Raw genomic sequence first — 60948 nt, forward strand, 5'->3', positions numbered from 1 at the left:
ATATGGCGGGATATATGGCCGCTCGTGGAGACTTCAGTATTGAACACGATAACTTTGTTGAACTGGAACTTCAACACATTGAGTTTGAGAATGACGGAGAAAACCAGCTGGAGGAAGGTGAAATATACACAGAAAAACTTTGTTTGTGCTGCTAGTCTTCAGGGACCTGTTCCACAATGCGATCTTAGCGCTATGACTGTCGTTAGTCAGTGATGAAGAATGGGAGTTATGATCGACTTAGCGCTAAGATCGCTCCGTGGAACGGGGGCCTGGTTGATAACAACTGAGAGCATTATATGTACTTCAATGCATTTTCATTTAGGATATGTACTTACCTTTAAACTTACCCTATCTCACACTATGCACTTCTTCTTATTCTTCGGTCTTGGTGTGGAAACATCCAAGAACAAAGTTTCCAGCTTAAAAAAACACCCAAACACATCCCATGCATCACCCAATCACCACTGTGATCATGGGTCAAGCGCAACTAAAATCCTGTGCGACACAACCCCAACAACCTGATCACCTGACATATCTAGCATCTAGCTGAACTCATGACGCATGATGAGTTCTATATTACATGAATGGTTTTATTGCAGATTTGAAGACCGCCGTAATTGAAATATACAACACCTGTCTAAAAGAAAGGCAAAGGAGAAAGAAGTAAGAAATTGGCTATTTTCACATAAAAAGTTGGATTAATTTTCATAAATTGTTTCATCAGTTACTTAGGGGGCACGGGTGGCCCAGTCGTCTAAGGCGCCGCGATTTGCTGTGCAGAGTTGCATCCCTTGGGCACGACAGAAACCTATGATTGTGGGTTGGAATCCCGGGTTGGCCCCGATTATGTGTCTAGGTTTGTCAGCACCATACCCATGCTCGTGGGTTTCACCAAAGTGGTAAACGTCTGAGACCTACATCACTTCGGGCTTTCCTCCCACATTAAGCTGACACGCCGCGATTTAACTGGAATAATGTTAAAAGCGGCGTTAAATCCAACTCACTCACTCACTCATCAGTTACTTGCACTTTTCTAAACTGAACAGATTGTATTGGCATTGATCATTTTACACTGGGGTCTTTTTACAGGGGATTTGAGGATGCGGAGTGTATAAGAAAAGAGTAAAACATGTCCAAAGGTTTTGGTTGAAAATGTCATCACTCGAGCCGGGAATAGCCACGGACCGAGGACCCAAGGGACGTTCCCACAACCCAGAGTTGACATTTTCAACCAAAATCACGGAGAAGTGTTTTATGCAACTTGTAAAGAAATCTCATGAAAAAATACCAGAAAATAATGGAATTTTCATGTGAATAAAGCATGACTTTTAACCAGTTAAAATCAGATGCATGGTAAAACCCTGTTTATGCAATTCAGCTGTAAAACCTAGGTGTTACAGTTTCAATGTCTCACTCAGAAGTAGTACCACAAGTTACTCTGAGGCAGCAAGATACCAACAATATGATAGGCAAAAGTGGCAGTAGCTGGAGACTTGGATTTGTTGGTAAAAGTGTTCTTGTCAAAAACATATTTGGGTGCCTGGGTTTTCTTTGTTAAAATCTAAATTTCTCAATCAAGGTAGTAAAGAAATGAAGCCAAATCGTTTTAGGAAGCTGGCACATATGATTGGCAGAAGAACTCTTATGTCCTTCATTTCGATTGGACAGTCCATGTTCGCTCAGGGTTCACCCGGTGCCCAATGTTCTATGGAATGTCTACTCAGAGAGGTATGCATCTTCCTGAGGCAAGGGAGTTAACTGACTGTAAAAGTCCAGTTTCCACCCTTGCCGAACTAGGCTGGAATTCCTAGGCTCGATCGTAGCGCCACCAGTGGCTATTACGAGTTTATGCCCCTTCTATGCCTCAGCTATGGACCAATCAGATTCCACCTCTGATAATCAAGATCTATATTGTGATAAAACGGGTATTACACCCCAAAGTGCATTAAATCACGCGAGCACCTTGATAAATGCTTTCTAAATCCTTCAATTGACCGAAATCTGCATGACAGTTTATGAACCGGATTTCGATGTCATTGCGCGATTTTGATTGGAATTTGCATAGACCTTTTAGTCCAGCCAAAATGTAACTGCTTTAATGCCAGCCTAGTTCGGCAAGGGTGGAAACTGGACTTTTATAGTCAGTTAACTCTCTTGCCTCGGGAAGATAAGAGGTATGGTATCAGAGTAAAAGACCTGGGCCAACTTGCACAAAGCGATCTTAGCCCTAAGACTATTGTAAGCCTATGTTAAAGTATGGGAGTTACGATCATCTTAGCGCTAAGATTGCTTTGTGCAAGTGGGCCCTGATGTGTTTGATGAATTACACACGTGTATTGTTGTTTGAATCTTATGCTGGTATTCTTGTCTTGTTGCAGAATAATACGTGACTATGGGTTGATAAACTACAGAAAGCTAATGGGTCAGTATCATCATAGTGTCTGTCATGAGCTTATGTAAACAGAATGGGTCGTGCGAACCTCATTTTCTTGGTTGGTTGGTTCGTTGTTATACGCCACACTCGGCAATATTCCAGCTATATGATGGCGACCTGTACATATTCGATTCTGGACCAGACAATCCAGTGACTGACATCATGAGGATCGATCCACCCAATTGGGATTGATGACATGCTTCAACCCAGTCAGCGAACCTGACACCCCCCCCCCCCCCCCCCCCCCCCCCCCCCGATCCCATTAGTCGCCTCTGACAACAAGCATAGTCACCTTTTATGGCAAGCATGGGTTGCTGAAGACCTGTTCTATTCCCAGATCTTCACGGGTCCCTCATTTCCTGATACCAGGCCAGTCATTTTCATAGGAGAGTGTTCATATTCATGGGACGCTCTGGGTTATCTTTGGAAGAGTATCTAGCCTGGTGTTTGTCATAAGGTTATTAACTAATTGTTGAATACTAGAATGGGAATTGTGTCATTACTCCCTGATGCCCTGAATTTGATAAAACAGGGAGGATTGAGATTTGAGATTGCAGATGTGCCAGGTAATTGTGTCTGCTATCCTATTTGTGTAAGAAAGTGTATCAAGATCTTCTCATTTTCTCCCTTACTCAATGCCCCGTGGGGATTCCGGGTTACAACTGGTCCCCAGCAAACCTATGCTGGTCATAAGAAGAGACTCAGACTGAAAACAACCCTTAGATAAAAAACTTAGTGTCACAAGCACTTGGATCTCGGGTGTGAGGGGACGGGAATGCTCATTGTGTCGCTGGATAAAAGGATTGCACAGTTGAATTAAGTTAAATATCGCCTGGCGATGCATTCTGTAGCAGGAGAATAGCTCGGAGTCGTCAAGTGTTCGATGAGTTCTGTCTCGAATATCCTCGGCCTTGTCATCAAATCATTGTCATCTTCATCATGAAAAATGTCCAGAGCAAAGTATGCCGCCACCTTGGATGAAGATAAAATAAACTTACGACAGGTATAGGGCTATCTTAGATTTACGACAAACTTAAGATATCTTACGGTTACGATAGTTTCAAAAATAGGCTACAATTTCCTTACAATAATTTTACAATAATTTTAGGGCTAAGATCATTTTGAAAATCTAGGCGCTGGCCTTGTGTGATTGTTTGTTTTCATACCCCAACAGTGTGAATCATTGCACACATCTGCCTGGTCCAGACTCAATATTTACAGGCAGCTTTCATAGCTGGAAATTTGTGAGTGTGGTGTTAAACTACAAACTCACTCAATGAATAATGATATTGTTATGTGTTCTTTTCCAGAGACAAGTCACAGCTATGAGCGCTCGATCAGACATATTGTGGATAGTTTGCGAGTGTTCATGCGTCTACAGTCACCAATGCAGTCAGATATGTACTTGGAATCACTGAATCGTATGTAGAAATCTGTTTAATTATATTTATTTCCAGTTAAATTTGCCCAGAAACCAGATGACCTGTGTTGTATGACCTTGGTTTCCTTTTGTCACTCACTGATCAAGGGAAGTAACTCTAACATGACAACAAAGACCCTGTGCTCATGTTAGGGCTTGGCATACGCACCCAATAAGCCGGTACTTAGCTTACTCATTCAACAATTCAGGATTTAGTTTACACACCCGTTAAGCCAGGACTTTGTTTACACACCCGTTAAGCCAGGACTTTGTTTACACACCCGTTAAGCCAGGACTTCATTTACACCCCTGTTAAGCCAGGACTTCATTTACACACCCATTAAGCCAGGACTTCATTTACACCCCTGTTAAGCCAGGACTTCATTTACACACCCATTAAGCCAGGACTTCATTTACACCCCTGTTAAGCCAGGACTTGGTTTACACACCCGTTAAGCCAGGACTTCATTTACACCCCTGTTAAGCCAGGACTTCATTTACACACCCATTAAGCCAGGACTTCATTTACACCCCTGTTAAGCCAGGACTTCATTTACACACCCATTAAGCCAGGACTTCATTTACACACCCGTTAAGCCAGGACTTGGTTTACACACCCGTTAAGCCAGGACTTCATTTAGACACCCGTTAAGCCAGGACTTTGTTTACACATCCGTTAAGCCGGGACTTTGTTTACACACCTGTAAAGCCAGGACTTACTTTACTCACCTGTTAAACCAGGACTTCATTTACACACCCGTTAAGCCAGGACTTTGTTTACACACCCGTTATGTCAACCAAAAAAGTATTATTTTGAAGACTGGTTTGTTCGTCCAAGACTCATGCAGACTTGTGTCAAATGTCAATCAGGTTAGATTGATGCAGCCTCATTCATTCCAGATGAACAGGAACTGAAGAACGACATCCGCAAGCTCCAGGAGTACAGAGAGAATGGACTCACTCGATTCCGACACATGAAGATTTACAGTATGCTGAAGTCTAGGCGCACTGTCACACAAAACAAACGCCATCTGTTGAAAGACATCCTCTCCCATATTCAGGTTTGTCCTTTTCACCTTCCCTGCATACAGTGGGGTGAGGCAACATGGGGTTCATGATTATTGCACTTATATAGGTTGGTTGGTTTGTTGTTTAAACGCCGCACTTGGCAATATTCCAGCTATATGACGGCATTCTGTAAAAAATGGAGTCTGGACCAGACAATCCAGTGATTAATATCATGAGCATCGATCCACACAGTTGGGATCAATGACATGCATCAAGTCAGCGAACTTGACCACCCGATCCCGTTAGTCGCCTCTTACGACATCCATGGGTTGCTGAAGACCTATTCTACCCAGGATCTTCAGGGGTCGCACTTATATAGAGATGTGCATGCACTTGTGCTTGTCCAGATTTTATAGTGCCAGCCCACTGAGATACCATACCATGGATAGCCCACTCAGCAACAGTATACAGACTCCTAGCCGACCAGTCCTTGTTTTATGCTCCAGATGCCCAGCTCAAGGCAGGGTAACAACAAGAACCAGATTATATGCAGCCATTTTGCAGTTTTTCTGAAAGCCAGTTTAGGGTTATACCTAGAAGTTGTTTTTGTCTGTTGGCCCCACACAGGTGCACATGGGTTTCCCCTCCATGACACAGGTTCAACTGGGACACTGAACAGAACCATGCCCAGAGCTCCAGATAAGCTGCGTATCTGCGTAAAATACGCATCAGAAATGCAGAAATATGCGGTAAAAAAAAATCCAAGCGTTTCAAATATGCAACGAAGATTACAGATACGCTACAAAAATAAAACTTGTGCATATCATCAAAATATTGTGAAGTAACCCTGTGTATTCAATTAGCAAATCAGCAACTTATTTTGAAATTATAAACAGGCATTCCGTCAACCTTGCCAAACTCCACGATGACAGTTACATCATGATCATTTGCCATCACACTTTCTTGTGGAAGTATCGTGGTATTTTTGAGTCCTAAAAAGCTCTCGAACCTACACGACACCAGTTTGCAGGGACTAGATGAATAGTGTTTTTAAATATTTAACTTAAATACCCACATGTGTTAAAACTGGTGGGTAACAGAAATTTGAATACCCAGATAGAATTACTGATACCAAATGATTTTAAAATGCATGGGTAAAATACCCACAACACCAAAAGCTTATCTGGAGCTCTGTTGCCTGATGTACCTGACACTGCAGGAGTGTCTGAGGTCCATGTTAGTGGTGGGGATCCCTTGTTGTTTGAGGGTGGCCTGTTTGTGGGCTAATTCTTACTGATTAAATGTTTTTGTTTTTCCTAGGATGAGTCTGCTTGTCAGTCCTGGCTGAATCGTCAAGTTGCTCTGGATAATGTGTCTAAAGGCATACCCCTAGCTCTCCCTGCTGCCCGTAAGTTTCACCAGACCTCCAGTGGGGGAGGTCTGTGCTTTAGTCACAGTTTATTGCAGAAACTGATGTTATAGGTGGAACCACTACAATCAGATCTCTGACTCTGATTCAGCATCTTAGTAGGTACCGTATTCGACGTAATAAGCGCCCATGGTGATATTTGCTAATATATTGGCTAGTGAACAATCCCAATTAGCACCCCTGTCCGATTGATCAATGTACACAAAACTTATTTATTCTTGTATAATATGTGTGTTATATGCATCCTTAATTATGGGAAATTAAATCCTGGAAAAATATATCTGTCATATATAAACAGGCTGTCAGCATAAACCATGAAATTTACGATCTTTCAACTCTGTTGTTTTTCACCAAAATAATTTTTTAATAAGAGCTCCCTTTTTCTTATTTTGAGAGCACCCTGGGCGCTTATTATGTCAAATACGGTAATTGTCCCCCACATGTGAGATCACGGAAAGCTTTTCACCAATTTGCTATGTTCATATATATCCTGAACTTCTACCTTGATTTGATTGAAAGTCAGTGTCACGTGTATAGGATGCAGTAGTTTGCATTGAGGAAAAACCCAGCAATTGTAACTGGTTAGTCAGTGACGATGCAGGTTAGAACTGGTCTAAAGCAACCAGTGCCTGCCGTAAGAGGCGACTAACGTGACCAGGTGATCAGGCTTGCTGACTTGGTTGATGCATATCCTCATATCCCAGTTGCTAGATCCATGCTGATGATGTCAGTCACTGGATTGTCTGGTTCACACTCCATCATTTACAGCCTGCTGTCAGAAAGTTAGACTACTGCTGAGTGGGGCGCAAAATGTACTTATTTGCTACAAAAAATATCCCACTTAGGGAAAACCAGAATAGGTCTTATTATGGCTGAAAATTTATTTAGCAAGTCAGTAATTTGTATTAGTATACTCTATAGTCAGTTGTATGATTTTAAGCTTTGGAAATTCAAGTTTGCAGTTTTGTTTTTCACTCTAGCTCGAAAATCTGCCCCTCCTCTTGATATATCTGGACTACCCGGCCAGGAGAAGCTGTCTCAGAAGGAAAGAGAGGTAAAGTTGGGGATGTCTGTCGGTCTCCCTCCCTCCCTCCCTCACTCACTCAACCACTCACTCACTCACTCACTCAACCACCAAACCCATCCACTCACTCACTCACTCACTCACTCACTCACTCACTCACTCACTAATATACCTGCTAAATGACACCAGCCTCTTAATAATCTAAGGGCCTTCCCCTGGGTATTTATGGAACTAGAATGGAGATATGATACCTTGGGGAATGCCTGTCCAGATAACGCTGCAGGTTCACTGGAGCAGATTAAAACCCCACCATCTCTTGTGTTTCAGTTGTGTGCATCCGTCAGACTCGTACCGGAAGCCTTTTCTGGGTTCAAGAGGGTCCTGATGTCCGAGTGTCAGAGAGCTGGGTGTCTTAAGTTAGCCCAGGCCCGAACACTCATCAAGATTGACGTCAACAAAACCAGAAAGCTCTATGACTACCTCATCCAGGAAGGATTCATCAATAAAGATCCTATATAAGCCTTGTGTTGTGTCTCTTGACCAGACAGACCGCCTCCGTGGTCTAGTGGTAGAGCGTCCGCCCGGAGACCGCCTCCGTGGTCTAGTGGTCGAGCGTCCTCCCGGAGACCGCCTCCGTGGTCTAGTGGTAGAGCGTCTGCCCGGAGAGCGGAAGGTCTGGGGTTCGATCCCCAACTGCGTCATACCAAAAGACGTTAAAAGATGGTACTTGTTGTTACCCTGTCTGGCGCTCGGCATTAAAGGGCTAAAACAAGGACTTGTCGGCTCGGAGTCAGTATACTGTGTCTGAGTGGGGTATTCATGTTAAACTGCGGCATGGTATCTCCCTGAGCTAGCACTATAAATCGGCATCAGTCCGGTCTAGTACAAGCAGCCACACAAACACACACACGTACATGCACGTCGCTATATAAGTGCAATAATCTTGGACACGACGTTAAACCCCATTTCACCTCACCTCACCTCACCTCTTTACCAGACCATGTCATGCTGATTGTTGTGCTTAGTTGCTTCCCTTGATGCAGTGTGGGATGCAAAGCTTCTTCCCAGCAGATGACACCTCCTTAACTCTCCCAGGATCTAGTGTGAAAGCGGACATATTAATTTATTTTGTAAAATTTTAAAACTCTGAATTCTCCAAATGTGACGTAAATATATTTGTGTATGTCTTGGGAATGCCATTCCAGCTAATTGAGTAAATGTTTACAACTTACTTACCATTTTCCAGATGAACACGATGAATTGTTTGTTTGTTTAATCAAAATGGTTAGGGATTTCAGACTATGGGAAAAGCACTCAACTTTCCCCATGCATTCTCTCTAAACTAATTAAATGATAATGGAAATGAATTAGAAATTTAAATACCCGTAGACAAACAAGGAAAGGAATTTAGCCAGGGGAAGAGTGTGCTCTGACAGTCATGATTTTGTTTATAAACATAACAGTCAGTCGGTTGCAGTTAAACTCCAAGCATGGTTGTGGGGCTCGATTGCATGCATAGTGGGGTGCTGTGACTGGAGACAGCGATAGTGTAAAGAGTTCCATGAACATGCTATTGCTGCGAGGAGCTTTATGGCAAGGTAGGGGAGGTAGGAAGACTGCTAGTTAAAATATGGGACTCGCGTCTGTAGACCTAGCCCCATTCCATGAAACAAGTTTAGTACTAAAACGATCATAACTCCTATACTTTAGCAGTGACAGTCGAGTCTTAGCACTAAGATCCTTTATGGAACTGGGTCCTCATTCATTCCTCCATGGGCTCAATGTGTGGGGCCTACTCTTGATATCTGGTCATGATACTGGTTATCTTGATGTAATGGTTGTCATGCAGTACTGGTTGTCATGCAGTACTGGTTGCCATGCTACACAGGTTATGCAGTACTGGTTGTCATGCAGTACTGGTTGTCATGCTGTACTGGTTGTCATGCAGTACTGGTTGCCATGCTACACAGGTTATGCAGTACTGGTTGTCATGCAGAAAGGGGAGCCATGCTACACAGGTTATGCAGTACTGGTTGTCATGCAGTACTGGTTGTCATACTGTACTGGTTGTCATGCTGTACTGGTTGTCATGCTACACTGGTTATGCAGTACTGGTTGTCATGCAGTACTGGTTGTCATGCTGTACTGGTTGTCATGCAGTACTGGTTGCCATGCTACACAGGTTATGCAGTACTGGTTGTCATGCAGAAAGGGGAGCCATGCTACACAGGTTATGCAGTACTGGTTGTCATGCAGTACTGGTTGCCATACTGTACTGGTTGTCATGCTGTGCTGGTTGTCATGCTACACTGGTTATGCAGTACTGGTTGTCATGCTACACTGGTAATGCAGTACTGGTTGTCATGCTACACAGTTTTGCAGTACTGGTCATGCTGTACTGGTTGTCATGCTACACTGGTTATGCAGTACTGGTTGTCATGCTGTACTGGTTGTCATGCTACACTGGTTATGCTGTACTGGTTGTCATGCTGTACTGGTTGTCATGCTACACTGGTTATGCAGTACTGGTTGTCATGCTACACTGGTTATGCAGTACTGGTTGTCATGCTACACTGGTTATGCAGTACTGGTTGTCATGCTACACTGGTTATGCAGTGCAAGTTGCCATGCTACACTGGTTGTCATGCTGTAGTGGTTGTCATGCTACACTGGTTATGCAGTACTGGTTGTCATGCTACACTGGTAATGCAGTACTGGTTGTCATGCTACACTGGTTATGCAGCACTGGTTGTCATGCTACACTGGTTATGCAGTACTGGTTGTCATGCTACACTGGTAATGCAGTACTGGTTGTCATGCTACACTGGTTATGCAGCACTGGTTGTCATGCTACACTGGTTATGCAGTACTGGTTGTCATGCTACACTGGTTGTCATGCTACACTGGTTGTCATGCTGTACTGGTTGTCATGCTACACTGGTTATGCAGCACTGGTTGTCATGCTACATTGGTTATGCAGTACTGGTTGTCATGCTACATTGGTTATGCAGCACTGGTTGTCATGCTACACTGGTTATGCAGTACTGGTTGTCATGCTACATTGGTTATGCAGTACTGGTTGTCATGCTACACTGGTTATGCAGTACTGGTTGTCATGCTACACTGGTAATGCAGTACTGGTTGTCATGCTACACTGGTTGTCATGCTACACTGGTTGTCATGCTACATTGGTTATCCAGTACTGGTTGTCATGCTACACTGGTTATGCAGTACTGGTTGTCATGCTACACTGGTAATGCAGTACTGGTTGTCATGCTACACTGGTTATGCAGCACTGGTTGTCATGCTACACTGGTTATGCAGTACTGGTTGTCGTGATGTACTGGTTGTCATGCAGTACTGGTTGTCATGCTACACTGGTTGTCATGCTATACTGGTTGTCATGCTACACTGATTATGCAGCACTGGTTGTTATGCAGCACTGGTTGTTATGCTACACTGGTTATGCAGTGCAAGTTGTCATGCTACACTGGTTATGCAGTGCAAGTTGTCATGCTACACTGGTTATGCAGTACTGGTTATGCAGCACTGGTTGTTATGCAGTACTGGTTGTCATGCTGTAGTGGTTGTCATGCTACACTGGTTATGCAGTACTGGTTATCCAGTACTGGTTGTCATGCAGTACTGGTTGTCATGCTGTACTGGTTGTCATGCTACACTGGTTATGCAGCACTGGTTGTTATGCTGTACTGGTTATGCAGTACTGGTTGTCATGCAGTACTGGTTGTCATGCTGTAGTGGTTGTCATGCTACACTGGTTATGCAGTACTGGTTGTCATGCTACACTCGTTATGCAGTACTGGTTGCCATGCTAGTTGTCTTGATAAACTGGTTGTCATGCAATACTGGTGCTCAGGCCTCGTACCCCGAAGCATGGATCGTTACTCACAATATCAGTCACTGGATTGTTTGGCCCAGACTCGATTACATACACGCCGCCGTCACATAGCTGGTATATTTCCCCTACACACACACACACCCCACACCCCGGTCAATGGAAGTCACGTGACATAGCACACGACGACCTTGTCTCATCGAACAGCTGTTTTCTATCAGATTTTGAATTTGTGTTAATTCTTTAACAATGGCGCATCAAAACATGTCGGTAAGATAATTCGTTGTAGCAGGATCACGAGGGGTACGTGGGGTTTTTTAGCGTCCTTCCGGCACGTGGCATTAAACCTAACGCGGGACGCGTAAAACCCCATGTACCCCTCATGGTCCTGCTACAACATCTAGTAATACTTGTAGCGCTGAGGTTGCTGTATGCAAGTTGACCCAGGCCTAGTACTCGAGTCCCCGACGTTGGACAGGAGGCCACCTAAACCAGGCCCGTGCTAGAGCCGCGAGCACCTGTCTGAGCCCCACCGGAATCCAACTTCACTTCGAAAACAACCGCAGGCGGTCGGGTAGCCTAGAGGTTAAAGCGTTCGCCCGTCACACCGAAGACCCGGGTTCGATTCCAAACACTGGTACAATGTGTGAAGCCCATTTCTGGTGTCCCCCGCCGTGATATTGCTAAACGCTGCGTAAAACCATACTCACTCACTCGAAAACAACCGGGTTTCTATTCATGAACAAAGGGAAAACGCAAAGAGGGGTTGTCGTCAGAAAACAGACAGCTATTTGGATCTTTTATTCCGGAGGCCGCTGATGTAAGGACAAAATATATTTTCCCGTTCATGGCAGTGCAGAATTAGTCATTGGTTGTGTGAGGTAATCGTCCTTCGCACGTCACAAGGAAATATATGCCGCGGATCTTATTCAGGCAATCCGACAAACAAATACTACATTTGCTGTGGCTCTAGCCGTGTTTGCTGGATCGGAGTTCGAGTAAATCTGCTTACGTATCAAGACCAATATCAAACGCCAGCGGGATTGATCCGGGCCCGCCGTTCAGCGCGGCATTCACATACTGGGGAGAAGAATTCAGTGTATCGATCTAAGAACTCTGGGGTCACGTCCGGAATTGGAGAGCGGAGAGCCCGGCGAGATTAACCCCTTCGTTCACTCCCCCCCCCCCCCCCCCCCCCCCCCCCCCCCCCCCCTCCCTTCCTTCTCCCCTTCTTGCCCCTACCGACCCCGTGGTTATAGCGTCTGCCCGGTTTGGTTTGGGTTTGGTTTGTTGTTTAACGCCGCACTCAACAATATTCCAGCTATATGACGGCGGTCTGTAAATAATCGAGTCTGGACCAGACAATCCAGTGATTAATAGCATGAGCATCGATCTACGCAATTGGGATAGATGACATGCATCAACCAAGTCAGCGAGCCTGACCACCCGATCCCGTTAGTCGCCTTTTACGACAAGCATGGGTTGCTGAAGGCCTATTCTACCCCGGAATCTGCCCGGAGAGAGAACGGTAGGCGGTGTTCCTCATAATAAAGAAGTTGACATCCATAAATTCTCTTCCTTATGTGTATCACTTCTGAATGCCATTCAAAGACCTCAAACACAGGTGGTTCATTCCTAAAGTCGTTTAAAGATGGTACTTCTTGTTACTCTGCCTTGACGAACCTCGTTTTGACCCCAAAGGTATCCAACACCCCAAAATAGTATGAGAATAACCAACGAGCTATGAAGTGTTATGGAATGCCCCGAACACAAAGTCAGAAATACAAATAAGTTACTGCATACCAAATAAATACCAGTTCTTTACCGTACGAACGTGAGAATTTGCGAAAATGAACGGACATTGCATACTCGTCGCATCCTCGGTTATCCAGGGTACTACATCTACATTCTATCAGAATAAATACCCCGGACTTATTCGCTGCTATGTTTATCTTTAATTGAGTAGTAACCTGACCATCGATCTTCAAGTCTCTTGTCGCGAACTTAACACATAATGTATCTCTCACATGGTGTAATTTGTTTGGATAGCTATTCTTAGCCTCGTGTCACCTAGATTCCAGTGCATTTGCCTCGTAGGATGGATATATAATGCACTGAATGTTCGCAGATCATTAATTCTGATGGGGATGAAAACGGAATCGGCAAATACAACTCAACAGACAAGTAGTGTGTGTGAGTTGGGTTTAACGCCGCTTTTAACAGTATTCCAGTTATATCGCGGCGTGTCAGCTTAATGTGGGAGGAAAGCCCAAGTGATGCAGGTCTCAGACGTTTACCACTTCCCTGAAACCCACGAGCACGGGTATGGTGCTGACAAACCTAGAAACATAATCGGGGCGAACCAGGATTCGAACCCACTATCATAGGTTTAACAGACAAATAAGTCTGATACATACCCACAAATACCTTTGTCTTACTGTGACCCTATACTTTGCCAAGTGGCCAGATGTTGGAGACAAAGTAACCGAATCTCCACAAACCCTGTTTAATCGCTGTGTAACGCGACGATGTTTGTGTACTTAAGTTGCGACGACTTAATGGCAAGTCTCGAGAGCCGAAGGGCGTCTCGGTGTAGAGCTTGTTATGTTTTATACGTCTTGTTTTACAAATGTAGCTAAGCTCGACACGATATTTAATCATGAGGTTGGAAACGTTTTAGAATACAACACGTGCGATATCTCCGACAACGTTACGAGAAATATTACCAAGAATATTGCAATGGATTTTTATGCATGTGTGATTACGTCCATAAATAGAGTACGTCTTCGATCTTTTTGTGAAGATATATAGGACGAACAATATCTTAAAAAGTATAATATGTATGAATTTCTTTGAAAGTTAAACGATTGTGTATTTTCTCTTGTCACGTGTAAATATAAAGAACATGTTTATGATCACCACACATGTGTAAAGTAATTTCAATCACGCTACTTCTATGTTTCAGAAAATGCCATAAGTAGTTTGAGTGAATTGCTACACATTGAAATTCTGCCCATTTCTGCAAAAAGCGAATCAGACGTTTGAAAATCGATATCAAATACTTTCATGCCCCACACTTGGTGGGACGGTGGGGTCGCCTAGTGGTTTAAGCCTTCGCTTGTCACGCAGAAGATACGAGTTCGATTTCCCACATGGGTACAATGTGTGAAACCCATTCAATTTTATTTATTTTTATTTTATTTATTTTTTTATTTATTTATTTTTTTATTATTTTTTTTTGGGGGGGGATTGTTTTGTTGTTTCTTTTTGTTTGTTTAACGCCGCTCTTAGCAATATTCCAGCTATATGACGGCGGCCTGTACATAATCGAAATCCTGTGATTGACATCATGAGCATCGATCCACGCAATTGGGATACGATGACATGCATCAACCAAGTCAGCGAGCCTGGCCACCCGATCCCGTTAGTCGCCTCTTACGACAAGCAAATTCGCTTTTTACGGCAAACATGGGTCGCTGAAGACCTATTCTATCCCGGATCTTCACGGGTCTCCACCCGAGTGATATTGATGGAATATTGCTAAAAAGTGCGTGAAACCATACTCACTCACCTTGTACTTCGAACGAAGTGTCGAAGCCGTAGTAAATTGAAAATTGTTTCATCTGTTCAGCTACGCAAAACCATGCAGATATTTTCATGTGATATATTTCTATTTTGTCTAGCACATAGCCATCACAACGATAGCCCATTAAGTACCTTGCATACCAAGCAGTTTTGTGTATTCTGAATGTATACTCAGTACCATATTTCTTACTTTCAGACCGCCTCCGTGGTCTAATGGTAGAGCGTCCACCCGGAGAGCGGAAGGTCCGGGGTTCGATCCCCGGCCACGTCATACCAAAAGACGTTAAAAGATGGTACTTGTTGTTACCCTGTCTGGCGCTCGGCATTAAAGGGCTAAAACAAGGACTGGTCGGCTCGGAGTCAGTATACTCTGTCTGTGTGGGGTATTCATGTTAAACTCTAAATCGGCATCAGTCCGGACTAGTACAAGCAGCCACACAAACACACACACGTACATGCACGTCGCTATATAAATGCAATAATCTTGAACGCGACGTTAAACCCCATTTCATCTCACCTCTCTCGTGCACATGTTTTTTCTGAAAGCATTTGCCGATTTTACACATGTTTACCCGGTATGGTTAGACTAACATTTAGTCTCTGAAATCTTATATTACACAATATCCTTCTTGACTCTAAAAATAAAATACAAATTCCCGATGCTGATTTCATTGTGGAATAGAACTAGCTTGAGCTGGCTAGACTTGGTTTTGTATGCGTTTCTAGATTATTATTTTTTCATAACATAAATATATTCCACGGTCATGGTGCAGGACTACGGTATGGTGTGCCTTTAAGGATGATCACAGTGTCCGATGCAGTCTGTTTTCGACGCGTTGCCATATGGATATATCTTCTGCACTTTCATTGCCACAGTAGACGTTTCCGTACTGGTGGATGAGAGATCCTATTGGACAACAGTTTGCGGAAGGTGCTTTACAACAACAAAAATAAACGGAAATCCTGAACTTGTAATCGATAGACCCACATGGTCCGGCGTATCCGTGTAATTGTTTGGTGGAAATTCAAAGTTGTAAGGACACAATAGTCAGCTGTAGACTTTCATTTCAAATTTGCTTTCTGTGCGTAATCAGGGTTTCTGTGCGTAATCAGGGTTTCTGTGCGAAATCAGGGTTTCTGTGCGTAATCAGGGTTTCTGTGCGTAATCAGGGTTTCTGTGAGTAATCAGGGTTTCTGTACGTAATGAGTGTTTCTGTGCCTAATCAGGGTTTCTGTGCGTAATCAGGGTTTCTGTGCGTAATCAGGGTTTCTATACGTAATCAGGGTTTCTGTACGTAATCAGGGTTTCTGTGCCTAATCAGGGTTTCTGTGCCTAATCAGGGTTTCTGTGCGTAATCAGGGTTTCTGCACGTAATCAGGGTTTCTGTACGTAATCAGGGTTTCTGTGAGTAATCAAGGTTTCTGTTAGTTTTCTGGGATTCTATACGTAAATCGGGGTTTCTATACGCCACCAGGGTTTTTATGCATAATCAGGGTATCTCTGTTACCTCTGATCGGACATGCTTATACACTCGAAGAGGAAAGAGTTAAGAAAGGATAAGATTTATGGATGAACAACTCTTTATTATGACGTTTCGGTGTAGATTCTAACACCTTTATCAAGCAATACGGTGTTAGACCCTACACCGAAACGTCATAATAAAGAAGTTGTTCATCCATAAATGTTATCCTTACTTAGTACTCCAACTTCTAAATGCCTGTCAAATAAGGAAAGAGTTAAACAAAGACAAAAATATAGAAAAATGAAGTTTGTTTAAAAATATACTTTTTAACACCTGTTCGTGTAAACCTGTCAAAAATATCAATTCGAAAATGTGGCAATTTGTTTAAAAATAAACTTCGGTGCATTGCCTAGGAATATCCGCAAAATGATAAATTAAATTGGTCTGGCCTGAGGCTATCCCCCTAAACACGGGGGCACGGGTGGCCCAGCCGTCTAAGGCGCCGCGATTCGCTGTGCAGAGTTGCGTCCCTTGGGCACGCCAGAAACCTAGGATTGTGGGTTCGAATCCCGGTTCGCTCCGATTATGTTTCTAGGTTTGTCAGCACCATACCCGTACTCGTGGGTTTCTGTACGAAATCAGGGTTTCTGTACGTAATCGGGGTTTCTGTACGTAATCAGGGTTTCACGTCTGGTGAACGTCTGAGACCTGCATCACTTCGGGCTTTCCTCCCACATTAATTAAGCTGACACGTCGTGATATAACTGGAATACTGTTAAAAGCGGCGTTAAACCCAACTCACTCACTCACTCTAAACTGAATGTCTTGACCCTGAGCGTTCCCGGCTTGTTATTCCCCTAATTGGAAGCATAACCCATACCCTGTTCCGTTAACCCACACATGTCTTGAGAGGACGACTCCCCTTGCCAAAATCAGGTATCTGTTTCTCAAACGATCAGAGGTCGCCGATCCGGTGCCCCACGTTGAACGCATTCTCCGCCCGATTGGTTTGACAGCTTTGTTAGCGCGACCCTTGTCAGTTCTGTGAACCTTTCTCGAAACCTCCACGGGTCAACTGACAAGTGATCCTAAATAACCACTCCCTGAAGAAAATTTATAGCATGCTGAATAAATTTTAACTACACCTTTGTACACATCATGCCGTCTTAAATTTTAATTATAAATAGGCGGTATTCCTTACAAAGTGTAATGGACGGTGTGCTGTATGGGGCCCTTATTTCATGCTGAACAGAGAGTTTTTAGACTAACATCTAGTCTCTGAAATGAACATATCGTACAGAAAAAAAAAACAGTTGTTCAATTATCTTAATAAAAATATAATAAAAGGGAGCTCAGAGACTCTCTTGCTGCAGTAATCTAGACTTGCCAAAACATTATAGACTTGCATGGGCTGTATTTGATATATATTTGTATCAGGGTCTGTAAGACAGACTAAGAGAGTTTTGTGCAATGTTTAGTAAAAATACCACGGCTTAAGACACTAAGGTGAGTGAGTGAGTATGGTTTTACGCCGCTTTTAGTGATATTCCAGCAATATCACGGCGGGGGTCACCAGAAATGGGCTTAACACATCGTACCCATGTCGGGAATCGAACCCTGTCTTCAGCGTGACGAGCGAAGGTTTTAATCACTAGGTTACACGACCGCCCCTTGAGACACTAAGGATGGGCGTTATACATTGTACCAATATGGTGGAATCCAATCAGGTCTTATAGGTATGAACGAGCGAACGCTTCAAAGGAGAGTTAGGCTATGGCTTACTGGGGATTGTCTCTTTTTGTTTGTGGACCGACTGCCCCGAGAGCTGAAGGTCGGGGGTTTCCCGGCGGCATCATACCAACAGACGGTACTTGTTGTTACCCAGCCTGGCGCTCGGCATGAAGGGGCTCAAACAAGGACTGGTTGGCTTGGAGTCAGTATACTGTGTCTGAGTGGGGTATTCGTGTTAAATTGCGGCATGGTATCTCATTGGACTAGTTCAAGCACGCGCACACACATACACACACGCACGCACGCACGCACATGCGCGCGCGCGCGCACACACACACACACACACACACGTCCCTATATAAGTGCAATAATAGCAACGTTAAACCCCATTTCACCTCACCTCTTTGTGTTTCTTTGTTTAACGCCGCACTCAGCAATATTCCACCCACATGACAGCGGTCTGTAAATAATCGAGTCTGGACCAGACAATCCGGTGAGTGACATGACGAGCATCAGTCTACGCAATTCTGATACGATGACACGCAATCGACCAAGTTACCGAGCCTGACCACCCGATCCATTTAGTCGCCTTTTACACGACCAGCCTATATCTAACGCGGACATGCAGTCTACCAAGTCAGGGAGCCTGACAACAAACAAACAAACAAACAAACAAAAGAAATGTGGCAATTGTTGTACTTGTGTTCTAATTATTATTATGATGATGATGATGATGATGATGAAGTTATTGTTGTTGTTGTAGAATAAAGGAAGTGTTTCTCGGGTGTCGGCGCGTGACCTGATATCCTGTACAGTATTTTGTATTGCCAATAAAAAAGATTGTTTTACAATATGTGTTCGTCATTTGAAGCAGACTGCGATACATGCTTGACAACTGACATTTTACAAGGAGTTCAATGTGCACCCACTTGTGTTTGATGGTATTATTGGTTAAACAAAATTCTCCTCCCTCATCACCTTTGTGTTCGATTAAAAAATTAACAAAGTACAGAAACATAAAAAAATGCCGACAAACCTCCTCGCTTCTGAGAAAAATGTACCCAAGAAATATATTTTTTATGCAGCCTCATTGAAACAAAATGTTTATCATTCATAAACCACTTGGAGTATTAAAACTTGATGAATCGTTTGTTAAATCCGATTAGCTCCTACCTCAGCTGATCAAATCGCGCTCTTAACTAGGAATTCGGCAGTCTCAACCTACTTTGGCTCCGCTGTAACAGGATGCAGTTTAGTCGGGCCGTTTGGTCTGTCACCGCCAGGCTCACAGCTTAACAATAGCAAAGGTGGCCGCTTGTCTGGAAAGCACTTTGCAGTGGGAGCAGGCAGCCTTAATGGTAAGTGACAAATGTTCTTGTAACTGATTCGAACTTATTTTATGAAACTGAAAATTTATTAACTTAAGAATCTCCTTTTTTTATGTTTTACCTGACTTGTGTAATTTAAGGATTTTGGTTAGAAATTATGTGATAGAAGGTTATGCAGTGTGTGCAATGTTTGTCGTCTATATATTTTTAGAACAGAAAAATGCCTTCATAAAACACTTGTACAAGGGTATACAATGCCGTCACGGTACATAGTGCCGTTTTATATCTCAGACCATGTGCACAACGGTAGATTGTGCCGTCATATATCTCAGACCATGTGTACAACGGTACATAGTGCCATCCTGTATCTCAGACCATGTGTACAACGGTACATAGTGCCGTCATGTATCTCAGACCATGTGTACAACGGTACATAGTGCCGTCCTATATCTCAGACCAAATGTACAAAGGTCCAGAATGTCTGAAGAACAAAATTCACCTTTAACATCAAATTAAATACATGTACATAAAGTAATTTGCGACACATGATACAGTCGACCAAGTTGGATCATATTGTACATACAGTCCAGGCTTAATGCCACACAAAACATTAGTTTCCAAGGTACAGATGACCAACGTCCATAGACAAGTCTTCAGGGACAGACAACGCCTGTATTGTAACAGTTCGAATCAGAAGCAGATATGCACGGCGAACCAAATTGATCTTTCTTTTCGATGGTAAACTTGGTTTATAAAACAAAAGGCACGGATACTCTTCCCCAACATGTGTTTATTCTCGTTTTCTCAAAGACAGAAATACTCTTACCTCTATCAAATGTTAAAAATCAGACCACTAAAAAGGTACCTGTCTTATTTAAGAAATGAAATTATGTGTTACCTGACCACCATATGTATTCACATAAGGGAGGACTCAGTAAGCCATCCACGTTGGATAGATTTTGTCTTGTCAGTTGATTTACCTTTTTAATGAAAGGTACTGACAAAATATTATAATATAATGAGATGTTATTTAGCAATCCTCCCGCTAAAACACTGTTGGTGATATTCTCCCTGTTCATTGTGCAATGCACGTCGTGTACTTTTCGAACGCGCCTGTTCAACATTATGACATGTTGTATTAATAGTATTAAGTGCTCCTAGTTCCGTACACTACACCCCCGTGCTCGCCATGGTTTGCATACATAGAAGCCTACAAATTCCAGTTGGATAAATACACTCATGTAGCTTAAAGTATCAAAATATAAGTTTTATGTATGTTGGATAGAAGCCTAAGTTTATGTGGAAAATGAAAATTATTAAAGTACTTTCGTCAATTCAGTTGTGACTTTAAACATGCTCTAGAATCTCGACCTAACTGACAATCCCGCCAAGTTTGCTTCAGATGGTACACGCGCCATTTTGTCTGTTCTTGACTCTATGATTTATGGTAAAATCAATCTACCAATTAATAACTACCCAAATCACAAAGCAACAATGTATCGAGTTCACACAGGGCACGAATAACGTCTACCCATTAACTGGAAATGGACAGCAGACCCGAGAGTCCGCTTTAACTAGCTAAACGATTTATAGAAGCTCTATAACTTTAAATTTCAAATTAAACCATTTAACTTAATTAGATTTGTAAATGTAAACGTTAATGCTAGGAAGGTATTTTATGTAGTAGTGAACAATTGAATGTTTGTTAACATATTTAATTAATTTAAAGTTTCATTTTTCTGAGTTAACGCACATTATGCAAAAGTTATGAATATCCATATGGCGCGCATGCGTGCCACGGGGGTAATGTGTTTCTACTTGCTTGTGTTATACTTGGTAAAGTTCCATGTGGTAGAAATTGAAAATTCAACTGTGTTTGCATGGCTTAAAACAATATACGCCAGACCACGCTGTTCTGAATGAAATCCGGCTTAGGACGCGGTGGTGTGGAAGTTTAAACATACAATACCACGCCAGTTCACTTCGGATACATAATTTTCGGCTTTGTTTCAAAAACAATGTTTGGAAAGATCCACGCTGTTAATGCGTCGATTGCATTTTTTACAGGACTTTCTAAAGTCTTCTCTTTGATTTATTTGTATCGGTTACGAAAACAAATATGTGAAACCGCAGGCGATTAGGAGGGATATAAACAGTATACATGCTGGATATGTAAAAGTTGTTTAGTTGTCACGACATGAATGTACTTGTTGGGAAAATAGCATCCAGATCTCGGCGTCAAACTGGTTTTATGCGGCAGTCAGCGATATTCCATTTGCGCCATGTTATCATGGCAACACACACCAGAGTCAAGTAGTTTGTTGTTGTTTTTTCTTTCTTTATTCATACAGCAATATTAAATATAAACCAAGGCGTCTGTAACTGACCGGGTCTTGACCAGACAAACCCTTGATTGATATTATAAAAGGGTTGAGATTAAACTTGCATACAATCGCCAGCAGCTGAAGGGATGGCATTAATCCTGCTGGGTTCCATGCAGGAAGCTAAAGTACTGTAAGTCCCCATGGTCCCTAGTATGGTGATCTACCTTCAGCTGCTGGGGATCTATAGCCCTTTTTTATATTGTACCGTTATTTATAGAGATATCTTTTTTATAGTTGAATGCGAGGTTTAAATATTAATCTGTGATATTCTAGTAATTTTACTGTCCATCGATGACAGGGTTTTATTTAGTTAAAATATATGTATTAAAAATGTATAATTTCTCATCACGATATGGCTGAAATATTGCCGATGTGACGTAAAGCATTAACTCACTCACTCACTCACACTCAACTCTAATCCGTTATACCTACAAGGTGTGTGTCAGGTTGTACAAATGTAAGCGGTGTTTAGTGGGTGAATACATGTTGTGTTACGTCGCAGTCACAAATAAGTCAGTTGCATCACAAACAATCGAGTCTCGGCCAGGCAAACGTGTTGTTTAAAACATGAGCACCGGTCCCCGCCCCGCCGTCAATATAGACGCCACACAATCGGCCTGGTCACGCTCGGACATGGGATTCTGCAGATTCCCGGACTCCCACGTGCAGTCATGCGTTTGGGCATCTAACTGTACATGTGCCGGCTTTCGAACGGGGACCGCACAGGCGAAGAGCTCAATTGGGTTAGGCTTAAGATTGTTACCGCAACGAACATTTTCTCTATTATCTTGGTTTTATTATTTTGGTTTTTACGCACATTCGAAATGTATTTCAGTGACATCACGGCAGTTGAGGTGAGATAAGGTTTAACGTCGCGTCCAAGATTATTGCACTTATATAGCGACGTGCGCGTGTGTGTGTGTGTTCTTGTACTAGTCCGGACGAATGCCGATTTTATAGTGCTACCACACTAAGATACCATGCCGCAGTATAACATGAATACCCCACTCAGACACAGTATACTGACTCCGAGCCGACCAGTCCTTGTTTTAGCCCCTTTATGCTGAGCGCAAGGCGGGGCAACAACAAGTACCATCGTTTATCGTCCTTTGGTATAACGCGGCCGGGGATCAAACTCACGACCTCCCGCTCTCTGGGCGGACACTGTACCACTAGACCACGGAGGCGGCCTGCAGGCCAGGATGGGATGAGGGAAGGTGTTTGGTTTATTTCAGTGACACCACGGCGTGTTTGCTCTTTTGTGGAAACCCGAAGTGAAGCAGGTCTTAGACGTTTGCCACTATGGTGAAACCCACGAGCACGGGCATTAAGGTGATGAAAGACCTAGAAACATAATCAGGGCGAACTGGACTCGAACCCACAATCATAAATGTCAGGAACCCTCAAAAGCCACAACTCTGCACAGCGAACTGCAGCACCTAAGACGACAAGGCCACTGGTGCCCTATATTGTATAAGTATTTATGAAGATAATATTACAGTGTGTTTATTGATCAATTCAAAACATGCTTTGAAAGAAATCATTGTCTGTGTGATTTATGGCATGACCCGGTTGCAACTTCCCAACCAATGCTGTTAAACGTTGTAATGGGCGGTCAATTGGTATCTTCCCATTCCGCGTTCCACTAACAGACAGTCTGTGTAAGCGGAAATATCAAGAGGCGTGTGACGCAGTAATAACTCTGTTGAAACAGCCTCCATGTATTGTTTCGTAGGGGCACGGGTGGCCCAGTCGTCTTAGCCGCCGCGATTCGCTGTGCAGAGTTGCGTCCCTTAGGCCTGCCAGAAACCTATGATTGTGGGTTCGAATCCCGGTTCGCCCCGATTATGTTTCTAGGGTTGTCAGCACCACACCCGTGCTCGTGGGTTTCAGGGAAGTGGTAAACGTCTGAGACCTGCATCACTTCGGGCTTTCCTCCCACATTAAGTTGACACGCGATATAACTGTAATACTGTTAAAAGCGGCGTAGAACCCAACTCACTCACTCACTATTGTTTCGTAATAAATTAATACCCCAGCACACACAGATTATTGATAGTCTCTCATGATTTAAGAAGGAATGGCTTTGTATTACAACATACGGTAAACTACGGTTATAACGAACACGCTCATAACAAACTGACTGATAAAACGAACTTATTTTTTAGTCCCGGCCATTTGTTGTATATATGCGGTATATATGCTTATAACGAACTACGGTTATAACGAACTAAAATAAGTGGTCCCTTTGAGTTCGTTATAACCGTAGTTTACTGTACTAGGATGACTCATGCATCAACAGCGCGTCGGGAAATGTTTATAAGGCAGAAAAGAATTCATAAGAAAACAAAAGTAAAGGGTTATGAATAGAGATATGTGTATAGCGTGCTGCCCTAAATAGACGCGTTTGACAACTCACGTGGCCTCGTCGTTTCAAATAACCCGCGCTCGCTAGAGCGTGCGACCTGGTTTGATGAATACAGGGTGTGTGTTGAAAGTATATCATACCGCAATAGAGACGGGTTGTGTCAACATGATATACGCCGGGTAATGTAGGGAGAGAAAAAAAGTACGTCTAGCTGGATCAAATCCATCTTATACGGCCTACAAGACAACCTGTATGGAAAAGACATAGAAGAAATAGGTAAGACTACACAGTCAGCAAGCTAGCAGTGTCGTTTAATTACATTTAGCGCGCAAGAAAGAGGTAGTCATGTCACCCTGCATTGACTATAACGCTGAAGGCAGCCGGATTTCGAATCACACGCGCTGCGTACTATTGTGAACCATTTGTAAAGAATTATTCAGCCCTGTCCCGACTTGTATAGTTGATGTTTCAATGCTAGCTTTCTACCATTTAACGCGATGACAAATAAGCAAATAGGAACCGATGGCATGTGTCATCCGAGTCGGCGAGACTGACCAGTGGATCCCCGTCAGTCGCCGATAGGCATGGGTTACTGAAGGTCGATTCTATAACCCGGGACCTTCACGGGTGTAGTATGACGAAGACTATATACTAATATGCAAAAACTGAGAAAAAACAAACAATTCATTCGTATCTTTTATTGATTCGAGTCAATCGGTTCCATACAAAACCGTTATATACAAATGGGCAATAGTATTCACTCTGGAACATTATTTAGTCACTCATATACACATGCTGCTGCTGCTCGAAGGCCCTATTGTTTAAAAAGCCAGTCCATGTTTTGAAACACATTTCGCACTGTTGAATGTTTTAAGGTTGAATGGTTGTCTATAGTCTATGCTTAATCCATTGCTTGTAACGATTTCCGTCCAGGAGGTCCCAGTTTCACAATTCCTCTCACGTAGAGGGAAATTCGGCGTTTCTCATCGTTCAAACGCCTCAGTTTACGAGGTGTTTTCAAAATATGAATCAAACTAGACGAGTGGCGTTGACTCGGCATTCTCTTCTGACTGTTAGACTGATACAGTAGTGATGGGTATTTATGCCTAATTGTTCTGCTCACGATCATCATCCTCCTCCTGGTCATCACCGTCGTTATCCTCTGCAACGCTATCAGATTCAGTCTCACTCTCTATTTCCGGCATATCCATCAAAGGCAGGATCTCTTTCATCTTGGGTTTTAGGAGGAGTTTGATTTGATTTTTGAGAACGGATTGTTCCGTGGAAGGATTCATGTCTCCCAGGTTGTATAGCATGTTTTGAAACAGAGGTGCCTCTTTACCTCCTTGCTGTTTATCTATGGGGGAATGAAACAGGGTGACATAATGCGCGTTCAAAGCAATGTCTCTCGATTCCTTACCTCTTGGAAACAGATTTTGTATCAAAAGAAAGATCAATACATTCTTGTGATGTGAGGTTTGAGTAAACAGCCGCGAAATACGCTTGTCGTGCTTTGCTTCGGCCAGGAAATCATCCAGGACCAACACGTTCTGTTGACGAGCATCAAAGTAATCCTCGTCCAAGATATCGTAGGGAATTCCTTTTACAAAGGTCAGCTGAGGGAGCTGCTCACCGAGGTCCTGATATAATGGCTGCCATTGAGTATAACACCAAACGATGCGGGTAGGTTGGGGTTGGATCAGGCCATGCCGGAGTACATGAGAGGTAAACACAGACTTTCCACAACCACTGGGTCCCACAACGAGGGCATTTGAGGGAATCAGGAACTTGAATTGTTCTCGAAGATCAGATATACATGGTAAATGAGGCAGCCACGAGTGGACTTGCGATGGCGGCGGCGGCGGCGGCGAATGTGCTTGTAACGACGGGTTGGCTTGATGCAGCGGCGGTGGTGGGTGGACTTGCGGCGGCGGCGGCGTTAGCGGGTGGGCTCGTAATGGCGAGTGGACTTGCGGCGGCGGGTGGGCTTGTAACGGCGGCGGCGGTATGCTATGTTTATTTCTCCTGTGTCGTAACATGACATCTCTCCTTGAAAACATTTTTTCACAGTCCGGACAGGTGGCAACCCCCATGGTGATCCAATACGGTGTGCGATTAGAGGGTATGAAGCTTTCTTTTATACCCTTGACTCTGTTGACGCTTCAAGGCAGCAAGTGCCCGTTCCACCACAGCCTTCACCTCCGACACATGTTGTATTTTCACGGGTGGGGGTGTTGTCTTCGATCCCTGTTTGGTTGTCATCGTTTTCATTTTAGGTGTTACCTGTCTCTTCTTTGTCTTCAGCGTCGACTTCTTGGCTGCTTGTGGTTTCTTTCTCTGTTGTGATTTTCTCAACGCAGTCTTCCTAAATATATCTCTAGGGTCAAGTCTAATCTCTGATGCTTTCTTCATGTTGTTCACGTCCAATCCATTTGCTGGCGAGAGTAAAACTGTTTGTCGGGCTACACTACTGTAGAGTTCATACTGTCTTACACGTGCAGGGAATATTGGAAGACACTCTTTTCTTCACAGCACACTTGTGAGTATGTTAAAAAAGCAATCATATTAGTACATAGTCTTCGTCATACTACACCCGTGAAGGTCCGGGTTATAGAATCGACCTTCAGTAACCCATGCTTATCGGCGACTGACGGCGGGGATCGGTTGGTCAGTCTCGCCGACTCGGATGACACGTGCCATCGGTTCCTAGTTGCACAGATCGCTGCTCATGCTGTTGATCACTGGATTGTCTGTCCCAAGCTCGTTTATTGACAGACCACCGTCCTAGAGCTGGAATAATGCCGAGTGTGGCGTAAAACTAAATTCACTCACTCACTGATACCAATACATCTAAAAAGTAATGTCATCATTTAAATGGTGAGTTTAAACGCGTATTTTACCCTTACAAGGACGAGTGCATTCCACACACCCTTCCTGTTATCAATGTGTCACTGTTTACAGTTCGGGCGAACATAACCCTATAGACATGTGTGCGTGCGAGTTCATTCATCAGAAATCTGTCATTTACGATGTGTTTATAAATATGAACGGCTAAACACGCTCATAGTCATGTTGCGTATCGTGGTTAGAACCGTAATTGATCTACTGAAAGGTGTCATACATTCGTATTTGGATATAGGTACAACATCTACACGCACATACTTTCCTACATCGTTCAAATGTATTTAATACTGGATACGTTTAATAGACACCAACGAAAGAAAAGTTTAATGAGGGGAATACCTATATATATCCTCTCTGAAATAACTCCCTTTTAAAATAACAAATGTACAACACATCTTCCCTAGTGTTGACTCGGCATTCTCTTCTGACTGTTAGACTGATACAGTTGTGATGGGTATTTATGCCTAATTGTTCTGCTCACGATCATCATCCTCCTCCTGGTCATCATCGTCGTTATCCTCTGCAACGCTATCAGATTCAGTCTCACTTTCTATTTCCGGCATATCCATCAAAGGCAGGATCTCTTTCATCTTGGGTTTTAGGAGGAGTTTGATTTGATTTTTGAGAACGGATTGTTCCGTGGAAGGATTCATGTCTCCCAGGTTGTATAGCATGTTTTGAAACAGAGGTGCCTCTTTAAAGTACGTGGTATATTCCATCGCATAGTTGAGAGTACTACGCACTAGATCCTCCCACCTCAGTTTCAATCTTCTCTCAATCCATTCTTGTGTTCGTCCCTGTCGCTTGTACTGTTTTTTCTGCAGTTTCATCTTGTCATGAAACGTATCGTACACCTGCTTCCAGATGCGTTGTAAGCCTACATTTTGCCACTCCTCGGCTTCCATATTAGTGAATGTTGACTTCCCGCGTGGAGGTTTGACGGCAAGACCACTGCCTTTCTGGGAAGAGGCTAGGTCGACAATGTCACTGTCATCATCATCACTCTCGAGTCTGGCACGCTTTCTCTTAGGTTGAAGGCTATTGGCCGGACACCAGTGTTTGATATGTCGCTGCAGATCGTGCATGTTATCTATCAGCACCCCGCAATCTGCGCAAGCCGTGGCCATAGTCAATGATGTCTCACTACTCGTGTCTGAATCGGTTTCAATTGGAGTGAGCTGATGTTGGGGCAATCTCTCTTCTTTTGTCAGAGGACTATCCAGAGATTCTGTTGTAGTCAACTTCTCCCTACGCAGATCAGGTTCAGACTGTGCTGTTGTTCTCCTGTTTTCCTCATTTATGAGGTTAACATGCATTCGATCCTTATCTTTGGTGGTAGGTTTTAGATCGATGGTGAGTTGTCCATAGGGTGTTTCAGCAACCTTTTCATACATAGCCATAAAGTGATCCATATGTTCGGGGAAAATTCTACGAGCGAAGAGTTTGATTTGCTGTTTATCTATGGGGGAATGAAACAGGGTGACATAATGCACGTTCAAAGCAATGTCTCTCAATTCCTTACCTCTTGGAAACAGATTTTGTACCAAAAGAAAGATCAATACATTCTTGTGATGTGAGGTTTGAGTAAACAGCCACGAAATACGCTTGTCGTGCTTTGCTTCGGCCAGGAAATCATCCAGGACCAACACGTTCTGTTGACGAGCATCAAAGTAATCCTCGTCCAAGATATCGTAGGGAATTCCTTTTACAAAGGTCAGCTGAGGGAGCTGCTCACCGAGGTCCTGATATAATGGCTGCCATTGAGTATAACACCAAACGATGCGGGTAGGTTGGGGTTGGATCAGGCCATGCCGGAGTACATGAGAGGTAAACACAGACTTTCCACAACCACTGGGTCCCACAACGAGGGCATTTGAGGGAATCAGGAACTTGAATTGTTCTCGAAGATCAGATATACATGGTAAATGAGGCAGCCACGAGTGGACTTGCGATGGCGGCGGCGGCGGCGATGTGCTTGTAACGACGGGTTGGCTTGATGCAGCGGCGGCGGTGGGTGGACTTGCGGCGGCGGCGGCGTTCATTCATCAGAAATCCAATAAAACATTTTCCTCGTCAAACAATTTTCCATGATCAACTCTGTTCTCTCTTCGAATTAAGGGTGAGTATTGTAAACATGAAAATGTCCTATAGATTGCTTCCATCACTTTCCCAACAAACCTAGTTTCGTGTCGTCACATTGGTACATGTACTTATCAGTTTTCTATCTATTTTCAAAATAGCACGTTCTGAAGTAAAACTGTGCACATCATGTTACACGGTTAAAACTCAAATCGTAGGGCTTATTTGTCATCGCGTTAAATGGTAGAAAGCTAGCATTGAAACATCAACTATACAAGTCGGGACAGGGCTGAATAATTCTTTACAAATGGTTCACAATAGTACGCAGCGCAAATTCGAAATCCGGCTGCCTTCAGCTTTATAGTCAATGCAGGGTGACATGACTACCTCTTTCTTGCGCGCTAAATGTAATTAAACGACACTGCTAGCTTGCTGATTGTGTAGTCTTACCTATTTCTTCTATGTCTTTTCCATACAGGTTGTCTTGTAGGCCGTATAAGATGGATTTGATCCAGCTAGACGTACTTTTTTTCTCTCCCTACATTACCCGGCGTATATCATGTTGACACAACCCGTCTCTATTGCGGTATGATATACTTTCAACACACACCCTGTATTCATCAAACCAGGTCGCACGCTCTAGCGAGCGCGGGTTATTTGAAACGACGAGGCCACGTGAGTTGTCAAACGCGTCTATTTAGGGCAGCACGCTATACACATATCTCTATTCATTACCCTTTACTTTTGTTTTCTTATGAATTCTTTTCTGCCTTATAAACATTTCCCGACGCGCTGTTGATGCATGAGTCATCCTATCCGATTACGTGACTTGGATCAGCCAATCACCTTCCCTATTTTCCCTCAACCTCCCTCAACCAAAAAAGGTTCCTGCTCACTTAGACTATACTACTATGATGTGTTGGTTGGTTGGTTGGTTGGTTGTTTAACGCCGCACTCAGCAATATTCCACCTATTTGACGGGGGTCTGTAAATAATCGAGTCTGGACCAGACAATCCAGAAATTAATATCATGAGCATCGATCCACGCAATTGGGATCGATGACATGCATCAACCAAGTCAGCGAGTCTGACCACCCGACCCCTTTAGTCGCCTTTTACGACAAGCATAGTCACCTTTTACGGCTAGCATGGGTTGCTGAAGACCTATTCTACCCCGGAATCTTCACAGGTCACATGATATGCACTGTATTCACCACGGTGCAGCCCCCAGACACAAACGTAATTGTAACGATAAAAACCAAGCACACCCAGCGCGGAAATGACCCACGTGTTGGTTGGTGTAGCTTTACTAATAGCAACACCATGTCAGTATTGGGCCTGAATGACGCAAAAAGTAAATAACTTGCAGAATTTAGTCAATGGAAGAAATTGTTGCTATTTCCTGTTACTCAACGATTTAAGCATGTATCAGATTGTACTTGGATAGGTTGTTAGGATACGATAATATAACGTCACGTGGTACCATAATCAATGATGAAGCCCGGTCGAGGTGACCCTTCTTCAAATCCAAAATGGCGTCCAAAATGGCCACCACATATATAAATACTGTGTTTGAACTGACATTTTACTTAGATTGTTTTTGGAGGTTTCGGATGTCAAGGGTTTGGGGGAAAATACACTAGCTACATGGCAGTAAAATAGACAAAACCCACTTCCATAAGAAATCTCTGCTGAAAGATTAGTTTACGTTTGAATTGGAGATGGTCAGCACACTAACTGGACATTATGTTCAGGGCCAAGTTGGCCTACTCTCCAGCTCTGACTGAGGATAGGAATATTGAAATGACGCTATGTGTAGAATACATGTCTAATGAAACCTCATTTACAAATATCTTGAAGACGAATATTTCTTAACTTAATTAATCCGCAATCAGTTAATAGTTCATTTATCGCTACTTCTGTGTTTACAATTCTAACGAAAGGGCACTGTTTGCACAGTAACCATAAGTAACTATTTTATCACCCTTTCCCCGTGAACACTCGTTAGGTCAAACTCCGTTCATTCGATTTCTCGTTTGTATCATATTCGCATATATAGTTGTACCTGTATTGAGAGGGGCACGGGTGGCCCAGTCGTCTAAGGCGTCACGATTCGCTGTGCAGAGTTGCGTCCCTTGGGCATGCCAGAAACCTATGATCGTGGGTTCGAATCCCGGTTCGCCCCGATTATGTTTCTAGGTTTGTCAGCACCATACCCGTGCTCGTGGGTTTCACCGAAGTGGTAAACGTCTAAGACCTGCATCACTTCGGGCTTTCCTCCCACATTAAGCTGACACGCCGTGATATAACTGGAATACTGTTAAAAAGCGACGTTATACCCAACTCACTCACTGTATTCAGAAATATTCATATGACTGGTGTTTAACGCCGTTTTGAACTATATTCAAGTTTATATTTAGATGTGTAAAACCAAAGGGATGTAGGCCCAGGGCCCAGTTCCACAAGCGCTATGACTGTCGTAAGTCAGTGTTAAAGAAAGGGAGTTACGATTGACTTAGCGCTAAGACCGCTTTGTGGAACAGGGACGTGATTCACGCTGGCTCTATAGCACGACTATGATATGATGCAGACAAACCAAGAATATCAACCATACAATCTCATTATAATCAGATCTTAGTTCTCGCTTCCGCTAATCAAACTAAGAAATGCACACAATTGTAGCTGACCTGTGTACAGCCAGTGCCTGTGACAGTCCGTTAGACAGCAGAGCATTTCGGACTAGATTGTAATTTTTTCAAGGGTATATAATTAATACAGGCCTTAGGCCGTATCCCCTATGGTACTAGACCGCATCCGTGGTCTAGTGGTAGAGCGTCCACCCGGAGAGTGGAAGGTCCAGGGTTCGATCCCCGGCCGCGTCATACCAAAAAACGTTATAAGGTGGTACTTGTTGTTACCCTGTCTGGCTTTCGGCATTAAGGGGCTAAAACAAGGACTGTTCGGCTCGGAGTCAGTATACTGTGTCTGACTGGGGTATTCATGTTAAACTGCGGCATGGTATCTCAGTGTGCTAGCACTATAAATCGTCATCAGTCCGGACTAGTACAAGCAGCCACAAACACACGTACATGCACATTGCTATATAAGTGCAATAATCTTGGACGCGACGTTAAACCCCATTTCACCTCACCTCCCTAGGGTACTGTCACTGTGTTTCTAAAATGTAGCAAATAATAAGGAAGAGGATGTGTGTGTGTGTGTGTGTGTGTGTGTGTGTGTGTTTTATTGGGCATGGGATGTTTTTGAGTAGTTTTACATTTCTTTGAACATAAGTACGAGTCTTTTTTTTAAGTCTCCTTCAAACGACAATGACGCATGTCAAAGTATAAAGAAATGTTAAAGAAATGACTCATTGATACCTTTCTTTAGCATCAGTGGCATCTCGGAAATGCCAAACTGTTCTTGAAAAGACATCACTGTCAGACGTAATTCGAATTTAATTAAAAAACTACCGAACTATTGAAACGCAGAAGGTATCCGAGCTGATTTGATTTTCAGTCAGTCCCGGACCCACACTGCCTACACCCTAATTTCACCTACACCTCTATTCGCATAGGCGGCTGAGTAGGTTAGATCGCTGACTTTGTGTGCTGGCGATTAGGTGCCTCACTCGGGCAGGGTGGGTTCGAATCCCGGACGGGACGGGACTCTACACCCAAAAAGTACGAGAATCTGTACTTTACTGATAAAGTGTTTTCGCAAATATAATATTTGTTACATTTGACCACTTTCTAAAGTGCATTGTGTGTGTACTAATTCCATTCAAAAGATTCGTTATAGCCGATAAACGCAAAACTATTATTTTTCAGTCTGGTGATTTGTTTTATAATACTCACTTTTACATGCTGTGCTGTGACAACACCAACCAATTCAAACACCGTAATCGTATATCTCACGTGAAACCAGATCTTGCTTTACGTCTGTGTTTGTGTGTGCAGACACTTGTGCGAGTTGGAAATGACCGCATGGGTTTTTTTTGCCTTCAGCGTTATGTTTGAATATGACCAGGAACATTCTGAATATAACGAATACCGGCTCCCCTTTATCCATGTTGTGCATGGCGTGAAAGGCTGGCTCTCTATTAACAGTAGTAGTAGCAGCAGTAGTGGTGATGGTAGTAGTAGTAGTAGTAGTAGCAGTGGTGGTGATGGTGGTGGTGGTGGTAGTAGTAGTAGTCGTAGTAGAAGTAGTAGTAGTAGTAGCAGTGGTGGTGGTGGTGGTAGTAGTAGCAGTAGTGGTGGTGGTGGTGGTAGGAGTAGGTGGTAGTAGTAGCAGCAGCAGTCGTAATAGTGGTGGTGGTGGTGGTGGTAGTAGTAGTATTGGAGGCGGTTGTCATGGTTATTGATTATAAGTTTGAGGTGTGGTAGATGTTGTCATTGTTGTAGTAGTATTTTGTCGTTGCCGTTGTAGTAAAAGTAGTAGTAGCAGTGGTAGTTGTAATTATTGAAATAGCATTTTAGTGATTTGTCGTTGTGATAATCAGCAGTTGATAAACTGTTCAGGGCGATATGACATATAACTACGGCGTTCGAAAAATGGAGGTCTCACACTGCAGAACACAAACTGACTTCATTGACATTTAGAGGTGTTTGATAGCGGAAATGGAAGTTGGATGTGTCTGCACTGCCCGAGAAAATACTATTTTTTCTTCTGTAAAGAAAGTATATTTGAATAAACTGTTTATATCAACTTGATAAAAATCAAGTCTGAGTAAGAGGTAATTAGCGCTTGATGGTAAGAGCAACGGCCAATGCTGTCGGGGAGGGATGACACACTATCAGCAAGACAGATACACTGTCAGCGTCGATTCTATTTTGACCATATACTAAGAGATGGATGGATGGTTTGTTGTTTTACGCCGCACTCAGCAATATTACAGCTATATGACGGCGGTTTGTGTAAATGATCGAGTCTGGGCCAGACAATCCAGTGATTGATAGCATGAGCATCGATCCACGCAATTGGGATCGATGACATGCATCAACCAAGTCAGCGAGCCTGACCACCCGATCCCGTTAGTCGCCTTTTACGACAAGCATAGTCACCTTTTCCAACAAGCATGGGTTGCTGAAGACCTATTCTACCCCGGAATCTTCACGGGTCTATACTAAGAGAACTTGGAACGGATGGTCAATTCAACTCTAGAACAAACATATCGAGGTTTTGGTGGTTAAATAAATAAATGAAGTAGAGTTTCCATGATAGTGTCGAATGTTACATCAAGTCTAATACACAGTTGCGTCCCTTGGTCGCCCAAGGATCCGATGATCGTTCCATTCGTGTCTCTTGGTGTGACAGAACAATATTCTTTGTGTACCATATTGTGTACATAGTTATTTTATACTTATAAACAGGGTGTCTTCGGATAAAAGAAGCTTTATAGATCCTTGAACTTTGTTACATCGTTATGGTCGGGACGGGGGCGGTGGGGTAGCCTAGTGGTAAAAGCGTTCGCTCGTCACGCCGAAGACCCGGGTTCGATTCCCGACATTGGTACAATGTGTGAAGTCCATTTCTGGTGTCCCCCACCGTGATATTGCCGGAATATTCATAAAAGTGGCGTAAAACCATACTCACTCACTTACTATGGTCAGGACGCTTCTCGGGGGAGTTTCAATATGCCGTCAACGCACATGGTAAAAAATAAACCTATAAAACAAACGCTCTGTTTCAACAACTACTTTTCCCACTGATTCTTTGAGTTATCAGGAAACCAAACACACAAGGAATCACACACACGGTGTCATCAATATTCTTGTGTTGGTTTAAAGAAGATGAAAGGCGACTGGCGCCATATGAATGCCATGTGTCGGTTCAATGATATACCTAACCCCTGACTTCTCCAAACACTGGAACATTAGACCAAACTCAACACACATGTCAGCGCCCGTTGACAGATCATGCGAAACACTCACCAAAAAGCAAAAGGAATATGTTATATGGGACACGATGGGAAACCATTACTTAGCCTCCCATTAGCGCGGCACCAACATATTTGCACAAATCCGCCATCTTATTATATGATGAGTGAGTGAGTATGGTTTTACGCCGCTTTTAGCAATATTCCAGCAATATTACGGCGGGGGACACCACAAATGGGCTTCACACATTGTACCCATGTCGGGAATCGAACCCGGGTCTTCGGCGTGACGAGCGAACGCTTTAACCACTAGGCTACCCGACCGCCCCTATTATATGATGAAGACGACATACTCTTTCTTCTCTACTGTCCAAACTATAGGACAGAAAGGCAGTTACTTCTCCCGACACTAGACTTATTAAACTTACCAAATGGTCACAACGTTTTAGCATTTGTTTTAAATCCTTGCTCTGCAAAAGTAAAAAAAACAACTCTCGGACATATTAATGAAAAGAACCTATCTTAAAAGTAAATGTTAGACATGAAGCTAATCTTTAATAAACATTATTGTGACATCACTACTCTATTTCATTACTCTTACGTCATCAATCAACGTATGATATATCAATAAACCTTTATGTATCTTGTACAACAATATGTAATATATTTATGCATAATGTACCTAACATTATATGTATATTTACCTTTCATGTTTGCAATTATATTTACTCCCCAAAGTAGCCAGTTTGTAGTCTACACTACGCGGATGTTCTATACCATAAACTTCTTGATTCTATTTGCGCAAGTGTGAATATATGGACATGAAGAGACAGAGCCCAGGTTAGAACGAACTGTGGAACCAGTTTATCGTTCCCGGGAGGGTAACGATGAGGTTAGGACGACCGTATAGATTGGCCACGATAAACCAGAATACAGTGCTTGGTGTTGGGGCCGTTTCGCTCGTTTGTGTGTGACCCCGTTTGCAGTCACAATGACTTAGATAGTTGGAGAACGAACTTGGTTGCGCTAATTACTCGGCTGTCAGACAAGACTGTGGAGACTCTTAATAGAGTTTCTATTCGTGGCAGAGTAAAGTATCCACCCTTGGACCGGTATTTATAAATGGCTCCTTTGTCTTTTGTCTTTGACCGTGTGTGTGTGAGTGTGTGAGTGTGTGTGTGTGTGTGTGTGCGTGTGTGTGTGTGTGTGTGTTGGGGGGGGGGGGGGGGGGGGGGGGTCCCCCAATGAAGTTTCTAGGTTTGTCAGCACCATACCCGTGCTCCTGGGTTTCACCGAAGTGGTAAACGTCTGAGACCTGCATCACTTGGGGCTTTCCTCCCACATCCACGCCATGATATAACTGGAATAATGTTAAAGGCGGCGTTAAACCCAATTCACTCACTCACTCACTTTGAACGTGGTCTAACTAACTGAATTGTTAGTTGAACACCACTTGGCAATGACGGAACTTCTTTTTTTCCCCTATCATTTGTCTTGATGATAGAACAATTTTCATGAAAAACATTTGTCGCCAGCGGGATTCAAATCCGCGAAGTACGCACTGAAGGCTAACGAATGTAGTCTTCTGCAATGGCGACATGGGAGAAAGGGTATGAATTTAACAACTAAATATTTACTAACATCAGTTCCAATTGTATATCCCTTTCTGAACTGCGAAATGTGTTGTATTCAATTTGTATTCAGTTTGTTACTCTATTACAGTATTTGTGATTTTGTAAAGCTTTTCGTTCAACGAAACGAAGAGGTGGAAAAGAAATTACTATTATCATGATCAGGGCTATATTTGCTCATAATAGGCCCATCAACATGGACAAGTAATATTTAGTTGATTGATAAATGTGCTCGAGTTGGTTTAAAATGAATGGTATACTTGCCCCGGGACATGCATTTCATAACCCAAATCGGCAAAGGGCGAGGTGCACGTGCGAAAGATTCGGGGAACACATTTCACGTGCTTCACACAGGGCCGGTGTGATATTGAAAATGGACCCGTGTTGAAAAGTGACCCGGGAGTCAGTATTCAACGTTGAAAACATACCCGGTCTCAATTTTCAACAGACCAGGGTCAATTTTCAACCGTTGAAAAGTGACCGTGTCAGCTCACCAAGTCGTTAAATAGTGACCCGGGCCTCGCGTTGAAAAGTGACTCCGTTGAATTATGACTTGTGGTTTATTCTGCTTACCAGAAGACTCTGTTATCTTTGGCAACATGTCTAAACTGGTGCAAATATTTATCAGTGTGTTCGGGATGAGGGTTGGATGTGACACGCATTTATATACGTATACAAATTGCCATGGTTCCTGGCTTTAGAAATGTCCAAAAATGTGTGTGCATGTACAGCTGTTTTGAGCGCCCAGCGACAGCCAGTGCGTACGCTTGCACGTGTGTTATGTTTGTTTGAGTTTTACGTGGCTTTGGGTACTAACTGAACCCTAACGCCACGGTGGTTTCAATGGGGCACCAGTCTTCGGGCTGAACGAAAGTGGCCCGGATGGGTGCATGTGTGTTAGAGCAAGTATGTTGGTGCAGGTTAGTATTTAAAGAGACTTCGCCAAGAGGTCTAAACCGCACGCAAGAGTGTGAGTGTGAGTGTATTGTATATGTGTGTGTGTGTGTGTGTGAGAGAGAGAGAGAGAGAGAGAGAGAGAGAGAGAGAGAGAGAGAGAGAGAGAGAGCACTAGACACGACCTTGCTTTGTTCGGTGCCTTTGTTAGGGTCCATCACTTCAACACTGGAACCAGAACCTCTGTTGTTCAAAACGTACTGATGTTTCATCATTTTGACGATTCTTTATTCCTTGAAGTGTTCTAAAATGTTTGTCCTCTAAAATAAAATACATGTATATGTATACCTTTTTCAGGAAAATATTTCCTTAAAAAGATATCAGATACATTAAGTTCCAAAAGTTCTCAGATTCATCGTTTTTATTACAAATCTCAGAAACAAAATTTGAAGTTCTTCGATGCATTTGTCACATGAAATATTAAAATAATGTATGATGCTGTCAAGAACAATCGTCGTATGTACGCTCATCCGTCATAAGAAAATGTTCTCAGAAACATATATCCTCAGAATTCAAAAGTCTTGCCTTCCGTCCATAAACAAGCGAAAATGGATCTGATTTTGTTGAAGCATGTTCTGCGGTACGATATGCAAGAAGAACATAAGGCAGTTGATCATCCCAATCATTCTGTGCTGAATTAACTATTGTTGTCAACATCATGCAAAGTGTTTTGTTAAATCGTTCAGTATGGCCTCCAGTTTGTGGATGATACGGTGACGCCACTCTGTGATCGATGCCCATAGCTTTGCAAAATCTTTTATTCAAATCATTGCAAAACTCCCTCCCCTGGTCGGTAATAAGTTTATCTGGTACAACGGGTCTGCAAACAAAATGAACAAAACAGTTCAGGACTGTTTCAGCTGACTTGTTCGGAACTCCCTCTGCCTCGACCCACTTAGTAAGATAGTCCGTGAAAACCAGAATGTACTTGTTTCCTGAAAAGAAAAACGCATATTTCAAACCGAAGTACTTCTTCAAAAGGTCAGATTACAGTTAGCACGAGTTTCTGGCAGTAAATAGCGACCATAAGCTGTTTTCGTCACGGGATATGGTCATACGTTTTAGTTTGAATGTGATAAGAAAAAATGTGTCTTGTCTGCAAACTTAAGATGGTTTCAATTTTTTATGGATGAGTTTGTAGTTCAATCTTGATTTGTGTACTAAGCCGCATGCTGCGCAGTATGCAAATGAAGCTTGTGATCTGTGATGGGTCAAATATATCACGTACGGTGGGTGCTGTTACACGGGAGTCGTCGCGTAGTGTATTTGATATGCGCCACAAGTTCATTTTCATAATGCTCAGCATGAAAGGGGGCTAGTTTGCAGTTGAAGATCGAGGTACAACGTGAATCATATTTCAAATTCAAAGCCATGTTACAGAACATATCATACCCCATAACGAAAACAGCTTATGGTCGCTATTTACTGCCAGATACTCAGACTAGTTTACAGGGTACAGACACAGTCATTGAGTAGGAGAGAAAATCTTTAATAGACAAATAGAATATTATCAAATGACAACAAACTTCTTATTTAAAAACAAACAAACTTGTAAACCTGTCTATGCAATCAATCAAAGTATATCAAAATGTGTAACCCACCTTTCTCAGTCTCTTCAAGTGGACCAATCATGTCCATTCCAATCTGACTGAATGCATTGTTTGATAGGCATTACTTAGAAGTTGACGGATGACAAGAGAGACACAATTTTATGGATAACAACTTCTTTAATACTGTGAAAAGGGACGTTTCGGTATAGAATATAGGAATAGGTTGAAGAGGTTTCTTTGCCTTCTTTATACTTCCTTTTTTCTGACACTGACTGGATTTAGCTACAAAGTATTGGACCTGTTGGAAGGAGCCCTTCCAGTAGTACCTCTCGCTGACTTTCTTCCCGCTGCAAAATATAAATGCACACATGTTAGAAAATTTCTAGCAGAAAGTACGGGTACCTAATATGCTATTGTACAGCATTGGAATAACAAGAGTGATACCGGGGTTGTTGATTACAAAGGTCTAAGCCTAACCCGGAAAGTCTTGTCTACAAACAATATAACGACCTTCCACCTACGTAAGTCTCGAGTTGAGAACCACAACAGCATTCAGTTGTCCTGGTGAACGATATCTGTCAGACGTTGACAAAAAGGAAATGGCAGTCTCAAGTGTCAAGTGTCTGCACCTCACGACAATACACATTTGACATCGTGTGTTGGGGTGTGGGTGAGCACTGTGCTCTGAATGGTCACAGTTGATTATCCAAAAAATATTATCTACAATCTGGAAGTCGTAAATAGAAAGGGGTACACCGAAAACGTCCCCAACCTAAAACGTCCCCATGCATAAAATGTTCATTGCTGTCTTAGGAATAGCGTTTAACGATTATTGTTTCGAAGTTTTAGCATGATGCCAAGTATATTTCAGTGCAATAATAAATGTTGCAATCTTAAGTCATTCTGATATAATTATATGCAAATATATATTGTGTTGGCACGAAAGTTGGTATATTTACATACAAACTTCAAGCCCATAACATTTCAAAATATGAAATCACATTTCACAAACAAATAAAAAATATTATAAGAAGTTAGTAGCAATAAGATTAGTTAAAAACACTAGCATTAAAAGCACAATTCGCGGGCAACAATGCAGTTTACCGGGCGCAGCCCGAGCTCTACCATCCGCTCAATTACCGCGCTATAGTGCCACTGCTGTCTCGTTATACCGTTACCGTGCCTCACGCTCTGCTGGTGACTCTCGCTTCACGATCCAACACCCGTTTTCGGTCTTAGGGAAACTTACACATCTTTACAATCAAACACCCGTTTTCGATCTTAGGGAAACTTACACATCTTTACAATCAAACACCCCTTTTCGGTCTTAGGGAAACTTACACGTCTTTACGATCCAACACCCGTTTATCGGTCTTAGGGAAACTTACACGTCTTTACGATCCAACACCCGTTTTCGGTCATTAGGGTTAGCCTGCTTTGGGCAAGGGTGAGCCATAAATTCTTACCTTTACAAGCGTTAATCCTTTTAATCCCATTGGTCGGTCATGCTGACAAAAACAATTGCGGGTGTGATTTCAAGAAAACATGAATGGGAGCGCGGACCGTGACGTCATACGCATGCGCAATTCATTGTTTACTGATTACGCGAGCATGTCAATGGGGATTCTAATGACCCGTTGAACGAGCACTGATTACATGTGATAGCGCCTGTGGTCCAGTGGTAGAGCGTCGGCTAATTAACGCATTAATTAGCAGAACCGGTGAGCCGGCGAAGCGCGTTCGAGCCCCCACAGCGCTAATTGGATCTGAAAAAGTGCGCCCGGTAAAGTGCACTACTCCCCAATTCGCATTCGTCAGCGCTGATTTGATGCGTGGGGACGTTTTCGGTTGGGGACGTTTTCGGACGAACTAGATAAAAACCATTAATCGAATGCATTACAAAGGGCTGAAAGGACAGACTCGCGTGTTACCAGCTAACAAAAGGACGTCCCCACAACGTTGTAAGGACGTTACTTTGTTTAAGCAAAGTGGCATCCAACGTTACCCTCAACGTGACGCTGTCGTTATATTGCTACAACGGATTAAAGCAACCAATTAGTCTGCAACGTAACACGAACGTTGCACAGACGTTGCATGGTTCCACAGGAACGTTCTGGTAACATTACTGGGAGTCGACATAGTAACCAAATAGTAACCTACGTATGCAACGTTGCCTGGACCCACTGTGTTAACTGGGTTATTAGCATCTCTGTTGGAAGGGTGGATCATATTATCACCATCAAATTAGGAATAACAACGGTTTATGCAAGGTGGGTGAAGCAAATCAGAAATGCATCATTTTGTATTATAACCCTGGAAGTTTCTGATCACATATGTTACAATGACCACTTCCATCATTTGCAACGTGAAACAAAAGTGAAGGCCAAGCGATGGAAGTTACCAGACTTGCCAACAAGCCAACAAAATACCTAGTTTGTTTTCAAAAGATTAAACTTTTTTACTATATCTAAAAAGGTCAAATACTCAAAAGATCACACAATGGTAAACATCAAAGACACATCTGCATACTATAGGTATTTCAAGACAAGAAAGCTAAAAACCTTACCAAAAGGGTCATGTTCTATTAAGTCAGTGAACTGTTTACTGCGGCAATGAAAGCAATCTATAATTGCAGTTTCGAAAAACCACAAAATCAAAGAGATTGAACTCGTTTCAAACAAAAGTACAATGTACAATGAATTTTGGAAATGTGGAAGTTATCAAATGTTTTGAGTCTAAAACACTTGTAATAAGTAGATAACGAAGAGCATTCTCTACCACATTAAGCGACTCTATACAATACAATGGAGGATACCCAAATACTAGTACCTGTTCTAGATTGTCTAACAAGAAAACGCACCAGTACACGCCAGCTGGGCTGAGATGGATGCTGTTCGAGAATGTGGGTTCGAACTGTGACCTACAGATCTAGCCCCCAGTGATTTCCACTTAGTCCCTAATTTGAAAAAGCACCTGCAGGGTTGAAGATTTGAGGACGACAACAATTTACTGCTGGACCTCTTTATATCGGGCATTAATGATTGGAAAACCAGATGGAACAAGTATGTGAATTGGAACGGGACTATGTTGAAAAATAATTGTAACTTTAACCAGAATTTCAACTTTAAGTAAGTGAGGCTCAAAACTTTTTGATATCCCCTCGTGAATTTATTAATCAAATCTTAACAAAAATGAAGATTGAAAGGTAGCTGGACCTATACATACACTGTACTTGAATACTCACGTTTTATTGACTCCCAAATGTCCTCCGTGCTTTTGTGAATGAGTACATGTCAGTACTTTAGATACTTCATCCTCACCCAGCACTCTTAGACATCTTCCATTCTTTGATTTGTAGCACAAGATTAGATTTTGGGTAGGTCCTGTCTTTGACGAAAATGGAGATCTCACTGATCTCTTGTTGTTCCATGTCTGACTATTGTGTGAATGCTATGACACATGAATTATGCCATACACGACTGTATGCCTATCCATAACATCCCAATGACAATCTTTCGATTCCTGTCACGTGGTACTGCTGCACGTGCAATACGGTCGAATATAAAGGGTTTTTTGGTCTCCCGACAAAGCCATGATAACACGTTTAAAGAAAACATCAAAAAGTCGGCAATGTTTGAAATATACATTTTGCTTAAAATCTTGGATGAGAGGATTCCGTAAACATATACAATTTTGGCCACGTTGACAAACATCGGCAAACATCAATGTGGCCGACATCTTTTTAAAATATTAACCGATATAAACAAAACTAATATGCACGAAAATCTATGCAATATATAAGTCCTTGATTTAACCAGTTGAAACATGGAGACTATAAAACCACTGACAAATAGCTATTTGTAAACCATTGCAAAAGACACTTTTGCCTCTTTACGAATAAAATCGAATGAGCAATATAGCTTGACTTCCTTCGATCTGCAGCAAATGTGGTGTCAATAAGTCTAAAATCAAAGAGAAGCTGTATCGGCGATTTTTGGTTGTATAGAGCTATAGTTATGTCCAGTCAATCTTTAATATCGAGATTATTCCCGTTTTAATAAAACATGAAACGCCCCTACCCTTCTCTCTACCGCACTCAAAAAACCATACATGTACGTAAAACAACATTAGATCTTTTTATTTACACTAGAAGTCATAATTCAACGGAGTCACTTTTCAACGCGAGGCCCGGGTCACTATTTAACGACTTGGTAAGCTGACAGGGTCACTTTTCAACGGTTGAAAATTGACCCTGGTCTGTTGAATATTGAGACCGGGTATGTTTTCAACGTTGAATACTGACTCCCGGGTCACTTTTCAACGCGGGTCCATTTTCAATGTCACACCGGCTCAAACAGTGTTCTCGCAGTTGAGCATATAGTTCCTGAATATCTTCCAATATACCTTCAATAAAACAATGTTTTTTAAGCATTTTAGGTGCCATAAATGTTGGACCTGGTTTAAGTATGTTAGACCACTCAGACCCCAGTGTCTAATCGTTGAAATGGTTGATTAAACCATTTTAACAATTAGGTGAGGTGAGGTGAAATGGGGTTTAAATGTCGCGTCCAAGATTATTGCACTTATATAGCGACGTGCATGTACGTGTGTGTGTTTGTGTGGCTGCTTGTACTAGTCCGGACTGATAATGATTTATAGTGCTAGCTCACTGAGATACCATGCCGCAGTTTAACATGAATATCCCACTCACACACAGTATACTGACTCGAGCCGACCAGTCCTTGTTTTAGCCCCTTAATGCCGAGCGCCAGACAGGGTAACAAAAAGTATCATCTTTTAACGTCTTTTGGTATGACGCGGCCGGGGATCGGACCCCAGACCTTCCGCTCTCGGGGCGGACGCTCTACCACTAGACCACGGAGGCGGTCCTTTAACGATTCGACACTGTTCTCGTGGTCTAACCTATACACAATGTACATTATATGTAACCACTGAGGCTTTCTGTGGAAAATAACCTTATGTTTAAGCTGTAATCTGAGTCTGTCAGATGTTTAGTGTATTAACTGCAATAATTCCCCAACACTGACGACCCGTGAAGATTCCGGGATAGAATAGGTCTTCAGCAACCCATGCTTGCCGTAAAAGGCGACTAACGAGATCGGGTGGTCAGGCTCGCTGACTTGGTTGATGCATGTCATCGATCCCAATTGCATGGATCGATGCTCATGATACCAATCACAGGATTGTCTGGTCCAGACTCGATTATTTACAGACCGCCGTCATATAGCTGGAATATTGCTGAGTGCGGTGTTAAACAACAAACCAACCAACCAACCCAACACTGACCACTTATTATTTCTGTTTGTGTCTCCACTTGACACCACCTTTGTTCGTTTTACTATAAGTAGTAACTGGCCCCGTCATACTTCATCTCATCAAAGGGTGTCCGTTTTCAAATGATCATTGAGCGTTCTGACCTGTACAATGGTCATGAAAAGGCGTATATTTCAAGTGGAGACTTGTGCTCCTCGTCTACAATATACTGAATACGTATCTCTATAATATATCATTTCCGATAACCCACAATCACGTTGGGGGGCACGGGTGGCCCAGTCGTCTAAGGCGCCGCGATTCGCTGTGCAGAGTTGCGTCCCTTGGGCACGCCAGAAACCTATGATTGTGGGTTCGAATCCCGGTTCGCCCCGATTATGTTTCTAGGTTTGTCAGCACCATACCCGTGCTGAGACCTGCATCACTTCGGGCTTTCCTCCCACATTAAGCTGACACGCCGTGATATAACTGGAATACCTTTAAAAGCGGCATTAAACTAAACTCACTCACTCACAATCACGTTCCTCGTGAGTGGGAAAGCTTTCACGCCTCTCCTTTAGCATCTTCCCAGCTAAATCGTGGAATGGGACGCCAGGAATGGGCTTTAATCACTGGACAACCTCTCCCTACATCACGCTAAGAGATACAAGATACAAGATACAAGATTTTTTATTCCACAAACGTTAGAAACAGAGACAATATTCTATAAACTATATAAACAGATGCATAATAAGTCAGGATAACAACACAAAGTACCAATACCAGGACTATCTATAATAAGTATATCAGATTTATTTGAAGTTGTATATATGATAGCAGATTATTGCTATGTTACCAGGTTCATTATTCGAGAAAAAGCAGAGTACATATTTCTGTGATATTAAGGATTTCAAACAATCTCATTAAAATCAGATCTTAGTTTTCGCTACCGCTTTGTTTAGCGATAGCGAGAACTAAGACCTGGTTTTAATGAGATTGGGCTTTCAAAATAATTAACTTTAAAGGGAAGATAATTAAACATGGAGTGCTTTATTATCCGAATATTATCTACAAGACATCAGATAGTGTTCATCTTCAGGGACTGAGCAGTGATCACAAAGTGTAGGTGTTCAAGATCATTAATAGATCGAACAATGTTGGAGATAGTATTCAACCTTGCTTAACCCCTATATTTGATTAAAATGGTCTGGAGTTTCCTTGTGGTGTCAAACAACAAACAAAACAATACGGCTATATAACTTAAAGAAGGTCCTCGTGAAGATCCGGGATAGAATAGGTCTTCAGCAACCCATGCTTGCCGTAAAAGGCGACTATGCTTGTCGTAAGAGGCAACTAACGGGATCGGGTGGTCAGGCTCGCTGACTTGATTAATGCATGTCATCGATCATCTTCCCGAGGCAAGAGAGTTAACTGACTTTAAAAGGCCAGTTTCCACCCTTGCCGAACTAGGCTGGAATTCCTGGGCTCGATCGTAGCGCCACCAGTGGCTATTACGAGTTATGTCCTTTCAATGCCTCTCCTATTGACCAATCAGATTCAACCTCTCGTATCACTTGCATTTGCTTCAAACAAAACGGTGGCGCCCAGTCAAGACGATCTGATTGATATTCAAGATCTATATTGTGATAAAACGAGTTTTACATCGCGAAGTGCATCAAATCACGCGAGCACCTTGATTAAAAGCATGAAAAGATTTAGAAAATATCTGTTGACAACGAGTTAGCGGTGCACATGCTTTGCAAATCCTGCAGTCGACCGAAATCTGCATGACACTATACGAACCGGATTTCGATTTCGGTGCGCTATTTTGATTGGACTATGCATAGACTCGTTAGTCCAGCCAAAATGTAACTCCATAATACCAGTCTAGATCGGCAAGGGTGGAAACTGAACTTTTATAGTCAGTTAACTCACTTGCCTCGGGAAGATGGTCATCGATCCCAATTGCGTGGATCGATGCTTATGATATTAATCACTGGATTGTCTGGTCCAGACTCGATTATTTACAGACTGCCGTTATATAGCTGTAATGTTGCTGAGTGCGGCGTTAAACAACAAACAAACAAAACTTAAAGAAGGATTAGTTTTTTTTGTAGCTGACAGCCCAGCATGTTGGGGTGAAGTTATTCAAACCTACCTTGCACACTTTGGATGATAAGTGTCATAATGTATATATATCTAGAATTTCATGATTACTTAAATCGAGTCAATGTCTCAATTTCACACATACCAATTCCAACAAACTTGTCGGTTTTGGTTTGGTTTGGTTTGTTGTTTTACGCCGCACTCAGCAATATTCCAGCTATATGACGGCGGTCTGTAAATAATCGAGTCTGGACCAGACAATCCAGTGATTGTGATACGATGACATGGATCAACCAAGTCAGCGAGCCTGACCACCCGATCCCCAGGTTGTCGGTATGAACCAGGGAACCCATATAGAGGGTGTTTATATAGTCTCCCTGGTATGAACACCGCATTTTTGAGACAGCAGACGTTCCGCGTCCAACGGAAAACGTTTCCATGGATGCGATGCACGTGGAGTTAATTCATGCTCTATGTCAATGTGTTCCCGTGGAAAAGTTTTACACCTGCTGTTGTTATCGACAGCAAGGATTATGGTGATCCGCCGGTTCAATTGCCAGATCGTGTTTTTCGTACGTTGATGTTGCTGACCTTGGAGCATTGTGCCTATTTAAGAGTCGACTACTCCGGGGTGATGCAAAAACAACGACGCGGGCCCAGATGCGACATAAGTGCACTGGTTTTGTTGTCTTGGTAAAGTGTTGTTCAACATAGAGTTTGTTTGTTTGTTGTTTGACGTCGCAATCAGCAATATTCCAGCTATATGGTCCCTTGGGCACGCCAGAAACCTATGATTGTGGGTTCGAATCCCGGTTCGCCCCAATTATGTTTCTAGGTTTGTCAGCACCATACCCGGGCTCGTGGGTTTCACCGAAGTGATAAACGTCTGAGACCCGCATCACTTCGGGCTTTCCTCCCACATTAAGCTGACACGCCGTGATATGACTGGAATACTGTTAAAAGCGGCGTTAAACCCAACTCACTCACTCACTCACTCACTCACTCACTCCAGCTAGTTGGACGTGTCTCTTCAAGCTTACGACAACAGTTCAAACGATGTCAGGTCAGCTTCCTATCACCGTTATTGGACAGCTCAAGCCACAGGTTGGATTGCATTACCGAGACAGTACGCTAACTCGTCGCTACGGCTCACTCCATCACAGTTGGTCTAGGATGTGTGACTCTGCTACATACGCTGCCTCTTCCTTTCATGTTTGTTTTGTTTGTTGTTTAACGCCGCACTCAGCAATATTCCAGCTATATGACGGCGGTCTGTAAATAATCTGAAACAGACAATCCAGTGACTGACATCATGAGCATCGATCCACGCAATCGGGATCGATGACATGCATCAACTAAGTCAGCAAGCCAGACCACCCGATCCCGTTAGTCGCCTTTTACGACAAGCAGTCGCCTTTTACGGGAGCATGGGTTGCTGAAGACCTATTCTACCCCGGAATCTTCACGGGTCTCGACATTGAGGAGATAAAACAAGGACTCTGAGCCAGTATAATGTGTGGGAGCTGAGGTATCCATGTTAAACTACGGCATGGTATCTCATGGTCTGTCTTACAGACCCTGATACAAATATATATCAAATACAGCCCATGCAAGTCTATAATGTTTGGCAAGTCTAGATCACTGCAGTATCAGGGTCTGTACAAATCTGCTGAATTTACAAGCGAGCACAGAGCTTGTAATTATCAGTAAATCTCTACCTGTCATTAGTGTTTAGTATTAGGATGTGCCGAACCTCAACCCCCACTCCCCAAGACCCCACACTGAGACAAGACCGCCCGCTCCCGCTCCGGCCCTGCCAACTCACTCTGGCCAGACAACATGTGGGATTATATTGGAGACTTAGTGACATATATAAATTCTAGTTTCTTAACTTGTGTCATTGTTACCCTGGTGCGGAGAGAGGAGGATTTCTAAAGGTTTTACATTGCTGTGTAAGAATAATTGCCATTCTTCTTTTCTGCTTGTAAGAATGAATAGGAACATGGATGAGCTTATTGCTTCATCACTGATGAAACCAAACAGAGCATACATCCAAATCAAAAGACAGTCATTGAAAGGTATTTAAATGGTAAAGATGTGTTGTTTAGCTCTCCAACCGGGAGTGGAAAATCGTTGACATTTGAACTTTCTCCCTATTTATACAAGGCAGTGGAAAATACAAGCCATGCTACTGTCATTGTTGTGTCACTCTTGATCGCACTTATGAAGTAACAAACTGAGAAATGTGTGTCTTTAGGACTCATACTGTGTACCTGAATGATGTCGCACAGAAGGCAACACTGACGAATGATGACAGTCTGGTATCCATAGAGAAATTGACTGTCGATGACATAAGGGATGGATGAAGTCAAGTTGTTTTAGCCATGGGAATCACACTAAATGCTGCCCCTAAGCTGGTACCCAAGCTTGCTCTCAAAATAGATTTCTGGACATTTGATACTTACTGCCCTCTAAACTGATCCCCTGCTTCCAGTGGGAGGGTGTGTGTTTGGGGAGAGGTGTTGGGGGCAATAAATTTTCCTGTCACACACACTTTCAATGACATGCCAGTGATTGGTGATAGGATCCTTTACACGTGTTTTAAAATTCCAAGATGAAGAGAGTCACTGGGCTCCTTTTTTCATATTTTTATTATTTTTTTATGTAAGATGTGTTCATTTCAGAGACTAGATGTTAGTCTAGGTATCTCAGTGGGCTGGCACTACAAAACCGGCATTAACCGGGACATTACGCCCCATTTCACCTCTACTCGCCCCATTAGTCGACTCGCGCTGGGATCTGCTCTGACCTGGAATTTCCATAGTGGAGTTCAACACACATGTATTAGGGTATTCCATACTTTATCACATGACGATACGGTTCGGTATCGTAACAAAATAATATCTTGTCAATTAGGGTAATGTTACGGAAACTATAGATGTTGTTTGTCTAATGAGATAGCGAAGCAGACCACTGAGGCCAGTGGGAGACGTGAAGTTGGCGGTTATTTGTAATTACTGTCTGAAACACATTGCCTGCTCAAGTAATATCATCTTTGTATTTAGACGTGAAGTTGGCGGTAATTTGTAATTACTGTCTGAAACACATTGCCTGCTCAAGTAATATCATCTTTGTTTTTAATACACGTGAGAGTCTATTGGTCACATGGCAAGGGGGAGCGTAGACTAAAATCTAGTCTCTGAAATGAACATATCGTACATAAAAACAGTTGTTCAGTTATCTTAATAAAAATATAATAAAAAGGAGCCCAGTGACTCTCTTCATTTGGAGTGATCTAGACTTGCCAAACACTATAGACTTGCATGGGCTGTATTTGATATAAATTTTTTATCAGGGTCTGTAAGACAGACTAGGGGGAGCGTTTTCTTCCGATTATCAGCACAAAGTCTTATTCCACAGAGTGAACGTTTTAATTTCATTTGTCTGTTATGGGTAATTCATCACTAAATAAATGTATCCGTTGTTGAACAGGTTTTAACATGACGTTTAAACAATGCCCAATTCTGAAAAAGCAAACGGACCATTAACAGTAGTTGGCATAGGAAGGGCAAGGCAGCTTGAAAGGACGTTGTATAATCTTAAAACATCAGGCATCATCAACCATGTAGGGAGGAGTATCGGGCAGGTAAGGTCCCAAGGGACCCGTATGCAAAAAGATCGGGTGTAACTTTGTCAAACTGGATCGGATGGTTCAGATATATAACCTGACTGATTGGCTTTCATCAAACCCCGATAGCTCGTCTCGTTGCTCATGCTACCAAGCACTGGTTTTCCTGACCTACAGTTAACTATTTACACGCCTCAATACGTTATCTGGAATTTTGCTTCCTGCGGCATAAAATGGTATGTAATCAATTCGGCCTACTGGAATTATCAAGATATAGGGTAGTAACGCATTATAAAAATATATGCAAATACCTGTAGATTTTGGGTGTAGAGTGAGTGAGTTGGGTGGAATTTCTGTTATATCACAGTGTATCAGCTTTTGTGGGAGGAAAACCCGAAAGTGCAGGTCTTACACGTTTAACAATACGGTGAAACCAACGAGCTCAGGTAATGTGCTGGAACAAAATCAGCGATCATTATCCGGGAGAGTCTGTTCGAACCCACAATCATAGGATTCTGCTACACCCGAGGGAGGGTGGGGGTCGGACAGCAAAATGCAGAGCAAATTGCAGCTGTCCATGCCTGCGGGTTGTAGAGTAGACTGACATCTAGTCTCTGAAATGAACATATTTTGCAGAAAAAAAACAGTTGTTGAATTATAGTTATAAAATATAATAAAAAGGAGCCCAGAGACCTATATATAAACCGAGCTACAGGCCGTTCAGCACTCAACATAGGTTACCGCTTTGACTGATATGTCTTTCTAACATATCACTTTCATGTAATACTATTAGGGCAGGGTCACCAAACACCATCATTATGACACAACCATATGAATCATGATTCGGTTCGTATATAATAAGCTCTCCTCTCAAGCCCTCTCCAAATATCCGCCACCAATTGTTTTAAAAGTGTTGACAGGACGTAAACACTATTTCCCCACTCGCTACTTCGAGGTACATAACTCATCGCCCTTAAGCGTACCAAAATACACACTGACGTCACAGCGCGAGCGCCACTAAAACATATACGAGAAAGAAATGTTCATCCCTAGGTACACGAACCCTGGCAGAGGTCACGTTCTGCCACTTGCTGACAGTAAATCGCGATGAGGAGAATTCTTATCAGCAAGATGGTCCATCCAAACAAGTTTTGGTTTTTTCAAGCAGCATAGAAACATTGCAATCAATCTAATGTTCAGATAGACTCCAGCCTTGAAAATACGTTACATTTATCTATTCCAGATATACTCCTGCACGCTGGCTTATCGCAACCCAAGGCTCCTGACAGGGTAGTCAGTACAGTCAAGATTCTCTTCGGTATTCGGCAATGCTCCGTTTCAGAGGCAAACGTGCGTTGTTGTTCCTCTTGGGATTTTTCTCATCGGTTTACTTGATGTCAAATCTGTCTCTTTTCACACAAGTCTCTTCACAATCGCGCGTGAGAAGGGAACTCCTCTCAAAGACAAAACTCCACATAGATGAGCTTGTAATGCAGACTCCTCTACAGCGCTACGCAGAACACGTGCAATATCATAGTACCGAGTTTCAATGTGACAAGCTTTTTAAACAAGATGTCGGCGAGACGACTCGTTCACAGGAATATTTGGAGAAAAATAATTTCTCATTTCCGGCGTTTCCTGAAAGTGTGTTTTTGAAGGTGACGAAGGATTGTGCGGCATTTAAGAGAGTTCTTGGATACAAAAGGCCATATTCCAACTTTGAAATTGAATTTCCTCTCGCATTCTCAATCCTGACGCATGATGGGGTTGAGGCCCTCGAGAGGTTGTTGAGAGTTATCTACGCGCCCCAAAACTTCTATTGTATACACGTGGATAGGAAATCACCGCCAGAATTCTTTGATGCAGTCCAGACGCTTACAGACTGTTTCCCTAATGTTTTTATAGCGTCGAGGCTTGAAGATCTTATTTATGCCCATTTCAGCAGACTGAGAGCAGATCTGAACTGCATGGAAGACCTGTTAATCAAAGACAAGAAATGGAAGTATCTCCTAAATTTTGCATCGACAGAAATACCTTTAAAAACAAATTTGGAAATTGTTCATATTTTAAAGCAACTTAATGGTTCTAATGATATTCGTGAAGTCTACAGGAGACGTAGACTCGAGAGGTTTGTTTTCCGTTATTCGGTGTCCGAGGGTACATTGGTCAAAACGGACCAGTACTTGCCACCTCCTCCCCATAACTTGACCATCACCAAAGGTCTCGCTTATGGTGCCTTCAGTCGACATTTCTTGGAGTTTGCCCTAACCAATCAGATTGCTCGAGACTTCTTGCTTTGGACCATGAATACTCACAGTCCCGACGAACACTACTGGGCAACACTGAATAATCTCTACCACAATCCTTTGCTGCACAGCCCCGGGGGATTTACAGGTAACTATGTTTTGTTTTTGTTGTTTAACGCCGCACTCAGCAATATTACAGCTATATGACGGCGGTCTGTAAATAGTCGTGTCTGGACCAGACAATCCAGTGATCGACAGCATGAGCATCAGTCCACGCATTTGAGATCGATGACGTGCATCAACTAAGTCTGCGAGCCTGACTACCCGATCCCGTTAGTCGCCTCTTACGACAAGCATAGCGACTAACGGGATCTGCGTGAAGTGAGTGAGTGTGATTGTTGATGAGAAGAAATACCTGTGGTCAGTTAGGAAGGAACTATACGATAGGTTTGGTTTAAGATCAGCATTTTTTTAAATGTTTATATAGAAACTCAATTATATTGTTCAACATAAACAATGAAAATTTGAAAATATAATGGTTGCTCCCCCAATCATTGACGTGCCGCTGACCCACACGGTGCCACGCTCGCTGCTGTTACCGTATTCCCTCATCCGTTCGTCCTTTAATATCATTTTTTCTATGTCATTACTGGGGCTACAGATCGTCCCGAAAAAGATGTTGGCGTACTTCTACATCTCCGATTTGCCATAAAACATACAATACCTCGTTATATCTGTATACCAGTCTGTCCTTTAATCGCTTACCTCCAAATACGTACACTATACTTCATCGGAAATGAAGTTTGAATAAGGATATCAGATCGAAAACAGAATCGGGTGATACTTTGAGGGGACCGCCATTTTCTTTTTTAAAAGCTGTACCGGGTATTGTTTTTCGATTTTGAATTCTTATTCGTATGTTATTTTCGATGAAATAATTTTAATAAAGCATACGTATATTTGGTGGTAAGTGATTAAGTGAGTGGGTGTGTGAGTTGGGTTTAACCCCGCTTTTAACTGTATTCCAGTTATATCACGGCGTGTCAGTTTAATGTGGGAGGAAAGCGCAAAGTGATGCAGGTCTCAGACGTTTACCACTTCGGTGAAACCTACCAGCACGGATATGGTGCTGACAAACCTAGAAACATAATCGGGGCGAACCGGGATTTGAACCCACAATCATAGGTTTCTGGCGTGCCCAAGGGACGCAACTCTGAACAGCGAATCGCGGCGCCTTAGACGACTGGGTCACCGTGCCACCGGTAAGTGATTAAGGATAAGATTGGTACGTAAACATCCTACCATGATATCATCCTACCATGATATCATGTTGATTTGGTTGTTGAAGTAAAATTAATAATGGTTTACATATCGTGTGATTTGGTAATACTACTGTGTGGACGTATGCCGCAGTTTAACACAGAATACTGACTCCGAGCGCGACCAATCCTTGTTTTAGCCCCCTAAAGCCGAGCGCTGGGTAGGGTAACAACTTTTATCATATAATGGGTAGGTTTCTCGGCAGGATAAAGCCAACGGATAAAAACGATATCCGTTGGGGTCATATGCGGATAGAGATGCAAATACCAAAGGTCAAGTAGGACTACTTTCACTGTTTATAAACAAACATGGCGTCGCCCTCGTCATTCGGCGATCGAGTCAGAATTAACCATCGTGAATGTGGATAAACTACAGGGATAATTGCTATCATTATCAAACGAACTGTCTAATATACTGCAAATCAGTGTCTAACCGTGACGTAGCTAAGGCATTTTATAAGTTTTGGCAACTTTGGACATATAAATTTTGAAACAATTTTGCGAGGGCACGAGGCCTAGCCAAGCGGGATCAGTAGCCATTTCTGTGCTTGTAGACCTCTGTGGCTTGAGTGAGTGAGTGAGTTTATGCTTTACGTCACATCGGCAATATTTCAGCCATATCGTGACGAGAAGTTATACAATATTTAAACATATATGTAAACCAAATAAGAACCTGTCAGCGAAGGACAGTAAAATTACTAGAATATCACAGATTGAATGTTTAAAACTAGCATACAACAATAAAAAGATATCATTAAATAGTCATGAAACAGTACATTATAAGAAAGGGCTGTAGATCGCCAGCATCTGAAGGCAGATCACCATGTTAGGGACCATGGGGACTTACATTACTTTTGCTACCTGCATGGACCCCAGCCGGATTTACATCATCCCTTCAGCTGTTGTCGATTATTGACAAAATCAGTCATATTAAAGGAACACACATTCTATAATTAAAATTGTGGCGGAAAAATATACTTCGAATGACGTGGTCTGACGTACCCTCTCTGGGGGACAATCATTTTACATTACTTCAACCCCCTTCGAGGGTACAGCCACTAACAATCTCAGTTATTACATTTATTCTACCAATTATAAAAAGTATAATATGTACACAACATGGTAATCAAAATTTATGGTACAATTCAGTGTCTTTTAAAAACCCAATTACTAAATGAGAACTGATATTAAAAAGACATGCTTGACCGTGATTCTTTCATCACAAGGGATACAAAACGGAGGATCCTCACCTTGTAGTAAATATTCGTGCGTATATCTGCTGTGGCCAATACGACATCGTCGCATAATGACCTCTTCAAATCTGGACTGACAGCCCAAGTAGGTGTAACCGATATTTGGTTTAATTTCATGTAATTTATTGATACCTACTTGGGCGTCCCACTTCTGTTGCATAAGATCTCGGATGTAAGTTCGAATGATGGGTTTAAAATCAGTGTATGGGATCAGAAGTGGTGTCACAGATTTGTTGAGTGCTGCTTTTGCAGCAGCATCGGCCATTGTGTTACCAATGATACCAACATGGCTTGGTAACCAACAAAAGACGATGTCATATTGGCCAGTAGCAAGATCATTGAATAATTCGAGAATTTCGATTAAAAGTGGATGTTTAGTTGACATATTTTTAATCGCCTGAAGGCATGAAAGAGAATCTGAAAACAGTATGAATTGTTTATGTTTAGCTTGATTACTGATATATTTAAGTGGCTTGAAACCTTCTCCACAAATCCAAATGGTTGGATTCGGCCGAAATATGTTTGAACTGTTACCTTGTTTCGATTTGTCGGTGTGTGTACATCTGACTACACTTCTTAACGTTATGAAAGGACAGACCGACTGTCAACAACGTCTGACCGTGGCCGTGACGTCTCATAGACTAGGGTTAGAGTAGCTTCCCTTTGACAAAGGGCAGTTACTCTAGCGGACAGACCGATGGATTGCAACGAAAGGCAATTAAAAACAACTGTTGTTTTGCGTATAAGTTGCTTCGCCACTGTATATGAAACAGATTTCAGTTGGAACTATATTGGCTACTGTCACAGTCCTACACACACATCCCTTACCCTGTGACGTAATAAATATTAATGCGCGCATTCCAGGAAAACTCAATGTTTCGGTAATGTTTGAGAGAGATGGAAAGCGATTTTTTGAAGCACAGAATTAAAGAATGACATTATATGATAAAAAGGTTATCAGGCTTGTGTGTTTAGGGATGGTAAATATCCTGCATTAGGAATAAACACTATGTATTTAGCTCGCCAAGGCTCGCTAAATACAATGTTTATTCCTAATGCAGGATATTTACCATCCCCAAACACTCTCGTGATAACCTCTATGTACCATCTTTTAACGTCTTTTGGTATGACGCGGCCGGAGATCATTCAGGGGATAAAACAAGGACTGGTTAGCTCAGTATACTGTGTCTGAGTGGGGTAACGATGTTAAACTGCTGCATGATATCTCGGTCGAAGTCCGCACTAGTACAACATTCACCACGAAGGCGGTCTCTGTCGATGCCAAAAAAATGAGGTGTGAATATTCCCGTCTGCTGTGTTATCAGTATCTAAATATATCCCCCCAAATGTGATATCCATGGAAATATGTTTATGTTGCTTTATTCCAAAAAAATTAATCATAACCATTTCCCTATTACATTGGCAATGTTGTCTTGGTATGCTTGGTATGCTTGAAAAAGGACGATAAATATTATCAAATATCGACTCTACCGTAGTTCGAGAGAAACCACAGTGAAGATATACATATACCGTGAATATGATGTCACATTGTCTACAGGGGGCACGGGTGGCCCAGTCGTCTAAGGCGCCGCGATTCGCTGTGCAGAGTTGCCAGAAACCTATGATTGTGGCTTCCCTGGAATCCTGGTTCGCCCTGATTATGTTTTGTCAGCACCATACCCGTGCTCATGGGTTTCACCGAAGTGGTAAACGTCTGAGACCTGCATCACTTGGGGCTTTCCTCCCACATTAAGCTGACACGCCGTGATATAACTGGAATACTTGTAAAATCGTCGCTAAATCTAACTCACTCACATTGCCTACAATAATTCAAGACACTAAGTTGAAATTTCAAGATACCAAGTTACAATTTCAAGATACTAAGTTGAAATTTCAAGATACTAAGTTGATACTATAGATGATTATCTTGAAATTTCAACTTTGTATGTATTTTGAAATTTAAACATAACATCTTGAAATTTCAATATATAATCTTGAAATTACAACTTCTGTATCTTGAAATTACATCTTTGAATCTTGAAATTTCAATTAAAAAACCCAAAACAAATGGCCCTGAAAGGCGTCATGCAGCTGGAATAGTGATGGATACTTACGCGAAACACTTACGCGAAACTCAAGATTACGGACATGGGGTCGTCACACACACACACACACACACACACACACACACACACACACACAATTGAAAGAATGAGGCGGCTAGCGGATATATCCAATAAGGAAGATTTTCAGGTATCCGGTCATTCTTGACACCGCAACATATGTGGGTCATGTATAAGTTAAAATTTAAACCACTTCCTTGTTAAATTCAACCAAGCTATATGGTACGGTGGACCATTAGGGTCATTGAAACTGTTTCGCAATAACAGTGTGTTTTTCGAAGTAACTCGTGTATTACACGTTTTTAGACTTTGTTACAGCAAATCATTAGACACATAGAACCACAGATATGGTAAAAACAGAATTTTATCTAAGAGACCCGTAAAGTCAATTATAGAAACATTTGCAAGAAAACACTGGGTATTGATAAATAGAGAATCTCACACGAGTGTCTTTTGATATGAAACATATCAACACGAGTTGATAAAAGTGGCCAAACTCCGAGGCTTGCCGAGGCTTTCAACTTTTATCAACAAGTGTTGATATATTTTAACAACATCATTCTTCCAGCCTTGTCAGTTTGTAGACAGTAATAAGCAGTGTCTTAAGTGTAAAAAGTACTGCTAACAGTTTCAGTAGAAGAGTCCTTAGTGATGTCCTTTGATTGTGACGTCATGGTAACCAATGACGTCACAATGGTCTGCAAAGCATTGTGCAATTTCATTGACGCGATATCTACAGTGCAGATTTCGCTCGATCTCACCCAAGCGATATCTCCTGTGGGAGCCAGTTTTGGATTATAAAATCTCTTGAAAACCAAACATGAAACACAGAAAAGTGTTCGCTGAAGCATCCAAAAGTCGCATGAGAATCACAGAAAATACAAGGAAACGCAAATATACAGAAATCTACCGAAGTCTATTTCCACCGCGGAGAAATGTCACCAGGCTTCAATACCGACAAATATTCCTAAAGCGATTTTATATAGCCTTTGGTCGGGCTACACAATTTTAAGTCTATTTTACTTTTCGTTATTCATATTTGAATCGTTTTGGCGTCTTAATGTACGTTTTTCTGTGTTTAATGTTTAATTTTAAGTGTTTGGCAGTATTGAGGGCTTTACTGCTATTTCTAGTTTCCTTTTCAATTTCACTGTCTACAATATATGTAATAGTTAAATGAAAACGTGCGAAACTCAAAACACTCTTAACATGTCGAAAACGCTTCCATGTCCCTTACGGTCCACCGTAATATCGGATTGTCAAGTATATTCGGAATTGTTTCTCTAATTAAATCAATTTGTGAGTGTTTTGAAATCTATCTTTTAAATAGGGATTTGTATTACACGCAATAATTAGGAGAATGTAATCCTGTAGCATGATACATGATGACACTAACATGATAGTATTTAAGTGGTAAATAAATCTTGGCAGACTTATAATATTCAAAATCTCAAGTGTAACACGTGGCTACAGTGTGGCGTTCTTCAACAGGAAACTCAGCTAGTATTCTCTATACGAGGCATGTTGGACGATGTCAAAGGGGCCGCAATTCGCTATTCAGTATTGCGTTCCACAACCGCACCAAACTACGCTTGTCCTAGACTAACATATAGTCTCTGAAATGAACATATCATACAGAAAATAAAAATCTAATAAAAAGGGAGCCCAGTGATTCTCTTCATTTTCACTGCAGTAACCTAGACTTGCCAAACATTATAGACTTGCATGGGCTGTAGTTGATATAAATGTATCAGGGTCTGTAAGACAGACTACGCTTGTCCCAAAACATTAAGATCCTTGGTTTATTAGCGCCATAATCCGTGCTCTTCGGGTTCAGCAAAGCCTGATAACAGTCTACAAAGTCTAATTATCACAAGTATAGTAACTGAGTAAAAGATTTCATTTTATTGAGATTGGTTTGTTTGTTTGTTGTTTAACGCCGCACTCAGCAATATTCCAGCTATATGATGGCGGTCTGTAAATAATCGAGTCTGAACCACACAATCTAGGGATTGACATCATGAACATTGATCCACGCAATTGGGATCGATGACATGCATCAACCAAGTCAGCGAGCCTGACCACCCGATCCCGTTAGTCGCCTCTTACTACAAGCATAGTCGCCTTTTACGGCAAGCATGGGTTGCTGAAGACCTATTCTATCCCGGATCTTCACGGGTCTTACTGAGATTGGTATAAGACCTACACTTTGATCTTCCCCCACACATTTGGCTGCACGTATATGAATACTGTTGAAATACTGTTCAAAGGGGAGTGAAACATGACTCTCGCGTTTAGTAAGTGTACTCTTGACTGTATTCTGCAGTCGACATGCCTTCTTTGGGGAACTAGTTTGTCTCTGAGAAATGTAGGACTGTGGGGCTATACCAGTGCAGCTGGTAGCAACCCATGCTTATTGTAAGAGGGGATTCATGGGATCGGTTGGATCGAGACAATGACTGACCGGACAATTAAAGCCTGAACTATTGCTGCTCATGGCCCAGTTCCTTTAAGTGATCTTAGCGCTATGATTGTCATAACTTTATGTTAAAGTATGGCAGTTACGATTGTTTAAGCTTTAACAATTATGAGTTACTATCGGATAATAACATTACTGCCTGGAAAATTAGCGCCCGGACTATTACCTCCTAAACGATAAACCTTGTAAAAAATACTTTCAGAGACAATTACCGCAAAAAATATTTCTGCTCTGATTGGCCTTAGCAGGTCATGGCTTTAACCGTTGGTTAAAATAGCTACGCTATTGCTGAGCGGTGGTTATATGTATTCATGCCTGATGGAGTGAGTGAGTGAGTTTGGTTTAACGCCGCTTTTAACAATATTCCGGTTATATCGCAGCGTGTCAGCTTAATGTGGGAGGAGAGCCCGAAGTGATGCAGGTCTCAGACGTTTACCACTTCGATGAAACCAACGAGCACGGATATGGTGCTGACAAACCTAGAAACATAATCGGGGCGAACCGGGATTCGAACCCAAAATCATAGGTTTCTGGCGTGCCCAAGGGACACAACTCTACACAGCGAATCGCGGCGCCTTAGACGACTGGGCCACCCGTGCCCCCAATGCCTGGGGGAGGAACGTAACAGTGTCTGTAAACCCATGAAATATTGACGATGTGTGTACTTGTATATGTGTGGTATAGAAAACACAGGGCATGGCATTTACCATTTAGATTCCTGTTTTGTGTTTCAGAGCATCCAGACAAGAAAAGGTTTATTTCTAGATTTGTTATTTGGAACGGGAAAGAACAAAGATATAGGTGCCATGGAAGGTACCGGCATAATATATGCGTCTTTGGACTGGGTGATCTCCCCTCATTGAAGGTCGCTCACAAACTGGTTGCAAACAAATTTGACCTACAGTATGACCCTGTGACGTACGCTTGCGCGGAAGAAATTGTACGAAATCGAACTGTCAACGGATTGGTTTTATTAAATCATAAACATTAAAATTGTTTCGTTATTTATTCGAATTGCAGCCTCTGAGTAAGTGAGCTGAATATTGTCGTTTGACGTGACCCGTAATGGGTTGTCCTCAGATCTTAGTTTAGCCGTTGCGAAAACTAAGATCTGATTTTAATGAGATTGGGTTAAGTGTCGCGTCCAAGATTGTTGCACTTGTATGGCAACGTGACGTGTGTGTGTGTGCGCGCTTGTACTAGTCCGGACTACTTACGATTTTATGGTGCAAGCCCACTGAGATACCATGCCGCAGTTTAACATGAAAACCCCACACGGACACAGTATACTGACTCCGAGCCGACCAGTCCTTGTTTTAGCCCCTTAATGCCGAGCCCCAGGCAGGATAACAAGTACCATCTTTAAACTTAATTTGGTATCACGCGGCCAGGGATCGAACTCACGACCCTCCACTCTTCAGGCGGACGCTCTACCACTAGACCACGGTGGCGGTCTTCATACTGCATCAGACAACTCCCAACTGGTCCCGGGGT

The 60948-nt window shown here is 42.4% G+C and overlaps 2 protein-coding genes across 3 annotated transcripts in view; both read left to right on the forward strand.

Moving 5' to 3' along the window:
• LOC139455518 (transcriptional adapter 2-alpha-like) overlaps nucleotides 1-7834 on the forward strand; it is a 13868-nt gene extending 6034 nt beyond the window's left edge. For both annotated transcript variants that reach the window (XM_071237063.1, XM_071237064.1), the window contains exons 6-13: nucleotides 1-117; nucleotides 600-663; nucleotides 2379-2422; nucleotides 3745-3855; nucleotides 4755-4915; nucleotides 6183-6270; nucleotides 7272-7345; nucleotides 7643-7834. The exon at nucleotides 1-117 is cut by the window's left edge and continues 48 nt beyond it. In XM_071237063.1, coding sequence (XP_071093164.1) covers nucleotides 1-117; nucleotides 600-663; nucleotides 2379-2422; nucleotides 3745-3855; nucleotides 4755-4915; nucleotides 6183-6270; nucleotides 7272-7345; nucleotides 7643-7834 — 851 coding nt within the window. The remainder of the gene's footprint in view (nucleotides 118-599; nucleotides 664-2378; nucleotides 2423-3744; nucleotides 3856-4754; nucleotides 4916-6182; nucleotides 6271-7271; nucleotides 7346-7642) is intronic.
• An 11406-nt stretch (nucleotides 7835-19240) lies between these two features.
• On the forward strand, nucleotides 19241-60445 carry LOC139455519 (beta-1,3-galactosyl-O-glycosyl-glycoprotein beta-1,6-N-acetylglucosaminyltransferase 3-like). Its single transcript, XM_071237065.1, has 3 exons — nucleotides 19241-19308; nucleotides 51278-52428; nucleotides 60189-60445. The coding sequence occupies exons 2-3, from the start codon at nucleotides 51363-51365 to the stop codon at nucleotides 60443-60445; spliced, it is 1323 nt and encodes a 440-aa protein (XP_071093166.1). The 5' UTR covers nucleotides 19241-19308; nucleotides 51278-51362.
• Nucleotides 60446-60948: the final 503 nt, after the last annotated feature.

This window comes from Haliotis cracherodii, unplaced genomic scaffold, assembly GCF_022045235.1.
Source record: "Haliotis cracherodii isolate W230 unplaced genomic scaffold, xgHalCrac1.p SCAF_11, whole genome shotgun sequence".
Classification (NCBI taxonomy): domain Eukaryota; kingdom Metazoa; phylum Mollusca; class Gastropoda; order Lepetellida; family Haliotidae; genus Haliotis; species Haliotis cracherodii.

Coding starts and splice junctions, on each gene's coding strand:
- LOC139455519 (XM_071237065.1), top strand. CDS start 51,363: ATGCTCCGTTTCAGAGGCAAACGTGCGTTGTTGTTCCTCTTGGGATTT. Junction 52,429..60,188: donor CAGCCCCGGGGGATTTACAG/GTAACTATGTTT, acceptor TTTGTGTTTCAG/AGCATCCAGACAAGAAAAGG.